Here is a 72089-nt window from a genome sequence, read left to right as displayed (position 1 = left end):
TAATAATAATAATAATATTAAACTTAAATTAAATTAAAAAAAAATTAAAGGGGGGGGGGGGGGGGGGGCGAGGGTCTTGCTAGGGGGGCATTTATTCTTTAGTGATGATGTTGAATTCATGGCAAACAATTAAAAAAAGTTTTATCCAATTTTTTCTATAAAAATGCTTTAGTGAAGGAAGAATGTAAATTTGTAGGTCTCTTGAGGAAACAGTAAAGAGACGTCTGGTCATTAGGGTTTTACATTGAGAAAAAAACTTTCCAAGTAATAGAGTGGTATTAAGAAGGAAGTAAACTTTATTGTCAGGTAGCAACATGCCAAATATAATATCATTTCGGGTGAGGAGTGGAAGGGCACATACTGTATTTTAGTGACCAACCAGTCATGCATATCATCACAAAAAGCTGACGAGAAATCACAAAAGATGAATAAATGTTTGGTAGTTTCTATATTATCTTTGTAAGAAACACAATTATTTTGATCCACATTAAATCTTTTTCTTAAGAGCTCATTTGATGGATAGACACTGTTGAGACTTTTATAATGGATTTCTTTAGCTTTGGATGACACAAGAAATGTACTGTAAGATACTTAGTTCTAATTTTATCAATACCTTGTTTAAAAAAAATCTGATTAAATAAATTCATGTTTAAGAAAGTTCTCTCCTGTTGGAGAGGATGAACTATGTTAGTAAGGTGATGAGGCAAATGTTTGTTCGTAAGATTTTGTTTTTGGAAATCTTTGTCATTAACATTGAGTAAAGGAAGGATTGTAGTAACTAATTGTGTTTTCAGAATATTTTGTGCCATTAAAAGAAGTGATGGTGGAATAGCCTTCAAAACAGACTCAAATAAACTCCCTGTTCTGTAATAGGAGAGTGAATCACAGATGAGAAATCAAATAAGTAGAAATTAAATTAATGTATGTTAATGTTTAAAATGATAATTTCTTACAGTTTGTAAATATTAATTGCTGAACCTTGCCACTAGATGGCAGTGCTAGTACACGAGTGTAAAACTTTCTCTCACTGTTTCTATAAGATACAGTCAATGTCTCACTTTTAGTAGTTCAGAATAATCTTCAGGTAAGGTGAAGTCTCTTAGCCATAAATGAGCACTTGTTAATGACATAAAAATAAAATAAAAATGAATAGTTTTCATGTATAAAATCAGAAAGGCATTAATTTTCACTTTGTTATTTTTTGTAGTAACCCGCCAGCATAAACTTGTGATTTTATTTCTGAATGCACAAATGTTTCCTAAGTCTGGGCCGCCTAGTGGGCATTGAAGGTACTGCTGGTTGGTCACTATAGGCCTTTTATAATAAATGTATAAAAAAAGGCTGTGGCCTTGTTAATTTGGGGAATATCTGTTTTATAACATACTTCAAAGCTTCTCTCTTATCAGGCAGACTGTCAAAAGCTATATGTTACTCATCTCTAAAAAAGGTTAAAAATTTTTTACGGTCTATAAATATTAATGATAAGTAGATTTTTTTTACTAAGTCTAATTATTATATATAATATTACATAATATAATAATAATAATATATAAAATAATAATTTTTACTTATTTTTTATCCCCCCCCCCCCCCTTTTTTTTTTGCACCTTTGGCCTTCAGTTTGTAAATATGAACTGTGTAATTGCTGAACGTTACCACAAGATGGCAGTGCTATTACAACCTTTCCTTCAATATTTCCACATGTTCACATAAACAGTCTCTCACCCTACACAGATGTGTTATATGCAGTGTGTGTCTCTTCCTCTATGGAAAGTGAATTATAGCTATATAATATACATGTGCCCGTGTGTGTTGCTATAATTCTCTTTTGTTTTCATCCTCATTTAATTTCCTATATAATTCTGTAAAAACTCTGTGTTTTGGAAAAATAACCAACATTGTGGTGTGATGAAGCAGTGGACAGAAACACTATTATAAGACACTGCACATCCCTACATGTTTTATTCCCCTTTTATCCCAGTGATCTGCCAATAATTGCAATTTTTACATGCTAAAGAATGACATGTTGTCATTTTAATACATTTATAGTATAAAAATATATAAAGTTAGATCCTGTTCTCACTTGCATTACTGCAGATACAGTGCAAGTCGTTCTCTCGGCTGCCTGTCAATAAGTTTTATTATATAATATGTTTTTCTTTTTTTTTTTTTTCAAATTTGGAATGAATTTCATTCGTGCATGTAAGCATATATAAATGCATAGGCCTATATATAAATAATAAACCACAGCAATTTATTGTTGGTCAACTCAGAGAAGTTAGTTCCTGAGATGAATAAATAAATAAATTAATAAAGAAAAAATACATATATACACATCTAATTACAATGAGGTGGTTGTTTTGCACCAAGTTGTAGACAATTTTGACAGGTGTAACAATAGAGCCAGTTACAAGAAAGTATAGAATAGTATTTATTACGTTTAAAATTATGTATATATAATTCCGAAAAAGTTGGGACGTTTTTTAAATTTGAATAAAATGAAAACCAAAAGATTTTCAAATCACATGGGCCAATATTTTATTCACAATAGAACAATTGTTCAAACTGGGAAGTTGTACAATTTTATGCACAATATAAAATAGTGTGTGAATAAAATATTGCCTCATGTGATTTAAAAGTCTTTTATTTTTCATTTTATTTAAATTTAAAAAACGTTACAACTTTTCCAGAATTCGGGTTTCATTAGAGGGAAAAATAAGGCCGTCTGTGGTTTCTAAATTCTGGGTTGGTGCGAAATTTTCCGGCCTAAAATTGCGTCCCAGTCCGGCCCTGTTTAACCTGCACCATAAGTAAAATCTATATGTTGAGTAAAAGTGATGTTATGATCAGTTATGTGTTGGATTTATTAATATACTTTAAAATAATCTACTAATGCGCTACTGTCTCAATGTAAATAAACACCTGCACCAATAGATATTAATTAGAAAAGATAAAGTGAATATTTTTACTGGAATTAGTTCATATTTTCACTTTGGCTGAAATAACAGAAGCTGAAGTGGTATAAGTGAATTTTAACACGCTGGAGTCATTTTAAGACAAAACTTCATCTTTATCCGATCTACTTTTTTCACACTGATTTAAGCATACTGACTTGACAACACTCATGTATACACTGAATATAAGAATGTTGGATGTTTCTTAATTTATCATTATTGCTGTTCCATGCAGAAATGGTTTTCTTCTGTAGTGCAGCGAATGTTCTGGTTTTATTCTGATAGACTACTGACTTGAGATCAGCCCGAAGAGAAAAAGTTGACTGGTGTTAGGTCTGGTTCTATTCCATCTCAGGCCCGTAGCCAGGGGGGGTTCGGGTGGTTCGAACGACCCACCCCCCCACTGCCAAAGGTCCAGAATTTTTTGTTATTATTATTATTATTATTATTTATTTATTTTTTTTGAGACAGATTAAAATTGTTGGGCATTATTTAAAATAACACTTTATTACAAAACAATTTACAAAAAAAAAAAAAAAACCCGCGACAGGTGACAAGTCTGTGCAGCAACTGACGTTTTTTAAATGTGTGCGGCGGCATCCAGTGGTGTATAATATGGGTCGAAAAGAGCAGGAGAGACGGAAGAGAAAGCAGGCAGCAGCGTCATTATCACAGAATATTGAACATATGTTGAAAAAGACTGCCAAACAGAGTAAGTCTGTTACTACCTCGAGATCAAATTGCTAACGCTAGTTAAGTGGTAGCTAATCGTCAACCCCACATCACACACAGAATAGTTCTCTTGTGCCTTTTCTTGAGCAGTCTAAATGGCTATGACAAGTCTGTAACATCTTAAATAAACATTAACAGACAGCAGCCTATCTGATGGATCTGTGAATTTATTATGTTAAATAATGTTAATCTATCAAAAAATAAATAAAAGAAGGAACGAATGCGTAAACAAACCTGCTTGACCATGCATAATATTAGGATTTATTAACATTTTATTTTGAATTAATAAATTATTATATTAAATTAGTAAATTTATTGAATTATTATATTTACAATAGGCGATGCTGTCTAGTGTCTATACTCAGTGTAGACAGCATTCGAATGAAGTTTATCATGAATAATTGTTACATAAAACATAAAATAAAATAAGCCCACAAAAAATATTTTTTACTCATCCCACAGTCTTGTAAGTACATTAACTGATCGTCTTTTCTCCGCAATATTTGTATATTATTATTATTATTAGATAATTATTGGTAATATTTTTATATTTGTTTATATTCCTCAATTCGATCTCTTTACTTTATGTTCTGAATGTAAATGATAGCCTACTGTAAATGCTCGACATGCCAATAAAGATTGAATTATTCTATATGATTGGGATTTTAAAGGTTGAATTTAACATATTTTATTATATTTCGCCTAATTAATAGACTATATAAATAACAATTCTTTGAATATAAAATATATTTTATATAAGTTCCATAAAGTGAAGAGGCAAAGACAAAGAAATGAGAGAGCATGTTGATGAGAGAAGTTGAATTTGTAGTTTAATAATATTCCAGTAAAAATTCCTTAAATGTATTCTGTTGTTAGTGTGGTTTTTAAACTTTTGAACTGTGTGTGTGTGTGTTTTTAGAGTGAAAAAAGTCGCACGTGATCTCGATAAGCAATTTGACAACATTGTAGTAAATATTTTTGGTGCATCAAAAGCATGCACGTTATGATACCAGCAGACAAGCTAATCCAGCACATGTCACTAAAATGCAGTATTTAATCCTTAAAATGAAATACAAAATGAGTAAATACTCAAATACAAAATACTGAGAAAAAAGGTCCACTTTAAAAAAAAAAAAGAACCCCCCCTTGCACTAGGCTGGCTACGGGCCTGCATCTTTTGTTGTTAGTTTTGGAACCATCTTGGATCTGAGATAAAAGGAAAAATATAAAATTAACAAAAAGTAACAAATAATTATGGATCCTGACTGCTATTAGTAAATAAATAATAAAGTAAAAGAAAAAGAGTGCATTCATTTAAAGTTGTTGCACATGTTACGACTGGAGCTACTGTCCATGCAGTTATACAAATATAATCTACATCTTCTGACCAATCAGCCTGGAGAATATAAAATGTTGGTGTGTAGTGGCTCTTCAGCTGTATTTATTGGATGGTTTAATAATTGTATTTATGTCTTATTAAAAATACCACAATCTCAATGCCTAAAGGGCATGGTGCTGCTACACACTCAATAATGTGTGTGTAAGTGAGTGAGTGATGACCTTTGTGGGTGGTGATGGTGCTGGGATTTGGCCCCCTTGCCCCAGCAGATGCCTGCTCTAATGAGATGGCGGGTCCTGATAGCGTAAAGGTGAGCATGTAATTGGGGTGTGTTAGGGAGGCCAGGTGCTGAGAGCTGCTCGGGCGTGGCTGTCAGACAGCGTCTGGGACCTGCAGGAGAACCATCCGCTTTAACTCAAACTCCCATCACCCTAAAGGTCAGGGAGCGGAGTGCGGCCGAGGGGAGAGATGAACCTGTGACGATCCTACCAGCGGTGTCTGTCAGCGAGCGTAAATGGCCGTGTTGATTCCCATCTCTGGACTCCTGCTTATCTGCAGCCTGCCTGTGCTGTGGAAATGGCAGCCAGCAGCTGCTGGAGGCCAAAAACCACACACTGTCTGTAACCAGTGAGTTGGAATATGTTCAAACCCTACCTTCAACCCTGGACTGTAAAAACACTCGTCTGGGAAAGTCGACTCAGTAGTTATGTCTGCCAAAAAATAAAAAATAAAACCTTTACCATCAGATTTTTTCATCCTGATGAAATTCATTACGTGCAAACAAAAAAGACGTATATTTTTATACGTTAAATTGTATATTTTTTATATTTATTATTTATTTAACTCCCAAATCTGATGTTCATGAGATTTTAATTAACTTCCTATAATAACAGTAGCGAACCTGCAAATGACAGGTTTATACTATACTTACGCTATACAAATAAAATTGAATACTGTAGCTCACATATGGACTTTTATTTGTTAATCTGGTGAAGATTTCTGTAGGACATGTGATTACTAAAGTCTCTAGTGTCAGCACTTTAAAAGAGTCAGAGGTAAAGCTGTAAATTTAAGCTTTCAGACATTTTTAAGATGGAGTCGCTCACACTTTGTATGAACATGAAAAGATACAGTACATGTTTCTCTGGTCTAATTAGTTTTGCGAAAAGCTGGTAAGAGAACGACTGTTAGTTTCTGTTCTGACTTACATTGCAGCAGCTATTATCCTTTAATGTGTAAATACCCAGGTGATCTTTAGGTTTTTAATGAACTTACATGTATTTCTTTAGGATTTTTTCGCCATACTGTAGTATAAGTGGAGGAATTCACTTTAGGGTGTGCGCTAATAGAAACATAATCAACTTATTGTGAAATAGTAACTTGTTAATTATTTTCTATTTAAAAAATCTCAAGAAATGTTTTATTCTTCATTAAATTGAAGTAGCTGTTATGAATTTGCTCTTTAAAACACAGTATTTATTGCGATGTCCCTCAGGTTAAAGTACTGGGTCTACTTTTATTCTCACAAAGGATTGCATTTAAGGGCACAAAACTGAATTAGTGCCGTGAGGTGACATTTCTGTAGCTGCCCATGACATACAGAGAGCAAGCAACAATTTTTGATGTTTATTAAAAATAAATACAGATAAATGCAGATACAGTAGAAAATGTTTAGTAAACAAATACATTTAACCGGGTAACTTTAGTGCTGGACATGATTCTGAATAACTCACTGTTACACACTAATAGATACTCAGAAATGGTATCTCTCTCCCTCTCTCTTCAGGTTGTAAGCTTGTTAAAGGTATTTGCAGTGAGACCCTGATGGCACGCCAGATAGGGAAGATGCTAAACGCCCGAGAGCCCAAGGTGATCAAAGGTCCTGAGATCCTCAACAAGTACGGAAGGGAAACTTTTCACTGATACACTGGTACAGTACACGCCTGTGAATCTTGTGGAATAGTAACATAGTGCAATTTGTTAAAGTGTAATTGTTGATATGGTAAGGAGGTGTGTTTTATGATCTATGGAGGGAGTCTTCAGTGTCAAAACAGAAAAAAAACTTTTAATGTTTGCTGTATAGAAGTATAAGGAAGGACGCTACATAGATGTGCTGTTATAGAACAATCATCAACCTTTACATGAAAACAGTAACTCTGTTAACTTTATCACAACTGCGTTGTCTTTGATTAATCTTTTATAATGGTACACTTCCCAAATGCGTTATTCCTTACTCCTGGTCAGTTGGTCATTGCTGCCCTACGTTGAGAACCTTGTTTCCTTAGCAGTCAGGCTATGAATCTATTTAGTCATGCCTATTCCCGGTGTTGTGTATGTAGAGAGAGTGGACACTCCAGGCTGTGGGAGGTAAGGCTGGCGATATCGTCGGAGCAGGCTGTGGCACTGATGGACTCACTCTTCACCTCTTAATGAGAGCGCTGTCCTGCGTGAGACCACAGCGACCTCCATACACTCGCCACAAGGCCACTTCTGTGTGAAACGTTAAACACTCGCCTCTGCTAGATGAATTGTACACTGTGCTTGTACACACAGGGTAAGTGGAGTCTCAGAATGGAGTGCTGTGATATAACAGATAAATGAATATTTACTCATACCTCGAAAACTAGAGGTCCAGATGGAGATTGGTACGATCTGAGGACTCTCTCAGGATATGACTCGGTCCTTCATACTGTAGTTGATTAAAAAATTTGTAGTGTAAAATGTTTTAGAGGCGGGTCTCACAAGAACACCTCGATATCTAACATTAGTTACAGTCAGAGGTCTTTTTTCAGTCCGGCAAAATGCCTGTCAAAATTATTGGCACCCTCTTAAGGCTTCATTATATGAAGATGCCTCACTACAGTAACTTTTGCATTCCTTAATGATTTTTTTGAAGATCGTTCTACAGCAGTTCTAACCTCTTACTTACATGTGGCCAAACTCATATCTGGTCAAAGACAAATGGATTATGAGAGTAATTAGGGGCTGTCAGAAAACTTTACAAAAGCCTATTGTTAGAAGAAACCAAAACCTACCACCAAACTCTCCAACACAGAGTTCAATATTTAAAGCATTTAATGCAATATTTATTTTGTCCAAATATATTTTACACTTTCTTTTGAAAGGTACCAATAGTTTTAAAGTTGACCTTGTACATAGTGTATGCTGTACATATATGATGTGCTCTAATGACTGCATTTAAACTTGAAGTATTTTAGGATAGTACAGATTATTAAAGTTTTGGCTATATGCAGCATTTTTGAAAATCTTTACTTAAATGAATGTAAATGATTTCCAAATTTAAAGAATACTTACACCCAGATGTTTTTAAAAGTGAATGTTAGCCCAGATCTGTATCATTTGATCTTCTAGACTGCTATAGGTTTGAAATCTGAAATTTTGCAATAGTATGAAGACAAAGTGTACATTAATGACTAGGAACAATGCCCAAATTGAAGAACGTTGTGATTTTTCACAGGCTTGCACTGATACCTTATCGTTTCTGTAGTCATGTCAAGTTAAATAGGCTTTTATTGTCATTTTAACCATATACAAGTCAGAACACAGTGAAATGAAACAACACTCCTCCAGGACCAAGGTCCTACATATTGTATAATATCAGTTATCAACATAAATTAACAAAAAATTGCTAACATCTAATTAGCTGACTAGCTAAGACAATAAATGAATACAATAAATAAACAAAATTATTTAAGAATATAAAAAACACAGCAAAAAGACAACCTAAAGTACATGTGCAAATATGCAAACAAAAGCAACAACATGACACGATGCAAATATAGTAACAGTTTACCCACGCATGCTTATTTGTTGACCTGGTGAAGGTTTTTATAAGACAATATTTGTGTGACATTTATGGAAGGAGACTCCAGCGTCAGATTTAAATCTGTAATATTTTTGTTGCATCTTCAGGACAAAGTAGTTTGACAAGGGGGGCAGTATTTATAGCTGCCATAATGCAAAGGGCATGCCATTATAGAAAAAAAATTATCAAAGAATGGGAACATTTTAACTCATCATCAAACCATTCCATTGTTGATTAATTTCCGTTGAGAGCGTGCCTGAAGAATACCACTTCTTATATTAGAATAGAATATAGTAATCTAATGAGCAAAGGATACCCATGATTCAGTTTTAAAATAAGAGAAAAATCCTTTGAATCATTTAACAGTCATACACGACTAATGAAGAGCTTCTGAAGATGCTGAGACCGATCTTAAGGTTTCTCGTATTCAGGTGTGGGGAGTGTCTCTGGCACAGGTTGTTACACACACACAGTGATAAAGTGTGTGCGACAGAGCGAAGGGGGTGACTTGGCCCAGACACTCCTGTGTGATATTTGATGGTGATGAAACATATTGACAGGAGCTTTTACAGGTGGGAAGGTATTAACTCTCTCCCTTACTGACCTTTCTTTATCATTATAGGGATAAGTAATGTGTCTGTGTCAATCCAGGCTAGTAATCAGGTGGAGGTGGAGGTGGACACTGAAAGGCCCAGTCGCTGCAGGTCAGCTGGAGTGACTTCTGAGTGTCACAGAACATTTTTAATGTATCTTGGAATAGGCTTATACAGTATTTGATCACTTTTTGTTAAATATAAAGGGTCCAAATGAGATCAAGTAAAATAATTAGCTCTGAATAAAAAAAAAGCATTACTTTTATTAAATAGGGAGTCCCATATTATAGTCCCTTATCCCGGCCCTCTTCCCCCACCCCCCAGTGTGTGTGCTCTACAGGATGAAGAGGGTGAAATGTTATGGTGGGTACACAAAAACCTAATGCTAAACTAATAAAGCTAATGGTTAATTACTGGATCAATCTAAGAGGAGATGGATAAAACCACCAAGTGAAGTATTAGAGGAGTGTGTGGACTGTTAGACCCCTCTGGATATTTAAAATGCCAAATATTGATTCAAAAATATTAACGATCAAGGATGTTGACGGGACAGCTTAACTGGATAGCGTATACTACAGTATGTATATATCGACCAGAAATATAAAGAACTGGAGGTGCAGTTACTATATCTAGTTACAAATTAGAAAGTAGTAAGAGAATGTCTGATTTTCTAAGTGAATGTACTGTGGAGCTGTGTGCATTACTGATGGCACCAGCATGTGCTGAGCAGTTTAGTCATGGAACACAGTAGCAGCATTTAAAGGACAGGGGACCTGAAGAGAGAGATCCATAGGTGACAATGATGCAACCAACAGAACTCAACTAAAGGTGCAGAGCGGTACTGGGAGGAAACTTGTCAAGAAGTGTGTGTGGAAGTGACAGCTAAAGCAGACGAAGAGTTCTAGACACAGAACAAGTCAAGACAAGATTGGGGAAGGAAGCATTGGACGTTTTTAAGGACGTCTGGACTGGAAAATCGGCTTTAAGAGGCCGTGAAGACGAGGAAGAATGAGACCTACAATTGACGGTAATGTAACCCACTGAAATGCAACCGCCATTAAACAACAAAGAGGACGAGGATGTAATGTAGAAGTCATGATGATTGTCCTCATAAATAAGACTAAAAAGAACCAAATTTTTTTTCTTAAGGATACAGTGTTTAAAATAAAATTTAAGTGTTGGTTTAAAGGATTTGCTGCAATAATACAGTAACTATCAATGAAGAGTTCTTATAAGCATAGTTATAACAGGGTTGCATGCGTGCTGTGCTCTCAGACATCGTTCCAATCCAATTTCTTAAAAAAAAAAGTGTACTTTTATAAAGAACTGCATGTACCGTATATATACACAGTCACATGCTGCTTTATTGCCAATTACTAAATAGCTCATAAGTATTGCCCCCCGTGCCCCCCGTATTTAAGATTTTTTTTTCGTATTTATTTAGGATTTTTATTAAAAATTACGTTCCAATGTCACTATTGCAGTCTGAATCAACCGTCGAACAAATAACATCTGCCCTATTCCATTGACAGAGTTTTATCAGAGCTCTATTCCATCTGTCAATGGAATAGAGCAGATGTTACAGTATTTGTTCGACGGTTGATTCAGACTGCAATAGTGACGTTGGAACTTGTATTGTTGTTTGCATTGTGCTGGTGTAAAGGAATCACATACTACAATATTGTGGATTTAATCACTGCTTTACGCACTTAAATACTTTAGAAGACAAACCCACCTTTCTGGTCCTTTCTGACTTCAGTGAGAAAGAGATTTGATTCTGAATGGTCTAGACTCCAGGATGTGACTCGAACCTGCTGTGCATTCTGGGTTGCAAGCCAGATTGTTTTTTTTTTTTTTTTTTTTTTTTTAGATGTGAGCTGTTAAATCACAGTGAGTAAAAGAACAGAGATATAAAACTGCAATTTCAAATCTTGTTAATTTTTTCAGTAGATAATGGTGTTTAGTGTAACTGTTAGAAATACCTCCTTTATTGACATGAAATCTATTAGACAGTCTGATATTATAGAATGAGCTAAATAAAAAGTCATGCATGAATCCCAACATGAGTTAGTGGTGCGTTTTAATTTTCCATTGCTAAAAGGATGCTCAAGCATCTTGTTTAAAGCCTCTAAATGTATTTCTAAACACATCTGTAAATATTTTCCTGAGCCTGTAAAGCTCTCGTTGTTGTGTTATCCTGTTGAGGGATAGCACAGTCAGTGTCGCTGTGCTCTATGCCTACGCCAGGGTGTGTATTGTCAGAGTTTTGTTTATGGCATGGTGTTTTTGTGAACAGCAGCGGCTCTGTTCCTCTGGGCCGAGCCTGTGTGTGCGAGCTCAGTGGGGAGTCGGTGAACGGGAGACGCAGGACAGAAAGGTCCTGTGAGAGCGTGGGGATCTGGCAGGCCCGCTGCCTGTGTGCCACCTCATCTACATGCACTGGCATGTTCGAAACCCCCTGCGCCACAGGAGGGCGACCCATAATCCCCTTGGCTTGCCTGGGCCTCTGGGAATGACCTACCTCTGTGACAATCTTTAACTACCCTGGCTTTCTCGGAAACATTCTGGAAAGTTTTGGAAGGACTAGGCCGTGACTTGGGAAGAGCTTCATGTCGATGAATTTGTAAAAAATTACATGCTTCGTTAATTTACCTGTTTGATGCTTTCATGGATGCTTTTATAAACTTCTAGATTGCGCTGTTGCAACGTGCTGCTGAATAAATGTATATTCATGTAAATATTCTCACATATATAATTTAATATCGAAATATATCAGAGATTAATATGTTGAAAACGTACATAGGAATTTATGAAAAATTTGTGAGATAACAGTGTTTTTTGTGCTATTGCTTTGTTTGAAGGTGTTCAATCTTCAATTTAAGAAAAATCTGTAAAATAACGGTGTATCTCTGCTAAATGTCTATTGCTTTTGCTTTATTGAAGGTGTTTGTAATAAATTTGGAAAAAACTATAAAATAAAAACGTTTTGCTGCTACACATCTAGTGCTGTTTTAATGATGGTGTTAAATCATATAATTTGGGAAAGATCTGTAAAATAATGGTGATTCACTGCTAAGCTTATAGTGCTGTTGCTTTATTGAAGGTCTTCAATTATATAAATTTAGCAAAAATCTGTAAAATAACAGTGTTTTACTGATAAACGTCCAGTGTTGTTGTTTTAAAGGAAATGTTTAATCGTATAAATTTAGGGAAAAACTGTAAAAAAAAAAATAAATAAAAAAAAATTTATCCGCTAAATTTCTAGTGCTGTTGCTTTATTGAAGGTTTTTAATCGTATAAATTTATAAAAAATTGGTAAAATAACTGTATTTCACTGCTAAACGTTTCGTGCTGTGTTTAATAAAGGTGTTTCATCATATAAATTCGGAAAAAAATGTAAAATAACTTTTTTTTCATCTGTAAAAGATTAAATAACAATTTTTGTTAATTTAATGTTTTTGCACATAATATGAACTAGAGTATTTTACCTGTTTTTTAAGCTCCTACTTAGTCCTGCTTGTGACATTTAAAGCTGTGGGCAATGTTGCTGATATCCTGACGCAATAACACCCCATAGATATCCCAAGGACTTTGCTCAGTATACACCCCTCCAGCTCGTATGAAGAAAAAGGTCTTCTCAACCTTAAATTCAGCACACAGTGCCAAATCAAGATGGCCGCTCACAGCATCAATAGCATATACACTCATTAAATGTTGATGTTGACCGTACAGTTTTTGGCTGTTGGGTTTAAGAAGAAAGCACCTCATGGAGGCCCTGGACATCACCTGCACCCACTGCAGAGAGAGAGAGAGAGAGAGAGAGTGAGAGAGAGAGAGCTCTCCTTCTTTGGTGTCTAGATAAGCCCCTGAGAGATGGGTAGACTAACATAAAAACAGATTTAGTGAGCGATGGATGGAATTAGACCATGATCAATGCATAAACCAATGGAGAGATGTAAGGTTGAAGCAATGGAAAGATGAATAAATAGGGAGATGGATAATTTGGCGAATGAAGTGATTGATAAATAGGAATGTGAATAAAAAAAGATTTGATGAATGAAGAGATGGCTACATGAAGAGAGGTAGAAATAAATAAACTGCCATGGGAATAAATAGATAGATAAATTAGACAATTGAGATGAAATCTAATTCACTTCACGTGTTTCATTCTAAAAAAATACTATGGCTGTGTTCTAGAGAATAACACATTAAACCACCCAGTGGTCTTGAATTATTTTTGTGTGTGTGTTTTAAAGCTGCTGGAAGATGAAATGGCACAGATCGCTATGGAAGTAAAAGGCAAAGCAGTGTGACTCTGCATTAAAAAGCTTCTGATGCTCATCGAGATGTCCCTGCAGGTGAGAGAGAGAGAGAGAGCAGTCTCTTTCCTCTGTGTCTAGACTAGACCCTGACTCATTAATCCTGCAAATATTTTCTGAAGTGCTACCTGTCCCATAATTCACACCCTGTATTGCTTTGGCCATAATTAAAGGACACCTATTACGCAAAATTAATGCAAATTAAATCTGTTTAGTCGTTTCCAGACGTTTAAATCAGTCTGCATTTTGTGTGTGTGTGTGAAAACATAAGAAAAAACCTGATCTTTTTTCTATTTTTGTATTGGCCAGAGCTTAAACAAGCCAATCAGTATTTCCCTTTCATTAACATAGACACTAAAACAGCGTGTTCAGAGGAGGAGTGAAACAGAGGGATGAAAAAATGTATTATGTAGACTGGGGTATTACCATGCACACTTAAGGGCTTTGAGACTTGTGTTAACTTGTTAAAGTGATTAAAATATATATAGTTTTTTCATTTTTTTTCCTACGAAAATTCTTACGATTCTATTACATCAAGCAGTTTATCTCTGAAAGTTAGATTTCCTTTTTTTAACCGAGCATTATTATTTAATCACCGTTAATCATGTGCTTAAGTGCGTCACTGAAATTAGATTAGTTTTGATGGGAGTTATTTGTGGTGTCGTTTAGCCGCAGCCGGAGTGCCGTTTACAAGTTGTAGTGCTGTTTGTGCTGGATGCTCGGCTGTAATTTCTGTGGTATGTCCCCCCTTTCTCTTCCCGCAAAGGTATGAGAGGAAGTCTGCTGGGACATGCTGCACGCAGACGCGCTGCTCCGACGTGACAGCCCTCCCAGATTTCGCCTTCTTTCACCTCATTTCCTTGCATTCCCTTCTCGCATTCCTTCCCTCTTCCCGCTTTCAATCTTTCTTCTTTTTTTTTTTTTGGTCCCTTGGCTTTGCTTGCGTACTGACTCCAACAGCCACAGGCAAAGACGAGAGATAAGTTATGATGTACATAGTGATTTGTTTTCCTGATTAATCCCTGCCTGTGCAGAGCTCTTTACACTCCTCATCCACCTGTGCAGGAGTTTATTGAGACCTTATTGCACCTTGGTATTAATATTGGTACACATTGAGAGACACTTTTTAATTCAGCAACCCGGCCCTCATGAGTTAGGGGACTTAAAATTCAGGATATGATGTGGCCATATTTTAATAATTTTTATTAGCAGGTCTGGGATTGATTTATCTCCAGGTCTGATGCTCTTGATTTATTTATTAACACACACTCACAGAACACAGAAATGAAACTCATTGTTGACCCACTATAATAAATAACCCATATATATATATATTTTTTTACCCTTCCCTTTTTATTCTTTTGTCCTTTCTTATGTGTGTGTATATGTTTTAGATGCTGCTAGAACACAGGGTAAAGTTTTGGCGTTGCTGACAGAAGAGGGCGTGTAAGTCCTTCTGCATTCGTTCTTCTCCTTTCTGCCATTAAAAGTGAATCCCTTCTGCCTGAGTTCATTTATTTTCCATGTATTTACTGTTTCCTCTGCAGAATGGACACTGATAAGCATATGATTTTATAAGGCACTGCCGCTGGAGCATGGCCACCCACTCACAGGCTGTCATGGTGAGAAATAACTCCATGATTCTTACTCCATTTGTGTGTTTTAATTAATTAATTTAATCAGTTTTGACATTTTTGACCAATTTCACTGGTTATGGTTATCATGTGTCTTTTTTTTTTGATAATACTTTACATCAATGTTGTGATATTATGTTTTAAGTATACCTTATTTTTAGGCAAACTAGTCACACAAATCTATCTCCTTTTTTGTCTTTTCGGCCTTTCAGGGGTCGCCACAGCGAATCATCGGCCTCCATCTAACCCTATCCTCTGCATCCTCTTCTCTCACACCAACTAACTTCATGTCCTCTCTCATTACATCCATACTGTAAATCTCCCCTTTGGTCTTCCTCTAGACCTCCAGCCTGGCAGTTCCAACCTCAGCATCCTTCTACAGTACCAACATATTCCCACTCTCTCTTCTGAACATGTCCAAACCACTTCAATCTGGCCTCTCAGACTTTATCTCCAAAACATCTAACATGGGTCGTCCCTCTGATGAACTCATTCTTGATCTTATCCATCCTTGTCACTCCCAAAGAGAATCTCAACATCTTCAGCTCTGCTACCTACCTTGAACTCTTCTGTCATGCCTACTTCTTCTCTGTACTTCCCCACCAGCATCCTCAAAGCAAATACTGTATCTGATGTACTCTTTCTAGGAATGAAACCATATTGCTGCTCTCAAATGCTCACCTCTGCCCCTAACCTACCTTCCACTACTCTTTCCCACAGCTTCATTGTCTGGCTCATTAGCTTTATACCTCTGTAATTGCCACAGCTTTGCACATCTCCCTTGTTCTTAAAAATCGGCACCAATACACTTCTCCTCCATTCCTCTGGAATCCTCTTACTCTCCAAGATCTTGTTAAACAAACTAGTCAGAAACTCTTCTATACCTCCAAAAGTATGTCATCAGGACCAACAGCCTTTCCACTCTTCATCCTCTTCAACGCCCTTCTCACCTCATTTTTACTAACATTTGCTACTTCCTGCTCCACAACAGTCACCTCTTCTACTCTTAGTTCTCTTTCATTTTCCTCATTTCTGAACTCTTTCATCTTCCCATCACCCTCATGGCACCTGTCAGTACATTTCCATCTCTATCTTTAATCACTTTAACCTGCTGCACATCCTTCCCATCTTAATCTCTCTGCCTCTCCAACCTGTACAGATCCATCTCTCCCTCCTTACTGTCCAACCTAGCACACAAGTCCTCATATGCTTTTCGTTTGGCCTTTGCCACCTCTACCTTCACCTTATGCTGCATCTCCCTGTACTCATGTCTACTACATTCAGTCCTCTCAGTGTCCCACTTCTTCTTTGCTAACCTCTTCCTCTGTATACACTTCTGTACTTCCATGTTCCACCACCAAGTCTCCTTGTTCACTTTGCCCTTTCCTGATAATACACCAAGAATTACTCCTTCTCTTCCAAATCACATCCTACCTGTGGAGCATAACCACAAACAACATTGAAAATCACCCCTTCAATTTCCAGCTTTAGACTCATCACCCTAATACACTGTTTACCTCAAAATCTCTAACAAACTCCTCTTTCAGGATAACTCCTATTCCATTTCTTTTTCTATCCACACCATGGTAAAACGAGTTGAACCCTGATCCTAAGCTTTTAGCCTTGCTACCTTTCCACCTGGTCTCATGGACACACAGTATATCCACCTTTCTTCTCTGCATCATATTAACCAACACTTTTCCCTTTCCTGTTATAGTTCCAACATTCAAAGTCCCTACTATCACTGCTAAACTATTGCCTTTCCTTATTTTTTTCTGCTTTTACGCCTTCCTCCTCTCCTTTTTCGACCAACAGTAGCCCAGTTTCCAAAGCATCCTGATAGTCAACAGCACCGGTGGCGGTCGTTGTTAACCTGGGCTGCGACTGATCCTGTATGGAAGTGATATTTGTGATTCGCATAATTTATTTGGCAAATGTTTTACGTCGGATGCCCTTCCTGACACAACCCTCTGCATTTATCCAGACTTGGGACTGGCACAAAAAGACACTGGATTCGCCCACCAGTGGTTGCATTAATTATCCTAAACCTATCAAAACATGTCTTATCATCTCATCACATTCCCTAGCTCTATACCCTTGCATACAGGGGTTATCAAAAAGTTTTTAAAAAGTTTTTTTGCTGTATGTCCTCCTTCAAACAGCTTTAAACCTGGAGCACATACAGCAAATGTTGAAAAAGACGATGCATGCACCCTGTCTAAATATGATTGCTCTTCCACTGTGAAGACTCGGGATTGTACCTGTACACCCAAGTTTTGTCACCGACAATAATCCTCGACATGAAGAACAGGTGGTACGTTAGTGGAGTTCTTGGCAATCACATGCAAGGATCGCCTGGACTGTTCCGTATGAAACACCAGCAATGGCAGCAATGTGGTGGGTTGTTCTCCAATGATCATCATGCACAAGTAGCCAAATGGTTTCGACATTTTCGGGAGTTGAGCTTGTTGAAGGTCCTCCTGATCTTTTGTCGTCTTCCAGTAATGTTCTTCCACTCTTTCAGCATGTGTGCCACTCAAAACACCTTGAGCAAGTCATTGCAGCATCTGCGTTAACTAGCCGAAACATGTCAAACGTCTCTGTGGCAAATTTGCGTAGTTTCATGCAGAATTTTGAACTTGCTGAAAATGGCAGATATGGTCATGCATATGGTCAGAATAGCACCAGTTGCCCTACTCCCAATGTACACAGGACGATGTCATTTGGCACACTGACTTATGACGGTCGGTGTGCCTGTGACTGTGCCTGCAGCTTTGTGCTGTCATCTGTTGGCATGTTACAAAGCTATTCTTGAAAGTTATACTGTATATACTGTAGATAAAACTTTTAATCATATCATCTTTATTTGTGCTTCCTTAAATGTAAATACAACCTTCGTTGAACAACTTTAGTAGGGTACTAGCAACTGTCAAGTCTCAAAATTACTTACATTCAAATTGTTAATCATCTGAATTACTTTAACAAGGGCCAAATTGTGATGTCCAAAAAACCTGGATCAGAGCATCTTGGAAACAGCCATAGGTGAACCAAGGTGAAGTGGGGGGCCCCAGGCAAAATGAATAGATGAGGTCCTTCTAAAAGATTATTTCATTTATATATCTTTGTTACCTAAATATACATTTATACAACATAAAAAAGTAGTCAAAACACATAATATAACATAAATAGTTAATTTTTTTAAAACAAAGTGCATACTCTTTGACAAAATATTAATCTAAAATCTTAAAGATACAGAACAATCTTCTTATTTACAGTAATGGATTGTCACCTGAAAAATGGTGCTTACGAGGTGGTGGTGGTGACAGGAACTTAAGCAATGCTCCTGAATGCAGAAATATATGATTAGCATTTTAATTTAATCGTTTTAATTTAATTTACAGTTTATTAACTATTAGGTAATTGCTAGTTAAGAACTAATAATGTGAACTCAACTATTTTAATGTGGAAGGGCTAAATAAAAATGTCAACTGATAATGATATTTATCTTTATATTAATTGTTTTGTGAGCTCTCCACTGGCAGCAAAACACAGTACCAAAACTTGCCAAGTGGTGATGTTCACTTCATTACCATTATCACCTATTGCAGCCTATTAATACCTGCATAAAATACATGCTGCTGCTACAGTACATGCAACCCTAGCTAGTAAACTTCTTAAAAATTAGACAACCTAAAAAATTATTAAACGAAAATAAGCTGGAACAACAAAAACACTGATTTGTCATATAATTATCATTAAGTCCTCAATAATCATTATCTCCATCACTTAACTTAACGCTGTCATGTTTCCTCTTTTCCTCCTCTTCTTGTTTTTTCCCCCCACTTTTGGCTGCCAGATGGAGCCTAATAAGGATAAGTCCTTTTCATTTTAAAAAAGCCTAGTAATAAGTGCTGCTGTGCCAGTTTAAAAACCGCGGCTGACGCATTAAGAAGAAAAAGCAAGCACATTCAGCGTAACGCGAGAGGGAGCCCTCTAGGGGGGATGCGAATAGATTGCTCCGTGTTGTGTGTATGTTTTTAATAATGACATTTCAGATTGTTTAAATGGTCAGCTGTTGGGGCCCCCTCAAAATGCGGGGCCCCAAGCAATCGCCTGTCCTGCCTGCCCTATTGCTACGCCTCTGGAAACAGCACGCTTTGTAGGTTGCTCCTGGTATTCAGTTGCTAGTACCCACTTAAAGTTGGTTAAAGAAGGACAATGAGTAAACTGGAGACAAAGTCTTGGGTGCCCCAGGCTCATCAAAGCATCTGGGGAGTGAAGGTTGTAATCTGTTATCAGGTCAGTTGGTGTAGTACAACTGGATGGGCCTGCATGGCTGCAGACTGGTCAGAATACCCATGCTGACACCTGTTCACTACCAAAAACACCTACTCTGAAGTTGACCATGGACCAATGGAAGAAGGTGACCCCATCTTATGAATCTGGAAGGGGATGGCACCAGGATTCACTATGGGAAAAAGATAAGCTAGCAGAGCTTTGGGGCAATGTTGTGATTGAAAACTTTGGATCTTGGCATTCATATGGATATTTCTTTGACATGTACCATCTACTGTACCTAAACATTATTGCAGACAAATACACCTTTTTATGGAAACAGTGTTCTCTTTTAGCAGATTAATGCACACTGACATCCTGCACACACGGTTCAGGAACAGTTTGAGGAACATGACAAACAGTTCAGGTGTTGACTCGGACTCCAAATTCCCCAAATCACAATCTGATCAAGCATCTATTGGATGTTCTGGACAACACACAACTTGCGAGATCTGATTTTGAGGATACCTGTCTAGTTCACACTAACTATGATGCTGTCACTAAATAAGTAAATTATACCATCAGCCTTGTAGATAGTCCATGTTTGTAGATTGCTGGTTGTAGGTTGTACTGTAGTAAACCACACAAGCACAAGTTAAAGCAATGAAACAAAACAGTGTTGAATGATGTCATGAGTTGTTTAGGTCTCTCAGGCACTTCTATATTCATTCCCCAATTAAAACAAACACAAACAGAACATTTGGTCTTTTGGTTACAAGCAATAATAAGATATGACTAGACAGAAGTTTAAAAGCACACCTGTCTCTTTGTTGCCCACCCCAATTCAAGTTCTCTAGACAGCCAGCTGTCCTCCTATTGTACGACAAACCGAGTAGTGTAATTGCCACTTATTTTAGAACTAGCTTAACATGAATTGTTTGCTCATTGTAGAAGTGAGACAGTACATCCTGTACATGCCAGGATCACCCTTTTTATTATTTATATGTCCTGACACTGTGATTTTTTTCTCCTATTGTACAGCATTGGCCAAAGGTTTTGCAGGACCGACGATAGAGCTCACCTTTTCTTCTCCATTCTTCTCCTTAGCAGTCTAAGCTGTTTTCCGGATGCCTTAAACAATCGGAAAGAGAAGTCATCAGAGAAAATAACTTTACCCCAGTCCTCAGCAGTCTAATCTAATCCCTGTACATTTAGCAGAATATCAGTCTGTCCCTGATGTTTGTCCTGGAGAGATGTGAATTCTTTGCTGCCCTTCTTGAAATGTTCTGTTTGAAGGTGAGTGCTCCCATCAGTCCTGTGTCACGCCAACAGTAAAGCATCCTGAGAACATTCATGTGTGTGGTTGCTTCTCAGCCAAGGGAGTGGTCTCACTCTCAATTTTGCCAAAGAACACAGCCATGTGTAAAGAATGGCACAAAAACATCCTCTGAGATCAACTTCTCCCAACCATCCCGGAACAGTTCAGTGACGAACAATGCCTTTTCCAGCAGAACCTTGCTGTAAGGCAAAAGTGTTAATTAAGTGACTCTGGAAACAAAACATTGAAACTTTTGGTTGTATGGCCATCAAATTCCCCAGACCTTTAATCCTATTAAGAACTTGTGGTTTATCCTCAAGAGGCGGGCGGACAAACAAAAACCCACAAATTCTGAAAAACGGCAAGCATTGATTATGCAAGAATAAGCTTCCATCAGTAAGAATGTCCTCCACAAGTTTTGACGGCATGCCAGAGCAAATTACAAAGGTCTTGAAAAAGAAGGGGCAACATTACAGATATTGAATCTCTGCATCAACATTGTAATTGTTAATAAAAACCTTTGACACTTATGAAATGCTTGTAATACCATGTAATAATACTATTATTAATCAGAGTGATCTCAGTCTACTTTTAAGATAACAATCAAAGCAGTGTAAAATGTAGTATTGTAGTAATCAGTTGTTTTTTTATTCTTGGAATTGACAGATCTGAGACAAGGAATTCTCAGGATATAACTAAATATATAAATAAATAAATTTCCTGTGTATAGTTATTTGTTAACAACTTTACTGTGATGTTGTAATCCCATAACCCACCCGCCTATCTAGTCTTGGTTTTAACTTTGTCTTGCTCTGCCTTGGTTTTGGCCTTGACTTGGTCTCAAGCCCTCAAAGTCTTGGTCTTGTCTCAGTTTTCAAACACTTTGGTTAGTCATTTTGTGATCTATATCAATATCGTGATATCGAAGTACCAAAAATATTGTGTACTTGTTCAACGCCGTCTCTCAGTCCTGTCCAACAAAAGCTCTAGTGGTTTCATCGCATACAGCACATGAACACTGGTGTGTATAGTAAACAATAACATCTCTGATGCCTTTATCTTAATGCCACATTTTTCAGTTTTTATTTTTTAAAACATAATAATAACAGTAATAAAAACTGTTTTTTAAAAATTAAAAACAAAACTAGAAACTAGTAAGCATATACTATATAAGTATAAATCTCACCATCTGCATTATGATTGTTTACAAGAATTGGGTCTCCTCATCTTTAAATGGTTCCTTACTGAATGTAAAATATAAGCCAATCTTAGAGCATGTAGGTTGGATAGCCGATGATGTATCAGAAATATGTATTTATTATCAATTTGCAGTGTCAGTCTAAAGCAATTTTCATTTTAACTTGTTGAATAAGATTGTTGGTTAATGATTTAAGTTATTTTACTAGTGTAACTAGTAATTCTCAGTACCATTGCACCAATATTCAGTTACGTTTGTTGGCCAGATTGGTGATATTGTTTAACTAAATCAGATTTAACCAGATCCAATCAATCTAGATTTTCACTTGCTTTATTGAAAATGTACAGTAGACTGTACAATATGCTTCCTTTTTTTTGGGGTGTTTTTGTCATTGTGCAACATCCACGGTGTAAATGTCTCTCGTGTGGACCTTAGGATTATACTGAATAACAGCATTTATGTTTATAAATCTACCATTCACCTTATGAGTTTTTTTTTCCTACATAGCTGATGATGTTATTTCAGCCTACTCTTATTAAAACTAAAATGGCCAGGATGAGATATTAAATTGATTATAATGATATTTAAAAAAATATAAAATCTCTACCAGGAAAAAGAATCAAGGTCTGAGAAGTCTAATACACTGTTTTGTCTAATATGGTGTATCGCACACGTACTGTATGACTAATGCAAAGCACTGTCTGATTAATCTCTTTAAATCTTAACATATTTAAAGGTGCTCTGTGCGTCGTATGGGATTATTTTCTTTTTTTTTTTATAACAAACCTCTGATAGATACCTTTGTATCAACTTTTATCTGTTTTTTATTATTTTTTTAAATAGCTTTTTGGTATTCATCATAATATTTGTTAAGATATGCTTTTCAAGAAACTTTTAAAAAACAGATATACTAAGATCACATGACACCTTCATTGCTCACAAGTCGAATCCGTTTAATGAATTTTGTGTTTACTGTTATTAACTTACTTAACTTACTACTAGAATAAAAAAATAAATCAAGACATAAAAAGTAATGGCACTCTATTAGGAGGAAGCATTAGTACATTTAGCCGTTGTTTTGGGGCCCTTGACGTTCTCTGGCCTGGTTAAATTGAGTTCAGCTGTATAACGAGGTGCCGTTCATCAACATGTGCATGATAGCATGAAGAAAATCCGCATTTGTATAAATCTAATGTAAGGTCTTATTGTACAGTAAAATCATCTAAACACAATGAAGCTCAAAGTTTGTAGGAGAATTTACATCAAGCCGCCTTTAAATCATGTGGATTTCAATTTAGTACATTTACATAGTACATAGTACAGGTAGAATTTATACTGCTTGACCTGCAGCAATATCTAAATATATCTATCTCTCTAAAATTTAATTTACTGTAAAGTGTTTATTTATAATTTATCTTGAGGTGTTAAAATAAATCATTTGCTCCATCTTAATTCATTTAATACACCCAAGATCCAAATAATTTAATAATAACATTTAAAAATCAATAATAATAATTTAATATTATAATTTTTTTAATTATAAATTATTATTTAATATTTTTTAAGTAAATAATTTTTCCGCAATAGAATAATTATTTTGTTGCATGGCGATTTTTTTTCTTTCTTAATTTTTTTTATCAAAAGGGCCATGAGGAGGAAAAATATATTAAATAAATGCTGTAAATCTTATAGAAGCTATGTTCACTTTATGTGAAGTACTTCTCTATTAGAGTACGTACAGTAAAATCCAAAATCTTTTGTGTTTAAAACCACAATCTCTGACACAACACAAGGTATCATTGAGATGTGTTCAGGAATTCCCAGAATGTTTAAAGCTCAGGTTTTCCTTCCACCCCCCCCCCCCCCCCTCTCTTTCTTTCTCTGTCTCTTTTTCTCTCTCTGTCATTTACACTTTGTGAGATGCCACAGCTTCCCGGGCCACAAGCTGACGTAAGCACGGAGCACCGAAATGACAGATTACATGCAGGCTGAGACGGTCGCCAAGAGGAAGATCATTACCCTTTATTAGAGCTGCGTGGGAAACTGGAAACAGTTTGGGCCACTTATCTCTTAACCACTGATGAGCAAATAAGTTAAACTATACTAGGTGAAATGCAAGATCAGGTATATAATATAGTTTGGTTAGGTAGGATTTAGTATGTCTAACTTTAATAACAAAAGCAATAATATTTAGCGATTTGTCCATAAAGTAGAAGAAAATAACAGCAAAATTTAGAAGCAAAAGCATGACACAGTAATTTGTTCTTCAAATATATAATCTTAGTTCAGTCATACAGATATATACATTGTATAATAAATAATATTTATAAAAAACATAACATTTCCAGATAATAAAATAAAAATGGGAATTAATAACTTTGTACAAAACTTTGGATATATACTGGGCTGGGAGGAACAGAACGAGAGTGCTGAAATGAGCAGTGATGCCGGGCTGCACTTCTTGTGGGAAGAGGGAGACGATGTGGATGTTAAACGGACGATTCGTTCTCAAGGAGACGACACTAATGTCTACCTTCTGCTTCTGTAGTTAAACTTAATGAATGGGATGTGTGTAGGATTGTTGGAACATGTATGGAAACCTGTGCCTGTCTGTTCGTCTCTAAAGCCTGTCGTCCCTCCCCATCGACGTCAGCCATCTCACACACGCCCGGGTCAGGACACCCAGACCGCTTCACATTTTATAACATGTAAACCACAGCTATATGATGAGTCGAGAGTTCAATATGTAAAAGTTCCCCGGTCTTGATTTATTCCTTCCCTTCCCAAGATCTATAGATGTTAGAGAAGATTAGATGGTTTAGATTAAATATAATTCCTAACATTCATTCTGTTATGTTTGTAAGTGCAAATTTAACTCTAGAACTCTGGGAGCACATGAGGTTTGAGTGTATATAGATGTTGGTGGTGTTTTGGCTTCTATCTGAAAAGTCTCATGGCCAAGAGCATACCGTTGGAGTCATTTCAGCATTACAGCAATATTTTCATTAATGAGGTTTCTTTCTGTACACGTAGATCAGTGTGTGAGATCAGTACCCTATAAAGGTACTGCAGTGTTTTTCAATCTAATCTCCATACATCATATATTTATGCATATGAACTGAGCACTTTATCCTTGCTTATATAATGGAAGTCTAAGGGCAGATGTTACAATTATTAATAAATGTTTCAAAAAAGCAAATCTAAAATTTGTCCAACATAAACTTCTATACAAAAATACTAATTCTACAGATAACGAGGTGCATTTACAAATAGCAACTATTCACATAAATGGTTATTGATAGAACAGTCCTTACTACTACTGTGTAATGTACTGTGTAATACCACAGATATTTATTTAACTAATTTGATAGAATCTCAGTAGATCCTACTCCATTTTTTGTTAACTTTTTTTTTGTCGTGTTGTTTTGTCTTGTCATTGTTTTGTTCTGGAAGCTCTGTCACTAAAACAATGTACTTGTATGTTCAAGCGTACTTGGCAATAAAACTCTTTCTGATTCTGGTTCTGGTCCTTATCTATCTAGTAAAAATTATAATTTTTGCATAATGTATAAAAAAAAAATTTTGAAAAAAAAAATGATTTTGACAAAAATTGTAAAGGCAATTCTGTGTAAAAAAAAACTAATTACTTACAAATTTAACAACTGCCCTTAGACTTCCATTATATAAGTGAATGCCCTTTAAAAAATTTTTTTATGATGTTAAATTTCTTGTTTTAACAAAATTTAACAACAGCCCTCAGATTAAAAATTAGCATTATAAATTAGTTTGCTAAAGATCTATGATGGGAATTCTGTGTAAAACATTTTATTCACAAAATTCAATCCTTAGAGTTCCATTATAAGTGAATTTTATTAAATTTGTAAAATGAATTTGCTGTAACAATTTAGCATTATTGCATCATTCATCAAATTTTGGCAACTGCTTTTTGACTTCTATTATGAGTAATTTTTTTTCCCCTTAGATTGAAGCTAGTATAACAGTTTTAAATTATTAATTTGCAATTATTATTGATGGGTTTTGGCTGTTGATAGACTTCCATTATAGTCTAAATGTAAATTTTATTTTGTTTAATATTTTAAATATTTAAGGCAGCTTCTCATTTTGCCTTATTTAGTCATTTGTTTATTGAAAAAAAAAGGATTAGGAAATGATTGAAAATAAGGATTGTCCTTAAATGTCCATTTTAGAAAAATTTGTAAATAGAATAATTATATTTTTTAGTATATTTTAGGCGTATTTGCAGGGATTTGTTTTAAATGTATTATTTAGTCAAGTGGACTCAGGGGTAGGTTTCATGCCTACCATGCAGAAGGCCCGGGTTTGATTCCTGCCCAATGCCCAAACCCCAGGCACTGAATGCAGTGCCGGTCCCAAGCCCCGATAAAATGGGAGAATTGTGTCAGGATGGGCATCTGGTGTAAAACCTGTCACAAGTTGCGACGTCTCGACAGGAACAGTTGTTACTGTAGGTGAACCTAACAACATTTAGTCATGTGATTTAAGCACTGACTTATAAAATTCAACAGCAGCTCTTGTATTACATGCAAGTTTTCTGAACTTTTTTGTGTATGAAGAAATATGGAGGAAAAGTTCTACCCAGTGGTAATTACAGGTAGCCACAGATGCAATATATAAACATTACATTGAAAAACACTGGACCGTTCCTTTAACTGCTACACCTGTGTAGGATCATTGAAGGCGTTAGGAAAAAGCATGAGGATTACGTGAGTATCAGTAGTCTGTTCGGGCTTAAAGACCCAAGCCTTCAGATATACTTCAGGCTCAGAATGATCAGTAGTTAAGTAAGCATGCTCCCTCCTTCCCCTTTTCTTCTCTCACCAGCCCCCTCCAGCTCTGTTCATGTCTGTGTAGTGTGAGAGTGTGTTGGGCAGGTACGGTTTCAGCCACCAGGCGTTCAGGAAAGGTGATCAGAGAGCTAGAGTGAGTCATACCGGTAGACATTGAACGTTTAGGTAATCATGTGCTACACTCTTTTTACATGCCACATGTGAAATAAATAAAAAAGGTAATGCATCAGGACTGAAAGTGATAATCACCTGGTAGCTAATTTTCCCAGAAATGAAAATCGACTGTAAATAAATGATATTAAAAGTTCAGGTACCGAAGTGCCACTACCCACAGTGTATGTTTTGTAATCAATACAATCTTGTGAGCATGTGTGTGTATGTGTGTGTATGTGTGTGTGTGCATGTGTACACGCATAGGCTACTCAGTCCTATCTCTTTCAGTCTATAGTCCTTTCCTTGGCACCCCTGCACTTTTCACCCTCCTCATTTGCATGTGTGTACGTCATAAACACGTACGCACTCCTGGCAGCTGACATAGCAACACCAGTGGAAGATACAATGGCACTTTTCTTTGCGCTTTTCAGTCCGCGTGTTGTGCCCGCGGCCGCAGCAGAGAAGATCGCAGCCCTCGATGCCGTGAGACGACACGTTGCAGGTGCGGTCGCGTGTGCCGAACGAGCCTGTCTCTGGGTTCGGCTCACAGAAGTTAGGTGAGCCCTCATAGTAGACCAGGTCTCTCTCAGTGGGGTGCTTGAAGAAGGCGTACTTGGCTCGCAGTGTCTCCACCCAGCCCCGGGACTCCCGGTGTTTTTCCACCACCATCTCAGACGCGCTGTCGTACTTGTCCTTAAGGTAGTCACCAAGCAAGCGGAAGTCAGGCTGCGCCCACCAGCATGTCTTCACCTCACAGCTCCCTGACAAGCCATGGCACTTACAGCGCAGGTGCATGTTCTCCAGGATGGTCTGGAGGAGAACAGAGACATTGTTAATTCCTTTCCTATAACAACACCCCAAACCATTTTTGCATAGTATTATTAACTAAAAAAAAATTAAGGCTTACGCACTGTAACTGGCATCTTCTGTTAAAATTACATTGAATAGGCAAACCTAAAGTCACTTAGAACTTAGAACTGCACAACATGGTTTTCAACTTATGGCCTTTTACAGATCTGCAAATGTATTAAATTGTCATTAACTGAAAATGAAAGTATTCATATTCCATTATCATTATTTGTCAACAGTTTTGCCTGTTCATGCATGAGGCAGTAAACTGTGGAATCAGCATGATGCAACACAGAAAGCCCGGTGAGTAAAACAAACAAACAAAAAAACAAAAAACTAAATCCTGTTAACCACAAAAGCCTTGAAAGGAACAAAGGTCCTGAGTTATTACTGACATTTAGTTTACCCCATATTTGCCCATATTAATATAACATATTAATAGTCACTGTTCAAGTTAGTTGACTAGTTAATGTTAGTGTTGAACTATATACACTATACTTATGCACATGGGCATAAGGACCTTCTGAAGTGCAAAAGAAGGCAGCAACAGCCAAGCTTTTGCTGTTCATGAAAGGCTTAGAAGTTAGTTAGAAAGCTACCTGCAGCATATGAGAAGAGAACCTTTTGATTTTGCCCCCAGAAGTTATAATTTTTTTTAAAAGTAGTTTATTAAAGTTGTTATTGCAGCTTGTAATGGTTAAAGTCTGAATTTGTAAATGGGAGATGCTCCTCCACTGGTTTCCTGTGATCATGCGCTTAGTGCCAGGCCTTGGCTACAGGTGTTCTGCAGCTGCTGAGCTCAGAGATAGGCAGTTGCAGTGCTTATTTAATTCTCATAAGAAGTCCCGCTCATGCGAGCATGCCAGTGGCACTCTGCCTTTGTTTTGGTTTGTTTGCTTTAATTCCCTGGCTATATTTAGCTGCAGAATTCCCCAGCTGTGGCGGAAGGCAGGTGTTTGCGGGCCCCCCGGGGCCCAGCCAAGGCCTCTGACATCATGTCCTGAACTCGTCGGGCCTGCGGCACCTCCCGTGGCCCACTCAGAAACAATGGCGTGTGAGAGGCAGGTGGGGCGGCCTGGGGTCCTGACGGGGCTGCCTGTCTTGCTGCCTCTCCTGTGGTCTCTAGCTGCTCCTGTCAAGCGCAGATCAAAGGGCCGCTGTGTTGTGGTGTGGTCTTGCCAATTGCCCCTCAGCAGCCTCAGCGCTAATCGACTCCAGCAGCGAGCTGACGGGTGAAAATTCCGAGCCCTGCCTCTTTCTTTCTCTCCTCCCTCCCACCGCCCTCAAACCACTAACTGCGTTTACACCTCTGTCACGGAATTCGGCAGGGATGCGAGACATGCAAGGTATGAAAGGATCAGGGAGGTAATTACCCAGTAATTTCACATATAAATGCTTCTTTTGGGGCTAAAGGCACTCCGAAAAGAGATCTGGCAATTCTTGACAGTTGATCTGTCATGCATTTAACACCTTGAGCTGTGACTGAGTTCCACCCATGAACCATATAAGAAGAGCTTTGTTCATTGTCTTAGTCACTTAATTCCCTTTTATTGTCCTTTATGTCTTCCAAAATCTCTGACTCTCAGCCAAATTCTCCTTTAGGGAGGTTTGAACTTTGCTTACAAGCTCATTAGATATGCCTGACTTGCACCTAAATGCATGTTTTCAGGTAGACCTATAATACAGATGCACATTAACCAGTAGATCATCTATAATGATTTTATGCTGAACTTGTACAAATTTCAAACGCTCATTTCAACACAGTTTTAAAAATAATGCACCATTCAAATGATATTTCCTCAGTAGTGTTCCTGTGCTGGTTCCTTTGCATGGATGGACCTGTACGGTACGTGAAAATGTTTTATGAAAAACATGATTCAGATCTTACCATTCGTCCAGCTTCGTTGTTGTGCCGGTTCATGGCGGAACGTGCGTCTGGACGGTTTTCTCTAGCATCCGCAAACTCCCGGGATACAAGCACCCCGAATTCGGCGTCTTCACTACAGCCGCCCCATTTCCAGCCCTCACCTGGTGGCCCTTTGTGATGGGAATCACAGCCACACATGGTAGAGGTTCCTTCTGCACAGGACCGTGTCACTGCAAATGCCACACCAGCGGAGGCGATTGCATGGACAAATGCAGACTCTCTAGTGGCTAAAGAAAGAGAAAAAAGAAAGGGGAAAAAAAGGGAAAAAGAAAACTGCATAAGCAGGGATACTTTTAGGACTCTTTGAAAAGCAGATGCCAATGTGTGATGATTGGTGCTAGCCTTTTAAAGTGATCCAAAAGACAGTGCTGTATCCCGAGGGTCCTGATTTTTTTCATCTGAAATCCTACTGAAAGTCCTGACATCAGACAGTGTCTTAAGGGCACAGATCATTTTCCGTGACGTGCTCCGAAATATCAATGCACTGTAAGGACGGGCACGTCTTTGACATGACAGTCTCAATTGTTGCACATGTCGTTTGTGGCTAATGCTACCTCAGGTTTCAGTGACACTGTGTCATCTTAAAGGTGCTCTAGCTATCCAGATCAAGCCCCCGCGGCCACGTGCGTGAAAACCAGCAATGGGTCTACGTGTTTGCTCTGTGTAGGCATGTGCTGAGAGATGGATTTACTCTTGAATGCAACAGATTATTAGGTAACCGGATACCATTGTTTCACAATCGCAGCACACTTACTGTGACTCCGCCACTTTCAATCTGACCTCTGTCCCTAAGGGACTAATGAACCTACAGTAGCATACTGGTCTCTTAACGGTCAAGTGAATGATCCCTGATACTACCTGATCACTCTCATGGCCACTTTTTTCACCCAACACACCACAAATTCCATTCTATGTTTCACATGTATAGACACATGCATACACGTCTTGAGAACATGTAAAGTTTCTAACGCTGTAAGATCTCTGACTTTTCAGACTTCAATATGGTTTAGGAAAGAAGACACGTTGAGTACACTATTAATGGTTCTGCACACAGTTTTCCATGTCGGACGTACCCATTTTCAAAGCAAAAATAATTCCATAAACATAGGACCCTTTAAAGGTACTTGGGTCTTCCATTGGAACATCTCCTACCAGAAAAAACTCAAAAGCTTTTTAAAGAACTCTGACACATGAACCTTTTTAGAAAAGCAGATACTTTTGCAGGTAGCCAGACATATTAGCCATGTTTACCATAAGAACAATTTCAGAAACTGATGAACACCAGCCTTTCTGGGGATTTCTGCAGCTAAATATAGCCAGGGAATTGAAGCAAACAAACCAAATCAAATCAAAGGGAGTGTGTCACTGTCATGCTCACTGTCATGCTTCTTATGAGGGTTTGATGAGCACTGCAACTGCCTATCTACTGTATGTTCAGGAACCTTTTATCGTTCTGTAGAACTTTTTTTCAGAATTTCAGAAACCACAGAATATTTTTGGAAACTGAGGAATTTTACTACTGTTTTCACTACAGGAACCTTTTTTAGGATTCCTGAAATACTTAGGTTTCCATCAAGAATATGGAACTCTGGAAATTCTTTAGAAACTCATCCACTTTTCTACCCCCAGAGCCCTTTCAGCGGGTAAACCTCTTTCAGTTTCCATTGGAAGCAACAAGGCGAATTTTAATAACTGGGTTATAGCCCCAGAACTATTTTTAAGTTCTAATTGGGGCCTAGTACATTTTTTAGACTAAACATACAGTAACTGCACTCAAAAATCTACTGAAAAATATAACATGCTGTTTTCACACACACAAAAAACCAAAGTGATCTAAGACCAAATTAGACAGCAGTTGATGATAATAATAATACTGCAATCAGTTCATTATATACTACATTACTTATGTCAAAATTTACCTTCGCATTTTTAGGTGGCTACTAGCATTATTACACAAGACTGTTGCTAAAACTACAGTGTTACGTAAGAGACAAAAGGTGAGCGACGTGATCTCTTATTGGCTAGACAGGGAGCATGAATCATCAGAATCAGGTGACTTTCCCATGATGCCATCCATTATGCAGTCACGCAAGGGCTCTGGTCTTGTTCTATTCAGCTATCACAGATGATTCATTTCATGAAATTCAGATTGCAAAACTATTCATTCCTCAACAGGATACAGCTTAAACCGAGTCCTTATTTTCAGCAAAGTTGCCTTTTTCTCTGGTTCCATTATTTCCCTCGTATGTTTGCTGAATGTGCACTTATTTAGTTTTATGTTCTTTTGTTCTGGAGATCGTAAACACACACTGCTCATTTCTCCTGATGCTTGTGTGCTTCGGCACACACCTCTCAGGGTGGGAGGCCCGATTGAGGCCAAGTCGGTTCTGGCAGACCCAGCTGGGTCGACTACAACAGAGCGCTGTGAGCTGATGGCCCCAGGAGCCGTGGCCCCGAGCCAAACGCAGAGCTGCTCCCGCTACCTGCTGAGCCCATGAATCCGCCTTTGTCTCCGTGGTGTCACACTGTATTACCCACACAAAAGGACCCAGCAACCCGCACCCCCACAGCCCGGCTTAGCTTTGCCCAGAGATGGCCTGGCATTCCCAACAGGAGCAACCCCCTCATCCCCTTCCACCTCTATAGCCACATACACATACCAACCACCGTTTCCTTCTCGCCCTTTTAATTCCTTTTCGCCCCGCTTCTTAAATCAACCCTCAAATTAACAAACAGCCATCCCTAATGTTCTCAAACACCACTACCTTCTTAATATCCTCCCTGTCTTCAGGCCTCTTTGACCTCTCCCCCAGGCCTCCCTCTGCCCATCATGCACCCCTCCTTACCTCGCTCCCTTCATGATGGGGAAGGATGGGAGATTCCCTTTCAGGCCGTTTTCATGACACAGTCAAAAGGGCGTGTGAATGGGCTGTTCGTGGGAGCTGGGCTGTAAGAGGCACACTGAGATGGCTCATACCAGCCTTCACGCACAGTAGGGGTTGAGCGGAACCCCCAGCCCTTTTCTATTGCTTGTAATCTCATTTGGCCTCCCCTCTTTTTTTCTCTCATTCACTCGCGCACTCGCTGACCGGCTCCCTCCTGACACATAAGCTAACACACTGCTCCTGATCAGAGGGCTGCACCTCTTCACCCTCCAGGACAGGCCACCTCGGCTCGGGGCTCACTCGCTTTCTCTCGGCACGGTGCACACTGTTCCAGCTTTTTTTTTTTGTCTTTTGTTTAAAGAATGACCAGTTGCTTTTCACCCTTTTTGCAAAGTTATTCGTGTGGAAAATTGACAGATATCTGTAGGACCTAAATGTGTTCCGTAATTAAAGCTAGATCTAAAGCTAGTCAAGGAATCTGTAAATATACAGTCCTGTGCAAAAGTTTTGAATTTGTCCTTATTTCTTTATATTTTAATGACTTTCTAGTATCTTTTTTATGTAGTCTTGAGGAATATTTTACTAGGCTTGAGGAGTATTTAACCTGTGAAAAAAAAAAATCTAACTTAAGGCATGAACCAGTAAGAAACAGATGTAGTTGATGACAGATGATCAGGCTGGTGATTAGTACAGTACAGTATACTGCTGATGCTGAATGCTGATTGGAGGGAGAGAGGAAATGAGGTTGCAACCTCTAATTGCTGATGAGGTTGCTACATTAACAACCAATTTTTTTTTTTTTTTTTTTTGCAATTTTTTGTTATTTGTCAAGCAAATGTGGTGGACACCCAACACTGGCTGATCAGCATCAATATTTGGTATAGCCTGCGTATTTCATGCAATCAATTTTCACAAAGACTAATGATCGTAGAGCATTTACCTTTGTCCAGCACAGGACCGAAGATGGCTAGGTTGTCCTTTATGGTGGTGCAGTTCCATCTGCGACCGCGGAACTGGTGCTGGCACTCTTGGATGCCCAGTTTGACCCCTTCGGCAACGCTGGGCATGATCTCAATGTAGTTGCGGCAGAAGCGCAGCTGCTTGGGCACTAAGCCAGGGATGGAGCCGCACAGGATGGGCTGGGAGCCCAGAGATGAGTACTGCTGCCCCAGAGCTAGGGACCTGACAAAGATACAGGGGGGTGGGGGGGACAAAAAACATCAGGCATCAGAATCAAGCTGTAAGTTCTAAGGTGGAAGTAGCGGTGCAAGCATGGAATAGAGGAACAAGCTGTACTAACACACCCTGTATAAATATGATGTGATTTAGATGAAAAGGATTTATAAGCTTTGCCTTGCTTTTGTAATCTTACTGGATATAAAAGACTTTAATGAGGTTTGGATTGCAATAAACTAACGAGAAGTAACAAAGCTCTGAGAGAACACTGGAGCTGTGTTATGCACGTCATTGTCTCGTTTGTTGATATAAGCGTACAGGTTCATGCACAGACATCTGTTTGAAGTCATTTCCCTGAAGTGGTTTTATTTTATTTTATTATTATTTTATAGTGATCTGGTATTAATTGGTGCATCATCACCGGAGTAAGCTTTGATGCCTGAGAACTGAGTCAGCCATTTGGCTCCTGCCAATCTTTATTCCACTACGTGTATGTTGCAATTTTGCAGTAGCTGACAGAAGACTTGTAGTGAAATGCTCATCTAAGCAGTGGGCATCTGCCTAAACACAGCCTTAGTGCACTTCACTGAAACAAGCATGCCTGAAACCAATTCATTTTAATTGCTTTCTTATTCTGCCTGACATAATGTTTAAAAAAAATGGGATGGAAAGAAAAACATTGCCTGTGTTTTAACATGCTTGCTGTTATGACAGGCTCAAACACAACTGCACCCTTATTAACAGGGTTGTTGCCTTTGCCAATGAAACGTGTCTGAGATGTTTTTGACTTATTGTTTATCCCTGGTGTCTCACTAAACAAGCACAGACCGTCTCCGTCTTTTCCTCATAAATCAAGCCACTACAACAAATTAAATCAGCTACGGGATCAGCTTTATAAATCCTAACTGTGCATCATTAGCCTCAATATGAAGTTTCAGTCTGAAACTATTATTAATACAAGCCTATGCACATCACTACATACGATTACGTTTTAAAATGGTTACAAAATTCCTGCAAATGATGTTTCATGATATGCTAAAGTTGTATAATCCATCTCAAAAACACAATCGGAATACATGATTGGAAGGTTGGTGGTTCGAGCCCCAGCTCCACCAGGTTGCTGCTGTAGGGCCCTTGATCAAGGCCCTAAACCCTGACTTTGCCGTAAAAATGGCTTACCCTGCGCTCTCAACCCAGCCTACTAACAATGCTTTCCTATTACCATCTCAGGGAGTTTTTCCTTGCCACTGTCGCCCTCGGCTTGCTCCCCAGGGACTCTCTGACCATTTTGATTTAATCCACATTTACATTCCATTTAAACTTAAAAAATTATTTTGATTGTGTAAAGCTGCCTTGCGACTATGACACTTGTTAAAAGCGCTATACAAATAAATTGAATTGAAAAATACTAACAAAGCTGGCATATGTGGAGAATAAAGAATTTCGCTGTGCAGTAATGTATATGTGACGAATAAAGGCTGTTTTTTTTTTAAATGTGCACTTGTTTGGCTCACCTTATCCATGATTTTTTGGGGTCATGTGTAAATCCTTTTTGAATATATTTTTTTATTTATGTGCATTATCATTAATTCTTTCATCATTTAGATATTGTACCAGAAATTACAAATTTCTATATAGAGTTGGTATGAGGCTTTTTTTTTTGGGATACCAAAACAGAAACCTCGACTATCTTCTGATATCAATATTCGTCCTATAAACGCAGGCATTCAAAGTGAGACTTTTGATGTGCAGAATAATAGAACACAGTTATGAGAGAGTAAAAAACTCTATTTCTCTATATAATCCCCTGCTACACTAATGCACTTATCCCAGTGTTTCACTAGTGCTTGGACACCATCAAGGTAGAAAGTTTTCTCAGTACATCGAAGCCATGATTGAAAAAAATGCTGGCCTCCCAGGACATCTTTTAATGGCCCAAACAGATGGAAATAGCTTGGAGTGAGATGAGGACTGTACCAGGGGTGGGTGGCAATAACTCCTAGCTAAGTTCCTGTAACTTGCAAGTGGTATTAGTGACAGATTGTGTGTGCAGTTCCCACAGACAGATGTGACAAGTTTCACTGAATGTTCTGAGCCACCTCAGACAGGATTGTCATTCACGGGCTTATTTAAAACATTTGCACCGTTCAAATTTTGGACCGCACCGTGCTTGAGTCAATCAGTTTTACATCTTCATGTGCTGGAATTTCAGCAAAATTAATATTTAAAATTATTTGTAATTATTTTAATATTTTTTTAAAGCTGTAAGTGCATCATTTTGCACAAACTTTGTTCCGACAAATTCTGTTCCAAAAACAGAAAATGTCCAGTTTCCCAGGTCCATTTCTAATTTATTTCCTATTTATTAAAAAATGTTAAAATATCTCGAATCAGGTCAAATATATCTACAATTTCTTCATTCTTTCTTGAAAAGGTATCATTTCTTGCAATGTCTGATTTCTGATCCACCATTTTTTTTTGTGCTGCCGTCAGCTTGATCCCGATGCTTTGTATCATATCACTGCTATCCATATTTCAAAATAAATAGAAATCCTAGAAGGGAAAAACTGTGTTATGGTCACTCGGTTCCTCAAAATTTCTTTGCTTTAGTAGGTTATCCTGTGCTCTGATTAGCCAAACCATATCGCAGATACCTTTGCTTTGTGCCCAGTACACAAAATAAAACTTGTTTTAAATGCCTATATCAGCTGTTTTCACGTCGCTCTGGATCAAAGCCTTTCCCAAACTACTAAATGTAAACTGTCAGTAATTTTCCCCAAAGGGACTGAACAAAACAGCCCTTTGGGGTTTCTAAATTTGACAGTTTATTGTGTACTGCAGTGCATTCCGACATGTCAAAAGTACATTGGACAGTCTCCACCGTTCCTCTCAGCTACAAATTGGCAAATTATACAATTCTTGACTGAAAGGGTGTGGTTTTGGACATGCTCTGTGAATATGGAATTATAGATTCCATGTACTTACACTCTCAAAGTGTTCTTCAGATTGTCCCTCTGGGGAAACCTATAAAAATTCCTTATAACAAAGGGTTTTCCTTTTTATGTAGCATGTAGATTGTTTTAAGAAGCTGGGCTCATTAATAATCTAAAGAATTCTTCCTATGCGGTAAACAGGTGACAAATTAAATGAAAAAAAAACAGTTATTTTGTCTATCTATCTATCTATCTATCTATCTATCTATTTATCTATCTATCTATCTGTTTATTTATTTAAACTGCCATGGCTTGGCTTTTCTGACACATACCTGGACGGGCGTGGCCTTAGCTAAGTTGACTCCGCCTCCATTTAAAGGGCATGTGGGCTCACTAGGGATGAAAATGACACAAACTACATGCCATGAGCTTTATGTTTCACCATCGGTTTGTGTTTCTCCATGTCAGATGCGCAACAAAGAGCCGCTTATTGTCCCAGTGGCACTAAATTGCCTGATCATTGCATCACATTATGCGTCCCAACTCATTTCTCACTCCAAACTTCACTAATGATAAAAGCTACGCTTCTCTTCATTTTTCTCAACTTTTACTTAAATGTAAAAAATGCAAAGTATCTATTGTGAAAAAAAAATCATCTTAGGCTTAATGTCCTTCCTTCTTCACTGACAGTGCGTATTCTGTAAAACAAATATTTGGACATCTCTATGACATGTTAATCCAGGAGATACGTCTGTGCTACTCCAGTATCAGTGTACCGACGGACGCTCGGAACGTCCCATTGTCCCTGGTGGCCATGTGGAGAGTCATGAGTAAATAAACGCACTGATCGGAGTGTGTCACTCTCTCAGCATGACCTCATGGCCCTGCAGGGTGCAACACTATCACCAGCTCTGACATCGTCGCCTCGCTCGGGCCACACAAAGGCCCTGAAATTGAAGTCAGAGCTTAAAAATCTACCTTGAAGGCGTTCAGATTTTTCTAGACCCTCACCACCACCACCACCACTTTCTCATCTCACACTCCATCCATGTGCATGTGTATTTGATGTCACGTGACATTCAGTGCGTCTCAGCCACAAACTTTCGCTAAGGGAGACTTTGAGAGCCTTTGATACATGAGATGTGAGTCAGCTGCTCAAGGCTCCACCTCGACACCTCCTACAGCAGGGCAATATAGTTGTATAGGTGATATCTGTCTGTCTGTCTGTCCATCTGTCTCTCTATTTAAAACGTAGCTTTTAACAATATGTCAACATGACGAACGTGATTTTTACTTTCCTGAGTGTTATTTAACTCCTTTGCTTTCGTTAGATGCCAGGTTTATTAGTAATCCATAATTATTTTCCTCAAACTATGACTTAAGCCCATATATCTGCCAGATCAGCTTCTGAAGTAGTGTTTACTGGAAGCCAAGCTCCTTCCCCTACGTGTTTGCCGAGCAAGTGAGTAAGAGATATAATTACACTGTCTGCTAACTGTCTAACTGTCCATTAATTCTTCACCCATGTGCATTTTGTGTGTGTGTGTGTGTGTGTGTGTGTGTGGTTTCTATATCAACTTGATCTCAAACCACTGCATCTGTGACATATCAGTAATTACCACAGACAAAAAAAAAATCAAAACCTCGTTTGAATGACTTAACACACATTTAAACACTTAAACAATAAAGTTGTCTTCTTTCTTGGGAAATTTCATCCAAATGCATTTTTTTATTGCTATATTAGTGTTTTTATAGTAAGGACTAACACAGAGATAATCTAGCCCGAGTTCCAAATGTGTGTAATTGTTGATCTTATATTAATTTGTACACTGCCAGGGCAAAAAAAAAAAAAAAAAAAAGAAAAGGAACACTTAACTGAATCCCCTTGAGCTTTGATTACAGCACACAATGTGGTGGCCAGTTCACGTGTGAACCATGTGTGAATCAAATGATTCCTCATCCTCTTTCACAATGTGACTCCTGTGCCATCATGGAAGAAAAACTACGTAGATGTACATTCAATTTGTCAGCTGACATCATAAAGTTGCTGTGCCTAGCCCTGAGCAACTGAACAAACCCCAGATGATCAACCCCAGAACACTTCCTCTAACGCCTCTAGCGTACAGTGGCCACTATGCATGATGCTCTTCCCTCCTTGCGTTGACGCGTCCATCACTCTGGAATAGGAAAGTGTATGGACGCATGGCTTCAAAGTCCAATCTTTATGCTCCCTAGTCAATAAAATTTATTTTTTTTGTTCTAAAGTTGTTTTCCTATGAACACATAGCTGTTTAGCTCCGATCCCGAGTGTTCTCATCACATTGCGTGTGTATGAAAATGCTCTTACTTTTACTATTTAACATACTGTAGGATTTTTTACTTTTTATTTTTTACCAAGCAACTTCACTAAGTTACGGTGGCCGTGAAGTGCAAAACAAATCAAAAAAACTGAAAACAAAATGACTAAACCCAAAACAAAATAACAAAACCCAATACAAAATAACAAATTTAAAACCAAATTAACAAAACGGAAAACAAATTAACAAATTCAAAACCAAATAACAAAACCCAAAACAATTTTGGGGGGGTTTGTTGTTTTGTTTTTGTTTTTATTATTTTGGTTTTGAATTTGTTAATTTGTTTTCCGTTTTGTTAATTTGTATTGCATTTCTCGGCCAGTCCGATACAAATTGGAAAAGGTAGATATAATATGCTTAGCGCTGATTGGACGAGACACCTGTCACTCAAGATATACAGGAAGTACTGTAGTAGCGGTGTTTTCAGTTTTGTTAATTTGTTTTGCACTTCACTTAAACACTACTAAGTGTTTAAGTGATCTCTATGCATGAGTTTCAGCCACATTTATTCCCGCAAAGTTGACATTCAGCACTCTCTGTTCATAATGTCTTGAAATCTAGCCAGAGGTAGCTCAGTGGGTAAGGCATTGGACTACGGTTTAGAAGATCCCAGGTTCAAACCCCACAACCACCAAGTTGCCACTGTTGGGCCCTTGAGTGCGGCCCTTAACCCTCAACTGCTCAGATGTGTAATGAGATAAAAATGTAAGTCGCTCTGGATAAGTGCGTCTGCCAAATGCCTAAATGTGCTTAACCCAGTTCTAGTAATTTAAAATCTCCTTAGTTGTTTTCTTTGTTTGATGCATCCCAATGTGATGATGCTTTAAATGTTTTGTTTCAATAATATGACAAGTTGGGTTTTTTGCTTTGTCCTATTAATTAAAAAGAGGCTGGAGAATGAAAATGAGAAAGAACAGGATTGTTTATAGAGGACGGTCCATCACTTGGCTATGGAGTTACACAAAGTGTTCCCATATTTGTCTGTGTCTCAAATCTTGATTGTTTGATATTCTCTCTCTCTTCTGTATCAATCATAGACACACTTGCCAATCATTTGCGTCTTTAAGCTCATATATCGGAAAAGTAAACACATAACAGTTTAAAAGACAGCAGTTGACTGTCATCATGTACCAGATGATAACCTTCACCTTCTCAGTTTGGCAGATAAGATGATGTTAACAGGGGAGCCCTAACTGGTATGTGAGAGTCTAAATTAGAGAGAAGCAAAGAAGAAACAATAAAACAAAACATAACTTTAAGTGGATTTCGCCTGCATTGTAAGAGGAAGAAAACACTTCAGGACATGCTGTTTTTAGAAAGTAATCAACTTTAAATCCAAACTGGGCCACTTCCTTATCGATTGTTCTCCTAAAACAACATGCCATTGGGTATTACGCAACACTGGATGAATCCAATAAAAAAAAAGAAATTCTGATTATTTACACTTTGATTGTGGAATTGTATTCAGGCGTATACATATAACAGGACAGCTCCCAAAAAATAGTCCAATCTCATTTTCCAACTTGTTTTTAAGTCTCTTTATAGCATGAGCTGAAGGATTCCGTTAACCGTTAATGCTAAATCTGTGCAATTTTACAAAACAAACTTTCTTTTCTTTAATTTAGCAGTTGATATTCCTGAATGATTTGTGTCATTTCTAACGTCACTGCACCTTTACATTGTGCGTATGCATATATAAAAGCCATAACAGGTACTGTAGGTGCTAGCTAGGAAAACTTTTAGCCTTAGGCATTTGACTGGTTTATGATCAGCCTCCATGTTTCCAGTTGCCTAGAAACAGCCTTCTGACAACATTAACCACTTGAGTTAAAGGAATTGACTTTTAAACGGCATCATATACTTTTTTTTTTTTTATCACAGAGAACGTTTTACAAGCTGCTTTACACCATCCAGTTCTCGATTGATTATTTATCGGTAACAACACACACAAGTATTAGCTGTGTGCTGACCTTTCTAACCCTTTTCGTAGTAGTCTACTTGATCCTAGTACCTAACCCTAGTTCCCTTTTGCTGTTAGACTCACATCAACAGAAGAAAAACTGATAACTTTGTTTTTTTTTTCTCATCTTTTTATATACAATAGCTTGTACAGTAGCTTGTTTTTGCAAAAACTAACTTTACGAAGCAAAGCATGTAAATTAAACAGCCGATTTTCACACCGAGTAATGCTTTACTTAATTTTGGGTTAACCTTATTAGCTTGAGAAGCATTTATTTGTTGGTACTTTCAACTCGTAGTTTCAGGTTAGGAAGCAGAAATGGGTGGCTGGATCTGGTTTTGGTGGGCACTGGAAGAAACTCCCAAGTGGAACAGGTGCATGTCTGAGCAGGTCAGAGGGCCACCTATCGTCCTCAGGCTATTGCTCTTTTTCAGTCTAGCTCTTCTCTGTCTCTCTCTTCTCTCTCTCTCTTCTTCTTTCCCCTCCCCTGGCAATGTCTGGCGCTGGGTGGGCCGGATCCCCACGCTTCCACGAGGGAGGAGGAGGGGAGGGGATGCCGAGTCCTCATGGGCCATCGCAAACCACAGAAACTAGTCATAGGAAGAGAGGGGATTCCTCTTTACACAAAACAAATCAGGGTGTCCAATCTAAACAATCAGGGTTAAGACAAGTCCTGACTCCCGCTGAGGCACCTGTACATGTTACACAACATTTATTCATTCAGGCATTTTGAAAGACAAAACTTCCTTTCTAGCAGCATTACATAAACAGCATGGTTATAGAGGTGCAGTCTCTCTGCTAAGCTTAGACTCAAGGACTTTTTTCCTTCCTTAAATGGTACTTTACAGTTACTTTTATCTAGATTTGATATTAAATAAATAAAGAAAAATTATTGAGGGGCATTAATCAAGTAGATACTTTGCTTTTGCTTCTGAAAGCAAGTTAATTTGACGAAAAAGTAATATTATTTTATGTCAATTTATTTTTAGGCCTTTGTCACCATCCTAAAGTAAAAGGTAAGAATGAAACTTGTAAATGGTACTCTTAGGTTCTTTGGATAGTTCTTAGATTCCTCAGAAGGTTCTGTGTAGGACTCTAGAACCTTTTTTTAAATACATAAACATTGTGTTGTTAGGTTCTCCTCTAGAAAGAAAAACTGAAGATGTAAGGTTTCCAAATTTAATCTTTTAATCATTCTTTCATAAAAAAGCCTTAACTAAAAACAAATTACTAAAGATTTATGGCATATGTAAAAAAAAAAAAAAATCTGAATTTACAAGGAAAAACTTTTTTTAAAAAAAGGTTTCTATAATTTTAATAATGTTTTTTTTCTTCTTCTGATTATTATTTTTTGCAACGCACCTGAAAATGTAATTTTCACTCATTTTATGCTTTTTGTTTTAAGGATGTTTTCTGTTAAGGATGAGTTAAAATATATGAAATTAAAAAGGAAGTTTCTTGTAGAAAATTTTGGAAGGTTTTGGAATGCGTTTCCCAAAAAAAACAACACTAGTATATGTACTCTATAGATCTAGGGGTTCTGTTTTTTAGGTTTTGACTGCATGCTAAATTAAATTCCAAAGTCATAACAACATACGGATAAAAATATCTGTGTGAACTGTACACACACTCATTCACCAACACCACTTGCACATTACAGGAACTCGGCTGGGAGTTATTGCCCATCCCTCATACAGTCCTGACCTCGCTACAAACCATTTCCACATTTTTGTGCCATTAAAGGAGTTCCTGGGAGGCCAGTGTTTCAGATGTCAAGCTGGCAGTCCCAACATGGCTCCAGCGTACTGAGCAATCTTTCTTTTACTTTAGATTTTTTTTTTATATGTTTAGTTTTCCTGATACTGTAGGTGTTGCATTTTATTTTAAAATATATTACACAGATACAGTATGTTTGTTTTTTATGTTGTGCATTGTGCGTCTCTTCCACAAGGTTGGTGACAAGTTATCCATTGATTTTTTAAGGATTAGGGGTTCTACATGCTGAACATTTACGGGAACGACTGCATCGCGCTCCGAGCCACCTCGGCCTGAATTGTCATTCACGGACCTATGTAAGACGTTTGCACCCTTCGAATCATTAGGTTACCTTTACGCTTTTTTGTCTTTTATACTTTGTTAATGTAAAAGAATAATATACGCTCAGTTTGGTGGTTAAAATGATGCTTATTTTGCTGTGTCCTGTTATTTATTCTGAACAAAGGTGTGTGTGTGTGTGTGTTAAGATGTAGAGCAAGAGAGAGAGAGCTATTTAACTTTTGTGTCAGGAGAATTCAGAAGCCCTTTGAACTTGTGGATTTGTGACATTTGACCTGAGCAGCTCTTGAAAAGGATGCCTTGTTAAAGTAGTGCTTAAGTTCATTACAAGGCCACAGATTGGGCCTGAGCCTGGAGGCAGCATGCAGGTCAGAGAACAGTCACCGCTCACCTCTGGCTCTCTATCTCTTTCTTTCTCTCTGTCTGTCTGTCTGTCTCCGTGTCTATCTCTCCCACTCATCCCTGCAAGCTAACACACGCCGAAACACACAGTCCACGTACAAATATTCAAACTAGTACACAGGAGATACAGTATGTTATTCATATGCTGCTATAGTTCTCCAGATCTTTACCTGCAAATGCATTAGATGCATCAGACATTCTTCCTGCAAGTTAGTAGAAGAGAATTAGAAGAGATCACCTTTTTGTAATGCTTTTGGAATGAGATTGCTGTATTCTCACTTGCATAAAGAACCACACAGCGGAACCAGAGAACACACAGTAGTTCCATAAACACACATACACCAAACATTGTAAACGTGGAAGTGCTGTAAATGAAAGTTGTGTTCACTGAGATCTTGAGAACTTTGTTTCTGGCTCCATTAATGACAGGTGCAAAAAGTTTGTATCTCATCTGAATTTGTTTCTCTTTTGTGCAATTTAACCACAAATAAAAATTTCGGATCAAGACAGCAATCCCAACAAAAAAGCAGCTGAAAAACATTTTGCAATCATCCTCACAAGCTTTAAAATGTGTACAAAAAACATTGTTCCTGAGACGATCCAGAAGATGCTCAAAGAAGTTTTAAAGGCAAAGCGCAGTCAATTTTATTTCACATTTAGTATACATTAAGAAAGGGCTGAAAACTTTTAACCTGTTGCACAGTATACACACGACTGGACTTTTTTTGTAAGTATAATGTTTGTTCTTTTAAGCATTTTGTTTTGAGCACTTTGAGATTGTGAGCATTTTGAGGGTGCACAAACTTTTTCACTGGCTCTGAATATGCTTATAGCTAAGCTCCTAAATAAAAGTAATTAGATAGAGCAATTAGATCGATTGTTTAATGATTTATCTATCTGCTTGTCTGTCTATCTCTCCATATAGCTGTCTGCCGGTATCCACCTGTCTATCTGTGTATCCATACTGTATGTCTCTGTCCACATATCTATCTATCTATCTATCTATCTATCTATCTATCTACAACTGTATATCTGTCCATATATGTCTGTCTCTCAATTTCTGTCTGTCTTTCTGTCCATTTCTGTCTTTTTCTGTCTGTCTGCCTGCCTATCTGTCTGTGTCTGTCTACAGTAGGCTATCTATAGATATGAAATATGCAATAGATAATAAATATAAATAGAGTAGTTAAACACCTGCATAATGATTAATGTCAAATAAATACTTACATTAGAGCATTTTTTATTGTTCACTATTAGGACTTAGACGGGGACTTTTTTTTTTTTTTTTGGAATGTTCTTATTCATGTTAAAGTTGTAAGGGTTTTATTTACCTAAACTTTGTATTGGTTTATAGAATCTCAGTTAGATTGGGAAAAGGGGATCCTTATATAGTTAGGGTGTCTTTAAACTCCCACGAACCAATGTGGTGTGCGGGAACCATGCTTTTCCCTTAGAGCTGTACAATAATTACGGGATCTCTTTTATTGTGTTTAAATCATAACAAATTTTGAAACATACACTATAAGAAATTGCAGTGTGATTCTGTGTGGCCTGAAAAATGTGAGCGATTATATTATCAGTAGAAGGACCTGGTCGAGGAGTAACATGTTCAAAGCGTGCATTTGGGTTTTCAGATATGTCGGGTAGAATGTCGGTTATCCTTACTTTTACAACGTGTAAATTTGACCATTATACAATAAAAGAATGATGTCAAAAAAATGTAGACCTCTCCAAATGAGCTCTTTATTATTATTTTTGGGCATTGAAACAACCAATTCAACCATAAAAACATGTGATGAGGTGCATCTTTGCCTGTGTGACACATTGTTTTATTTCTTTGCTCAGTCATGTTTGTGTAGTTGGTTAAAATGAAATAAAATTTAGTTCATCATATTGCCTACTGTTGTACTGAAAAAAAAAAAGATATTTCATTCTATATTGCACAATCCTGAGCTCTACTGTATATGTATATGTTTATATAAAAAAATAGCAAAACTTTACACCAAATTAAAAATTTTTAAGCCTTACTCTAGCCATAATTAATTTATTTAAAGCTCATATAATATTTGTGAATCATTTAAATTTAAAAAAAGAAACAAATGCTTAAAATGAGTTAAAGTATCTGCCAATAGAAGCAAGCAGGAAATGAACGCAAATATATTCATATAAATAGGGTTAATGATCTTATATTTTGGATTTGAAAAATTTTGTTCAATGTTCAAAAGTATTTCACCTTCTAAGGTTTATAATTACGATCGATTTTCGATTTTTATGTACACAACCAATTTTAATATTTTTTACATTTTAACTCAAGCTTGACGTTGATGTCTGAAGACGTCTGGAGACGAGAGGTTAAAAACAGAAGAATGCATATTTGGGCGATAACGCAGCTTTCAGTGTGTTAAAAGTGAGGAGAGCATGTTTGCCCTAGGCTTCACGACCGAGATGAGGCCCAGAAAGAGAGAGAGAGAGAGAGAGAAGTGAAACAGAAAAGAGATGAGAGGGATTATAGAGAGAAGCAGCCTGTCACAATCCATTTCTCTCTCTCTCTCTTTCTCTCTCTCTCTCTCTCTCGTTCTGTGTATATTTCTCCCGAGGCGCTGTTTGAAGCTTCATGGAAAGTAGGGTGGTGTGTTGTTAGCATGGGTGAAGGTGGAGGGGGTGTTGTTCTGTCGCTACTTGCACTCATCGGCACTCCCCATGCTCGCAACGCTACATAAAAAAAAAAAGAAATCGACTTCAGCTATGCTAATGTTAGATTCTTACTTGTTTTTTCTTTTAGGATCGTTAACAGTAACGGGAACAACCTTTCTCTTTGGTCGTAACATAATTGCGGCTTGTTGTTTGGCTCCTTTATAATTAAGGGTCACAGAGTGCGCCGTCTCTCAGTAATGCAAGATGGCTTCCAGTGTTAAAAGGCATGCGTCGCTGTAATTTATTCCACCAGCGTGTTCACATACTGCCGATGGCTAAACATTTTTCGTTTTTGATGTATGAAAAAAAAAAGCAATTACTTCGGTGATTTTTTCGCACATGTTTAATGCATCAAGAATTTTTTTCTAAAAACTATGCTAAACTTAGCTTGCAAACGAATGATCAGTGCTACAGCGAGGAAGGAAAAAAATAACAGAAATAACAAAAACAAAATTGTATACATGTTTCAACCTGCGAGTTTTTAAAAAATTGCAAATCCTCCACTTGTGTATGGAGTGAGGGAATGAGTAAGTAGGTGAGTGGGGTATTCGGAGGCATGAGGCCGGGCATGTGGGCACAGTTTCTCCACAGTCCAGGACAAAAAGCTGGCCTAGACTTTTTTTGTTTTTGCCACACTTCTTTTTTTTTTATTCGCTTTCCAAGTGCTTAGGGCTGATCAGATAAAAAAAAAAATGACAGGAGTCCTGAAAAATGTTCAAACCTGTTTTCTCTGCCTTCCTGCTAAATCATCTCCCTCCCTCGCGCAACTCGGCGGAGACTCAAAGCCAGCTCCTGGGACGGGGATCCCCTCCAGTCAAAACACTGAGCTACTGCCTGCCTGCGCTGCAAACTTCTGAACGTGTCAGGAACACTTACACAAACACGACATGCGCCCACATAGACATATAAATTTGGAGTAAACACTCCTGAGCCAGACAGAGTCACAAGGACAAGGCCAGAGATCACGTCCTACCCATCTGCCCACGTCCATGCTGATGATATAAATGATATTTGAATGAAAATCTACCCTGAATGAATTGTATATTAATGTTCATATGATCCTAAACAGCAAACCAAATTGTTTGTTTTATTTAAATACTGCAATACACTGAGATTCTACCTAAACAAGCAGCAGCGGTTTACTCTTTCCAGCTCTCACCTCATCAACTTCACATTCCGTTCGATTAGCTCAGCATGCCAGGCTTCAACGTTCAACACCAATACCACCATCATCCCATCGATCGATAAGGAGCTGAGCCGAGTCCCTGTCCTAACTCAACGCCGCTTAGCTGTGTTGCATTCTTTAACATGACGGTGAAATTTTCTTGAAAATATCACCTTCTTCTCTTTCATTTCAGAAGCTAAAAGTAAAATGATTATCATTATGCTTGAGTTTGTTTCTTAAACTATACAGTGATTCTAGTTCTGGTTACTGAAAATCCTAAAGTGACTCCGAATCAGCCTAAACTGAAAATGATTCTAAAATAATCTTAAAAGGATTCTGACTCAGAAAACCGAAAGGGAGTTTGACACAAAAAGCCTGAATGTGACTTAAATTCAGAAAGGCTAAAAATCTGACTTTGCCTCTTAAAGATCTTAATCAACTTTGAACTGATTGAAAAAGTTTTTACAGATTCTGAAGCTCTGATTCAGAAAGCTTCAGGTGGGATTCAGGCGGCACGGTGGCTTAGTGGTTAGCACTGTCTCCTTGCACCTCCGGGGTCCGGGTTCGATTCCTGTCTCTGTGTGCATTTAGTTTGCATGTTCTCTCCGTGCTTGGTGGGTTTCCTCCCACTGTTCAAAAACATGCAGATTGGGTTAACTGGCGTTCCCAAATTGCCCATAGTGTGTGTTCCCTGCGATGGATCGGCACCCTGTCCAGCCTCGTGCCCTAAGTCTCCTGGGATAGGCTCTACGCCCCCTGTGACCCGGAATACAGGATGAAGCAGTATAGACGATGAGTGAGCGAGTTGACTCTGATTATTAACATAAAAATATTAAATTGCTTCTAGTTATAATTCTGACTCAGCTTTTCAGAGACATGCCTTGTAACGTCTAGAATTTTTTTTTTAAACTCCCCTGATCGATCAGATGCTGAGTTGGGAGCAGCTCAGGCAAGTTTGGAATAATACAATAGTCATATTGTTAATAAATGAATGTGATGAAATTTTTAACATGTTTAAAAAAATCAGTGCCAATACTCAAATTAAAGATAACAGCATGTGTATGCATGTGTACGTGATGCTCAGTGATTATTATGTGGTAGGTGAAATTATGCACATTTTTTTTTTTTGGCAAACAATCCAGACTCCTCTCCAGAGTCCTAACAATCTTTCTGATTTATTCGATCTGCATTAATAAAGCTATTCTAAAGCACAAGCTAGGCTAGTCAAAAGGGTTGCTATGGTTACTGTAGTTGCTGTACTCTTGTATATGGTGTTAAGGTTAGGCAATTATTGGGTTAGGTTAGGATATTATTTAAAAAAATTATTAATCAACTGTTGAAGTTAATAATTTTCCTATACCTGCACATCTCTAGGATGTTTAAATCCTCTTACAGCACAGTAAATGTATGAGCTGTTCTTATTTTTATTCCTTAAATTATATCACATCATACTTTTTATATATTTATAGTTACATTTCAAGCTGTTCTTACTTACTTCGCCATCATCTCTCCATGTTCTCTTAAAGTTATTAAGACAAAGCGTAAACTCCTTTATCCTGTTGGTAGACTTACTGACTCTTTAAAAAGAACTGACACTGGAGACTCCTTCTATAATTTTACATAAATCTGTCCTGTCAGTCCCCGTGTCAGCTGTTACTAAAGAATCTATAATATTAGAACCCCCCCCCACGCACACGTACAACCTTCTCTATTTACAACCGTTTAAATAATTTTTCTCTTTTGACCTCTTCTTTCTCACACACACATAGACTCACCCTCACTTATGTCCATTTGTGTCTTGCCTCCTAACTCTGTCTCTGTCTTCATATGTGTGTGTGTGTGTGTGTGTGTGTGTGTGTGTGTGTGTGTAAGGATGACCTGAAGAGATAACCTGTGAGGTCTAGATGATGCACGGGGTGCAGGTGTAGCCTCTGAGTCATTAGTATCCTAAATGAGGGTCTGTAGCACTGGGGTCATCTCCATCATATTGGCCTTGTGAGGGCTCTGTGTGAGAGTTTATTATACACACATCACCAGCATATCTGTCCATCTGTCTGTCACACACGCCTGCACTCGGGTGATTAAACCATATTACAAGTAAAGATCCAGGTTTAGATCAGTATTAGTGCTTCACATGGCAAGTGAATGCAATTATATATTTGTTATAACGGATCTTATCGAACATATAAAGTCTTCAAAACATATACATAGAAGGCTCACTCCTGCTTCTTGATTCAGATGATTCTTTGGTGATGAAGTTTTCTTTCTTTCTTTCATTCTTTCTTTCTTTCTTTCTTTGACATCTACAGGATTGTAGATTACTTTTTGTAAGCACAAAAATGATTCTTTTATAAGCGCAATGCTTCTTTAGTGAGCAAAATGTTTATTTTTTCTTATCATTTTACTCATTTACTTACTGAATTGTTATTTTTGATTCATTTTTAGATTTAAATCACCTTTTTTTTTAAAGCAAAACTATACTGCTTAACATTTAAGACAAGTTCGGCTTGTAATAGTTTGTGAGTTGCAAATGAACAGAATCCTGCCTGTGTGATGATATAATCAGTATTATAAACATTTTCCACACTAAATAAAGCATGAAGACACATGAACAATAGTTCACATGTATTACTGAATTGTGTGTACATGTTGTGAATCGTTATTAAGCTAATTGATATTTTATATCCCCAAGGTGTTTATTTATTTATTTATTTATTTATTTATTTATCTATTTTACCCTGTGTCCTGTGTTTTGTGGGACTTCGTAGGACTGCACATTTATTTTAGGGTATTACATTAACGGGGAAAATTCTGCCTGTAGAATGTTAAAAACAAATGGCTCATTTAATTATTCTTTTTAGAAATGAGGGACAAATAAAAAAAAAAACTCTTTAGTTATTTTAGAAGCGTGTACAAAAGCCTGTCACTGATTTTTTTTGTTAAAGAAAGAAAGGAAGAAAGAAAGAAAGAAAGAACTACCAATTATTTTTATTTTATTATTCACTGGCAGTAAATAAGTCAACTAATCCTGGTTGGACATCTTACAAAATTACTCTTTTTAGTGATTCAGTGATTCATTTTCTTAATTTATTTATGTTCCCCTCTGATTTGTTCCTTATTTAGGTTAAAGCTTTTTTAAGGATTTAATATTCGTTTCTGAGGAAAATTATGTTTTTAATTAAAATATTTTTTGTAAGGAAATCCATCCCTTTATAAGGAGTTTTTGATGGAAATTGGTTAACTATATTTATTCTTTGTACCCATTCATTTGATCTTCATTGAAGCTATTTATATTATAATTTTTTTGTGTTAAAAAAAGTTTTTTTTTTTAAGTATTATAGTGATTTAGGCTTTTTAAATAGAAAGTTTTTTTCTTCTTTTCTGATGAAAATTATAGTTTGTAGAGATTCAGGTATTTGAGTCTATACTCACGGCTCTGTTCTTTCTTTTCTTCTATGTTCTTAGCTATAATATTTTTTACTTTAAAATTATTCGTGAGCAAAATGATAGTTTTAGTGATTCATTAACATGAGTTATTTGGACTTTTAACAGTCTTGAGTTTAAATATCCAGTATAGATCGAAGTTTTTCCTCCTGGCTCAACAAAACAGCTTGACCTGCTCCTGATGCCTTGATAGCAGATAACTGTTCTTCTTGGAGCCTACATTTCCAGGGAATAGTTCTATATTCAGCAGAACCTTTAAGAGGTTATGAGATGAACTGAAGAGCGGTCTCTGGCAGCTCGGGGTTCTATTGGTTCTCTCCAGTGGGACAAGCCGAAGAAACTTTTTAAAAAACTTTTGAATAGTTCTGATGTAATTGTAATTTCAGCTAAATTACTGAAATGGATTTCAATGTCAGTCAGTCATGCTGAACAGATTTTGGGTTTTCATTCACGCAGTGCGCATCACTACACACTAACCTGCACAGTGTGGGAAGTGAGGCTAATGCGAGCCGATTTTAATCTGGAGCTGGCGTGCCTTTATCTGCACAGAAAGATAGATAAGTAGATAAGTCGCTCTCTTCCTGTGTGTGTGTGCAGTATGAGAGCTCACTCCTGCCGTGCTTTTCAGCCTCACTATATGAACCCTGCGCCACCCGCCCCCTCACCTCCACCTCCACTACTGTTATTGATATTGAACCTATAAGTCCAGGGGAATAACCTTTTCTTCCCAGCCGGTGTGTTTGCATTCAGCTCTCCTCTCTTAAGTGGCTGGGCGGATGCCTGGACATCCTTGATCCTTTTCACACTGAATTGCAAACGGAGGATTTTCCCGCACTAAGTATCATTAAAGTGCTCCTAGTGGTCGTCATGCAGGGGGTGTCGGCCCAGATAATGACATTCCTGAAACCCAGAGATGGCTCCTAAAGTTCTATTGAAGGCAAGGCGTCAGGAGCGGGTCAGGATCCCCATCGACTCCTCATGTCTCAGATCTTATTTACTCAATAAATCAATCAATCAATAAATAAAATGGGTCATACATTAGTGTTTTTTGGATTTTTACTTTAATACAAATACTTACTCAACTAAAAAAAAATCACATTTTTCATCCCCAGAATTCCATAAAATTGTCGCAAAAAGTAGTTTTTCATTTATATAACAAATAATATTTATGTGCAAATCATCTTTGCACAGTAATACTAAAAGTCTGTTGGTTTTAATTTTCATAAATTCAATTTCATGGTAAAATCATTACATTCCAATGGAGTGAAAAAAAAATTAACTGCTGACTCGAGAATAATTTTGTCCTGAGGTCTGATCTTTTTTTGTTTTTTTCGGTCAAAATATTTCACTCAAGTATAATTTTGACTCAACACATTAAATTCAAGCATACATTTTTATCTCCTTCATCCAAGAGGAATAAAGTGCGCGAGAATGAAAAGCTGATTATATTATCTGTGATTGGGGCCAGGGCCAATTTATAACAATAGGAATAAAATCATACTGGAAATAACCCTACTCTTAGGTCTCGGGTCCGGACCTGGTGGCTACAGGTCAGGTTCCTCACCTCTGATACGTCACTGATGAATGAGAGTTTGGTGGATTCAGCGATGTGTAAAAGCGCCAAACCACAAGTGTTTCTGTCTGTCTGTTATTTTATTTGGAGGCATTTAGAGAGACCGCTGAGGCTCAGCTTAGGCTTGACTCAGGCCCGGTGTGAGGAATCACTCATCGTCCGTAATACATATGCAAACAAATAAAGCTGAGGAACCTGACAAGCGCACGGCGTCTTTCTCATCTCCTGGATTTGCTTTTTAAAAAAGTGTGTTTTGGTATGGATTAAGTATTTATCTAAAAAAATATTAGCAATAATAGTGACATGAATAGTGGTAAAACATTAGAATGATACACCAACTTTCTTAAAAGTATTGGCCCCCCATACATTTTGACGCACATGTTTAAAGCGTTCCTTAAAGCCTAAATTTTACAGAGCTGTTTCTTAAATGATCAGCATATGATCATCATTTAGAATTCTCCTTAGTATGTTAAAAAAAATATATAATCGAGCACATAAAGCGACTTATATCATTTGAAAATATCATATTTGTTTAAATTTCTCACCATTGAGATGTAAGTATAAGCTAAGAGAAAATTTGTACCATATGATGATACAAAAACTTTCAAAAAATAATATTCACTGATGCAATCGAAAAATGATTTTGATTTATAAGAAAAAGAAAATTTGAAAAAAGGAAATCCCACCTTTCTGTAAATGTTTCAATAGAACAGAAGAATATCTGTCGTGGAAAACTATAACCAAGGTTTTTTCTTGCAGCAATAACCTTAAAATGATTACAGAATCATAAATCAAAAGGTTTCATAAAGAACTGATATGGTTCTAAACAATTCTATATATATATAAACGCAACACAGGTGTATATAAATGGAATTAAAGCAAATACAGTTATTGTTAAAAAAATTATATCATGATACTTTAACCTCTAATTGGACAAAATAATATATATATATATATATTTTGCACATTTTATGTTTAAATGAATGTGCCTTTAACTTTATCTGTGTTTTAAAAATATTTCTTATTTAGAAATAAATAATAATTACCACCTTTGGAATAATTACTGCCCTACACGGGTAAGGAAACCATGTATGTTCACTGGCATTTCTTTGCAACATAAAAATTATAATAATTAATATTCTTTCTAACACATTTTGGAAAAAGTCTTCAAATTTAGAAATTTCCAATTTCCAACTTCTTCAGTGAGTTCCCTAATAAGGGTTTATACAATGTCAAATTGTTGCATTTGAAAAGGACATGAATTAATAAATCATGGTTTTATTTACTGCGTACATGGACAGCAAGAAAAATGAAGCACTCTGTAGGGAAATTAATCCTAACGTCCAATCAGCTGCGTAAAAATGTTGAGTACTAAAATACTACAAAACTGAAAAATTTAACAACGTAGAATTATAAAATACTGAATTCTAACATTATATAATAGAACTAATTAAGATATCAACAGAGGTTTCAGCGGCTCTAGTCTGTTACATATCTAACAATTTTTACGCTACAGCAAGTGACTTTAAAAAAACGCACAAAGTACTTTTTACTCCTAAAAATATTCTGTCTGTATTTGCTAAAAACAACATCTCTCTGGAGGCAAGGATGTGCCTTTTGGTCTGTGCTTAAAAGTGTTGGCACCCACAGGTGTACCTTGTACTCTTTAATAAAGCAGGCATTCTGACTGATAACCTGTTTTATTGTTATTATTATTATTATTATTATTATTATTATAATTATTGTTGTTGTTGTTGTTTTTATTATTATTATTATTGTTATTTCATCAGATTTCTCAGCTACCTGTTAGCTAGTTACCTGTGTTAGTTTTTCAGTTTTCCTGCATTTTTAAAGCTGCATCATAAAGCGACTTGGAGCTCTGAGACAATTCAACAAAATTGGAAAACTTTTCTATTTAAATATGTTTCTTTCTGTTTTTACTAGACCCCTATTCTGTACTGATGTCAATTATCATAAGTGCTGAGTCCATCAATTCCATTTCTGTGCATTTATCAGTAATGCTTTAAAATCACATATGTTATGGATATTTACAAATCAGATTTCTCAAACAGTATAATCACTTTATTTTAAAAGGAAAAACATAAGCTGAAGAAAAAAGGTGCCAATAAAAAATATGGTAAATGTACTTTCATGATAATAATTATGTTTTATAATAATTAAAGTTTCAGAATGTGGTAATTGTGTATGCAACTATTCAAAAATTTCAAAACATGTTAAACATTTTTTTTTTTACAAATATAAGAAATACATTTTGATGCACATTTTCGCATCTCTATTGAGATAAAAATTGATCACGTGTTCCTGTATTCCACCAGAAAATAGTAAGCAGTTAAGATGGAAAATGAAATGAACCAATATCCACATGTGAGGATAATAGCGTGTGATTAGGATGTGTGTTTGTGTGTATGTGTGTGTGCATTCAAAACAACTCCTGTTTATTTTTTTAACTCGAATGTGGATTGATTTGTACAGTTGTGTGTCATACTCTCTGGGCAAACAGCTGGAAATGGGGCTCGAAATCTGTCTGAGCTTTAACCACCTGTCTGCTCACCTGAAGCCATGTTTCTCTCTTTTCATCTCTCTCTCTCCCACGTTCTCTCTCTGGTTCTCTCATTTTTCGTACCTGTCCACTTAAACACACACACGTCAGCCAAATCAAAGAGCTCCTGCATTGTGAGCTGCGACGGTGAAAACTACACCGCTGTCATACTAGTGTGGTTTGGAGTGAACAGCTGCAGGTTGTACACACACACACACACACACACACACACACACATGCACAATATGCTTCACTCTTTGTCACCACTTCTTCTTGCTCCAACTCCCAGAGTGTCAGTGAGAACCCATGAACTGGTGTTTCTACCCAAGCCCTCTGGCCTGCGTGTGTATATATGTGTGTGTGTGTGTCTGTTGGCAGCACTTGTAAACACAGTAAATGAAACCAGAAGATGCTGGTGGTTTGGAATGGGACAGGACTTAAGGCTCACATGCTAAGTGCAACTTCGAGGTTTCAATAGTCCTGACAGGTTTTGTATTAGGAGCCAGTGAGGTTTTTGTCGCACACCTACGCAAATAGTTTTGCAAAAGAAAAGAAAATCTGATAAAAACCCCGGTGAGATCAAAGGCATGGACAGAGTGGTAAGGTGCATACGTTTAGACGTACATTGTGTTTGAGGACAGCAGGCATTTTATTTGTATTTAATTTATAATTTGCCCCGGTGGAAGTTTGTAGAAAATGATAACTTTCCATGTATGCTGAAGGTAACAATCAGTAATTGGAAAAAGTGGTTGGAATTCTCTGCTACATTTAATAAGGAATGCTTATTAAGCGTTTATTAACATATCAAACATGTTTATAGCAGATCAATGTATCTATGATAACACTAATTAGGGGCTATTGAAAAAAACGAGACAAAATCTTAAGTAAAATTTTGTTTTCGTGTTTTGCACTTTGGGAAAAAAACAAAATGGATGATTTTTTCTCATACAGAACTAAAACAGATTAGCGAAACTGCTCCTAACATGGCATAAGTGCTGTAGCGACTCGCCAAAACAGCAATCAAGCTAGCTGCATTTAACTCTTAAAAAACATTTTTTAGGTATCAAAAATTAATTTCTACCCCAGAAATTAATGTTTGAAACCTAAAAAATGTTTTTTTTTTTGTGAGTGATAAAAAAGATTTTAAGACAAAGTGTGCACTAGCCTTATCCATTACACCAGACTTTGCACTGAGACCTGACAGGGACATTTTTTTTTACACGCAGTCAACTGAAAGCGCGTACGGTTTTCTGCCCCTCATGAAAAATGATCGCTGACCACCCGTTTTTTTTTTTCTTCCTCTCATCCTGCTGGAGAAGCCGATGCAGTAAAATCTGGAGCTACTCACCACCAGATGGGATAGCCTCCGAGCACCCGAGAGCTGGACAACCACAAGCATAGAAGATGTAGATATCCAACAAAGTACAAATCCATGAGGTATGTCTTCTTGTGTGGATGGAAATGTCTATTGATCAGAACATAGGATTTCCAGCGAGGGGACGGATTACAAAGTCCCCCTGTAAATCTGGGTTAAATTTTTTAAAATAAAATCAGGAATAAAAAAAATTCCACTTGATTTATTTTTATTTATATATAAATATATATTTAATTCAAGAAAGTCAGAAGAGGAAAGTGTGTTTGTCTTCCAGTAGTTAGAGGACTAAATGTCTCACGCACTCACACACGCTCCTACCCGTCGTCTCTATCCCTCCCTCTCTCTGAGCTTCTTCCCTAAGGTACATATCTTTTTCTCTCCCCACTCCCCCCCCCCAGGATGTCTCATCTACAGGGCCAATATTAGAGAGAGAGAGAGAGAGAAAGAGAGAGAGAGAGATGAGCAAGATTTGGAGATGTCAGCTGGCAAGCCAATCAGAAAGCATGGCCTTAGGTTACGCAAAAAAAAAAAAAGAAAAAAATTATTATTCCTGCCCATCTGTCAATCACCCAGCACCCCCTGGTAATGTAGCAAAGAAAGAAAGAGACTGAAAAAGGGAGGGTGGAAGAATGAAAGGATGGTAATGACTAAGATTTTACGAAAGGTCTCATAACCAGAAGGTTTCTATTTCTATCATATTTTAGAAGTGATTCTAAAGTTAATTAAATAAACCTAATTAATTAATTTCATTAACTGATCCCGGAGCTCATCCACACCATGAGCTGAGAAGTCCTTAAAAATTCTGACGGCCCTCCCACCCTGCCTTCCCGACCAGCACCCTGTATGAAGACGAGACACACAAAGGGAACACAATAAAGCAATAAAAGGTGGTGGCAGGGCCAGGCATGCGGTGATATATGCCCCAGTGGCCCAAAGGCAGCACATTTTACATAAACGCTATTGTCATTCGGGTGGGCTGACTCGCAGACGGCACGACACAGCACTTAAAAGGCGGCGTTACATTGTGAAACAAGCCTGTGACTCGGGTTTGTCCTCATTAAGCGCTGAGAAAAATGAAGTTTCCACTTGTTATAGACAGGAAGATGTATGACCAGATAACGAGGACCTGGTTTGAGAGAGGGAGGGAGGAAAAGATGATGACATTTTCTAGGGTGTTGGAATTATTGTATATTTAGTCATCAAATCACATTGAACATCCTGTGATTTTTTTTGTTGTTGAAAACCCAGAGCAACGTACCAGGTTATGTAAAAATTCAGGTAGTTATAGTCTTCATAAACAAGACAAAGCTTTCTTTGACGACCTTAAAAAGAAACCCTACATCTTAACCAGGGCTAATAAACCAGAGCTAAACTTCTGGCATCCCCAAGGGTACCATGCTGAGATTTCTTTCTTTTTAACCCAATTATGTGCCTTAAATTTTTTTTTTTACAATTCAACCAGTAAAGTTAATGAGCCTAAAATATTTCAGCTATGCAAGTAAATTGGCAAATAATATGGTTCTTTAGCTTGTCCTTAAAAGTTCTATTAGGGGTTAATAAGTAAGTAAATTTGTGTTAATATTTAACTCAATGTTCCTTTTACATTCGTAAGGCTTCCTAGCTAGGAAGTTTTGGCATCCCTCAGGGTGACATGCTGCTTCCCCTTTATTTATGTTTGAAACTCTTTTACAGTTCATCTAGGCTTCTGGAGATGAAAATAGTTACTCATATATAATTAAAATCTATAACACAGATGGTCAATCTAAAAGTTTATAGTGATCAATACAAGATTTTGCTCTTTAATAGAAATATTAATAATTAATATTATTATTATTAATAATATTAATATTTAATAATAACTCTCAAATAGCTTTTATGTAAAAAAATTTTTAAAAAAAATGTGTTTTTTACCACACACACACACACACACACACACACATTCAAATAAAAAATTATGAAAATCATTTCCAATTTAACCAAGTTAAAAAAGAAGGGAAAAATCTATAACTAATATCATTTTACATAATATAAAAAGAAAACTTCGCTTTGTCCTGACTAAGGAAGTCAGAACCAGCGAAGTGCAAACCTATTTGTCCTAAAAATATCGGAAAACTGACACTGGAGACTGTTGGAGATAAAAACTTGTTATAGAAACCTTTGTCACGTTAACGATGAAATGTTTAATTTGATTTAGATTTAAACTATATAAAGTATTTGGCATTCACTCATATTGCTGGAAATTATATGTTACTATAGAAATTCTAACATATTTGAGCAAGTGAATTAATATAAGCCTGTGATTTGTCATGCTGATCAGATTCAAAGCTCTACAATAGAAAGATTTCTTACACAGAAGAAACTAAGACTATTTGGTGCTAAAAGAACTGCTGAGGAACTTTTTCCTTCAAAAGAGTGTACTATTAAATGTATGATGATGTGAATAATGCAGATTTGAATTTAATAGCTCTGCTCATTAAATCAGCAAGGCGCAGAGTCTTATCACTGCTGTGACAGCGTAAACATCCTTTCGACCTGAAAGCACACCAAGCCCCTTTAGGTGATATCCTAAATGCAAATCCCAGCTTCCAGGTTTGGATAATTGTGCTGTTCTTTCCTGCTCCACTCTCTGGCTTTAGACTAACCCTCTTTGGTTAAGTCTCCAGCAGGGAGCCAGAGGATTTCAGACTCACTCTCTCAGCAGGGAGATGTGCTATGTGTTGGATCAGGAGAGAGGGAAAGCTCTGACCACAGTCTAGAGGTCACTTTCCCAGTGCCCCACATTCTTCTCCCTATAGCCTTTATTCTTCACATCAAAAGGGCCTGCACTATAGCTGCCTGTGGCTCAGCTTCTGCCACAGGGGGCCATCCATTCGCAGATCTGCCATGGCTGTTGGTGGACACTGCCCTTTCGTGCCCTTATGAGACCATTTTTTGTGGTTTCTCTTTTGATCGTGGAGGTTTTTAATCTTTTTTTTTTTTTTTTTTTGGAGTTTGGAGAAAAGTTACTCTGTCATGATAACCTGAGAATCTTAAAGCATCAAAGTGCCACAGCGAAACCACATGCCAGAATTCACACGTACAGCAAAATGATGAAATTATGTCTTTTTAGGTCCTTTCTTGAGGCTTAATATCATAGGGATGTACCAAGGTTCTTCTTAATGAATATCTAATAAGTTACAACACAAATGTGGATGTTCATCTCTACTAGAGATGTTCAGGTAAGTTTAACTTTCACAAATTGTTAAAAGTGAGAAGTGACGGGATAACCCAGAAGTTGCTTATTTTCCAATGACAACACATCCTGAAACAGTTAATAATTCTGCAACAATTTGCTAACACTTATACGTTATAGCAGCTATAAACTTTTTTGTATTTATATTTTTTTTCCAAAGTTGCACTAATGCACTTATCCCAGTGTTTCACTAGTGCTTAGATACCATCAGGTTTAAAAGTCTGCTTAGGAGCCATGAGCCAGAGCCATAATCAGACTGCCTGCTTCACATCTAAAAACGCTGGCCTCCCAGGAACTTCTTTAATGACTTTTCCAATCATGTGGAAGTGGCTTGGGAAGAGGTCAGGACTGTACAGGGGATGTGGCAATAACTCCCTGACTAGATCCAGTAATGTGCAAGAGATGTTGGCGAACGATTGTGTGTACAGTTCCCACTGACAGATCTCTTCCGCAAGTCGGTGCCAAGTTATTCGTAGATTTTAATGGATCAGGTGTTTCACTTACTGAATGTTCACGGTACCGACTTGCATTGATTTGGGAGCCACCTTGGCTGGGATCGTCATTCACTAAAATTTTCCAGAAATTTCATTCTGGTTTCAGTCCTGGTTTGACTTGAACTTGAACACCCTTAGTATTTTAGCTAATACATGTTACCTAAAACTGGTTAATGTAATGATTTTTCCTGTGCAGCTAGATTAGTGACATCCATCAGAAATGCATGCATAAAATAAGGTTAAATTATAGAATACTTGTTAAGGGTTATATATAGTACATGATAATGTAGTTTTGGTACTCAACTCTGATTGGCTCATATTCAAAGCTTGATATACAGTATGTCCATCTGTGGCCACATAGCAAAATCGGACTTCTGTCTTAATGTGCCAGATTTTAAATTAATAAAGCCATTACACTTAAGATATAAGTCTGTTATGTTGCTTAGCAACCAAAGTTTACTGTTAAAAAAACATATCGCAATGTATGTTACCCAAATACTTAATTGTTTATATCACTACTAATAAAATAATGATTTGATTAATTTGATCATATTAGTCATCATTTTAAAATCATCTAATGTCATATATTGCCTTTCTCTACAACCCTGAGGAAAGGTATTTATCCTGTTAAACACATGCATTAATTTACACACTAAATAGTTAGGAAGATAAAAAAAAGATAGCTTCAAAGATTCCATCATGGCGCTGTACATTCCAAATGTACCTAAATTACCGGTCAATCACATGCTTGGAATGTTACAGACAAAGCTTTTTTATTTTTATAAAAAAAAAAAAAAAATTGCACAAGGAATGGTTAGACAGCAATTTTAATACTGACATTCACATTCCACACAAACTTAAATAATTATTTTGATTGTGTAAAGCTGCTTTGCGACAATGACAATTGTTCAAAGCGCTATACAAATTGAATTGAATTGAATTAACACAGAGAATGGTTTGCAGTCGGCTCTCCCAACAACATCAAAACCTCATTTCTCAGGTCAAGGATGCAGGGATGATGAACTATCTGTACATGAAGTGGCTATTAGAACCGGCATCGCAGGTTTGCATCGCAGTCTGGAAGAGGAACCCTTGAGATTAATTTCTGCAAGGTGGTCATCTTTATCTGCCTAAATTCCTTTGTAGCGTGAAGGAAGTGGTAATTCTCATATCAATTGCGCTTAATGAATTGACACAGACTGGCCACTCCGACATGGAAATAAGAAGCAGTTGCTGATCTCTCAGAGCCTGTCAATGGGTATAAAGAGACTGGGCTGGAGCTTTGACCCTGAGGTCAGGAGTCCCTCATCCTCCCTCATTTAGCTGTGTTTGCAGACACTCCTGCTTTTTATTAAGCGATGGGTAATACATCACATTCATCCAGCCCCCACAACATGACAAAGCCAAAAGTTTGAATAAGTCTTGTACGAGGGAAAACACCCACTACTGTTTGTAGAGCTGTAGAAAATCAAAGCGTGACATAATTCTTCCCATCTAAAAAGTTAGTTTTTATGTATAATAAGTTATATGAGTTTTGCAGTGGATTTTATGAATGAATTTAACAGTTCCGCCTGTCCAGATCTACACAAACATTTGAGTCATCTTTAGCAAAGTGCAAGTGCGTCTGTGTGTGTGTTTTGTTATCTGCAGGCATGCAGGAGGGCAGAGACACACTGAGGACCCCCACAGTGCCAGTTTCTAAGGTGACCCGAGGAGGCCGTAACCAGGTCCAGCTCTTTCTCATGCCTCTCTCTGTCTCTCTCTCTGTCTCTGTCTCTCTCTCTCTCTTAGGAGCCCCATCAGCTCAGCCACAATGACTGACAAGTCTAGAGCCTCCCTCCCAAAGCCCCTCACACACACACTCAATCCGGACAGTGTGACCGGACATAGGCAACCAATAAAACCTGGATTAGTAGGGCATCCACACACTGCACTACAACGAGAAAGTTTCTTAACCCGCCTGTCCCGCCCTCTCCTCACACATGGCTTTTCTCTCTTTCATTCTCTCAATCTCTCTGTCTTTTGTACTTTATCCTACACCCCTCCTCTTCCTCTGACCCTCTTTTTCCTCGAAGAATTTCATTATTTGTTATTTCCACATTTGGGATAAAGAAAATCCCATGAATCAGCTTGTTCCTGGAGTTGTATGGGAAGTCTGGTTAATACTCTGGACCTTTAATCCGCCTCTCCCTTTTGGAATCAGTAGCCTTAGATATACTATATACAACGTCTCTCTCTCTCTCTCTCTATATATATATATATATATATATATATATATATATATATAGATAGATAGACTGCAATATTGGCCACTTTAATAGGTTCATCAAGATATAGTTATATATATTTATTTGGATGCACAGTGACCAGGTACAAGATATCCACCTGCTTATATCCCATCTGTGTATAGAGAAGGACTTTTGATAAAGTAAATGTTTGGATTTTGGATCTTTCTCCAAGCCAGGCCAAAAAAAAAAAGCTTTTATCAATCAAAATCCTGCCGGTAATTTAAAGTACCAAATAGGTAAACATATCCGCAGTCCAAGGCACTTTAGCCAGCAGTAATTCTGAACCGGTGTGCTTCTGGAAATACAAATAAAATACATCATGCTTGATTAGCGCCAGCTTTGTCTAAAATCTTAAATGAACAGGAGATGCATGTACTGTAGATATGTTTTCTAAAATTTTGGCAGGGTTACAAAACTTACAGACATTTCCCAAGCTAATATATTTAATAAGAGCAACAGTTTGAAGCACCAGAATTAACTTTTAAATCGTTTAAAGAATAGTGTATGTATCAGAGCTTGTTACGACCAACAATCAATCAATCAATCAATCAATCAATCTATCTATCTATCTATCTATCTATCTATCTATCTATCTATCTAGTTTCAAATTAAAGTCTTCACAGGAGATGGAAGTTATTTTTCCATTAATAAATTTTAATATTCCTATAAATATGATGAAAGTAAATATTTATATAGTGTGTTAAATAGGACCCTAATACTAATACTACTTAGTCACTAATTTACTGACTAAATACTTCCTAATACCTTATCAATAACTGTGTAAAAATGGTTAAAGGATTTAAATAAATAAAGCATACCAATGCATATTATAATTTTTAAACATACAGATATTTGAAAATAATAATAAAAAAGAAGTTAGAATAAGTGTAATTCAAAATAGAATGTTTTTTCATAAAATCCTGATACTAAGAGAAGAAATTATTATACACACACTTACACACATATAAATATATATATATATATATATATATAATCATATAGCAGTGATAATTAATAATAATTCTCTGCAAAATATACAGCCTACATTTACACATTAAACTATGACCTTTATATGACATAATCTTTGTCTTGTATATAACAAATTATAATATAATATAATGTTATATAATGTTATATAATATAATATAATATAATATAATATAATATAATATAATATAATATAATATAATATAATATAATATCATATAATATAATATAATATAATAGTTTTGTATTTTAAGTTGCATGTACAGACTACATATCTTTTAATTATTACTATCGATAGTAAGTATGTTATTTACAGATTTATTGTTTTTTTTCAACAAAGTGAAATATATCAGTTTTTTTTATAACAATACGGTGAAACATTTAGTCCACCCTGTAAGTGCTGTAGTCTATCTAAAGACAAAACAACTTTTTGTTTGGTGTTAATTAAGAGTGCCTAAATGAGTTAAATAAGTTAGCACGCCTCCCAAAAGGCTGCAAAAAAGCATTCGGAGGCGTTTGCAGGCCCCTGTCCCAGCAACATGTCCTGGAAATGGGGGCATTTGTATAATATCACTGCTTTTGTCTGTACTTTGTAAGCCGGGGACAAAAAAGCCCAGACAAGCCCCTCCTCCTCCTCCTCCTCCTCCTCCTCCATTCTCTCAGATCCCCAAACAAACCTTTTTCATTAGAGCAGCAAACACTTTCTCCTTCAATAGCTGAATGCTCAGCATCAAGCCTTCCATTGGGGAGTGCAGCATCTCCACAGGCCCTGGGCTCTTCAGGCCGATGCTCTCCTCTCAGGACACACAGCTCGCTTAATTAAACCTCACTTAAGCCGGACAATAAGCTTTCAAGCAGGTCCGGGCTTGGCGGGGCTCTCCGTAGGGCCAGCCCCAGTATTCATGACCCTTGTAAAAAAAAAAAAAGCAAAGAGAAAGAGAGAGAGAAAGTTGGGGGGTATTACGTGCCAGAGACTTTGTTCACACAAGATGAAGAGTCAACAACCACCCCCTCGCCATCTTTCTCCTAATAACCACCTTTAGAAATACCCCCCCATACCTTCCCACCCTCCCCAAAGCACAATGCCCGTGCTACTCCCCTCCTCTGAGCTCTCAGCCACCCTCCGGGACAATGCCCCAGGGCCCACGGTCCTCCCCAACACCCTCAGCCTACTAACAGACACTTCTTTTATTGAAATTCTTTGGTGTTCTAATCCTCAGCTTCCTCCATCGGACAACAATGGAGTCTCGGGGCTTCAGCCTTTTCCAGCAAGGCTATCGTCAGACGGAGCCTGGGTCACAAAGTCCTCTGCTCCTCTCCTTTCCCTCTCTCCTCCTCTCGCTCGTGCTCTCATCTCCTCCCAGTGCACTACACACCTTAGTGAGAACTAGTAAAGAGGATCTATGGAGAGGATGTCACAGAACAATTCTGATCTAAAATTAAGGTGTGAAAGCGGCAGGTTACGGTGTTTAACTCGTTGCTTCAGGGAGTAATCAAGGAAAGGAAATTGCACAGAAGGTCGTCACACTTGTTCTGTCCAGGATGCTTGACTCTTGATTCTTTCTTGCTTACAGATAGCGTCCATGGACATGACTGAATTAAATAAATAAATAATAATAATAATAAATAAATGAATGAATAAATAAATAAATAAATAAATAAAATCTAGGAATATAGAATCTGCCAGCTTGCATCCCTCATACTAGCTAACTAAGAATTTAGATTAAACACGTAGTGAAGTTCCATGGTAAAATAAAAAATCAACAGTAAAAAATAAAAAACAGAGCTGTGTTCAATAGTAAAATGAGCCATAATGTGATGAGAGCTCACAGGACTTGGACTAAACAGTTTTGTGTGCTCATCAGAAAAAAGGCTTCAGTTTGCAAGGGAGCATAAACATTGGAGTTTGGAGCGATTTTAAAAAGGTCATGTGGTCTGAAAGCGATGGACGCGTCAGGGTAAGAAGGTAAGCTTATGAAGTGATGCACCCATCATGTCCACAAGCCTCTGGAGGTAGCGTTATCTGGGGTTGCTTGTGGCAAGGAAAAACTCCCTGAGATGGCAATAGGTAGAAACTTTGAGAGGAACCAGACTCAACAGGGAACCCATCCTCATTTGGGTGACAACAGATACAGTAGCAGGGATTGATCTGCAGTCATTGATCTGCTGTGTGCTAGAAGGCTGGACGGTCAGTATAACAGTTGATGTCTTTAAGTTAAAATGGAGTCCAGTTTGTTATTGGAGGCTCAGACAGACTGGGAAATTCCAGTCTATTGTGAAAGAGTGGTCCTGGAAGTGGGCGGCATTATGGCTTAGTGGTTAGCATGGATGCCTTGCAGCTTCAGGGTCTGGGTTCGATTTATGCCTGGTCTGTGTTCATGGAGTTTGCAAGTTCCTCCCCATGTTTCTTCTGGGTGCTCTGGTTTCCTCGCACAATCTAATTGGCTAATCCAGTGCTAATTGGCGGTCCCAAATTGCCAGTAGTGTGTGAATAAGTGTGTGAGTATATGTGTGCCCCCTCCGATGGATTGGCACTCTTCCAGGGTGTACCCCACCTCGTGCCCTAAGTCTCTAGGCTGTCCGCTACCCTGTATACAGGATTAAGGAATATAGATGACGAGTGAGAGAGTGTCATTTTCACACATGAGCTGGCCACCACATTGTGCACCATAATCAAATTTAAAGGTGAATTCTCAGAGTGTGTGACTTTTATTTTGCAAAGGGGCTTGGGACCATCAGTCCTCAAGCTTCAGTAAAATACCAGAATTTATAACCTTAGTATATAAATAAATATCAGTAACATTAGCCAGCTTAAATATCCGGCCAGCTAACTGCTAGTAAACTAGCTCTCATTTATGACATAACAAGAAGAGAAACATAAAGTACCTTAGTGTTAGATTTTGTTATTTTCTCAATAAATTATCTTAGTATGAGACAAATGTGTCAAAGTTATCACCCGAATAAGATGAATATTAGAAGCAGTAGCTACTGTAGCTGATTAAATTGCTAGGACACACACAATGGCTTGCAATTTTCAAAAAAATTAAAGAAGTTGTTGTTGGTCTTTCGTCTGCTCCCTGCGATGGGTCGCCAAAGTGAACCATCCGGTCCACACACAAGCTTGGCACAGGTTTTATACCAGATGCCCTTCATGAAGCAGTTCTCCTATTTTATCTGGGTTTGGGACATGCACTTCATCCAGTGGCTGAGAATCGAACCCGGGCCTTTTATGTGGCAGGCGAAACACCTACCACTGAGCCACCAGTGCAACCTGTTACAAATCAAATAAGTAATTTTCTTTATTTTTTAATTAGTTAAATCTGAAAGTACAAAATCTATGAATACTAATACTAAAACTAAAACTAATAGGAATTCAGGATTTATATTTAAATCCCTAAAAACCGGAGTTGTAAACCAGAAAATTTCAATAACTAAAAAAAATTATGCTAGTAAAGTAGTCGGTTTAAATTAAAGATTGATTTTTGCCAATAACAAAAAATCTTGCTTTCTAACCTCCTAAACAGTAGGTAGCAAAATCTTACGTTTTCTCCCATGCACGTCTAAACACATTCTATTCATAACTCTAGAGAGCACCAAACTGTCGACAATCAGATGACATAAATCAAAAACATTAACTTTACAGCATTATGCAAAGACAGATCAATCCACCATCTTGATCAAAACAATTCAAGGTGGCCAGTTTATATGTACATTGATGATGTCAGACACAAAATCACTAGGCTGAAAGATTGTACGTTGGTGGAACTTTAAGGAGACAGTTAATGTGGCTTGAAATATCGAAGTTGTTCAGCTAACTTGAAAAGTGTAATTTCTACAAAGTCATAAATACCAAAAAGTTCTAAATACTCATCAAGGTCTATTAATTTAAACTAATTGTAATTATTTAAGTTAACAGTCCTTAATATGTTTAATTACTTTGAGCATTAGGGTTTACAGTGTGCTCAATAATTTATCTGACATGACCAATTTGTCAAAATAAATAACTAAATAAATACTACTAAAAAAAAATAATAATGGCTTAGAGGTTAGCGCTGTCGCCTGAAGTTGGCATGTTCTCCCTGTGCTTGGTGGGTTTCCTTAGGCTAATTGGCATTTCCAAATTACCCGCAGGGTATGAGTGCGTGTGTGAATGTTGACTGCAGGACCTACCATGGTCGTAAAAAACTAATGCTTAGCCTACAGATGTTCCTAGATAAATAGATGGATGAAACACCATATCAACATGAGCTAATATAGAGCTTCTTAGGTATCTGCCAATACACTAGCTTGCATGACACAAAGCTGGACTTTCAGTATCTAATACTTTAAGCATTTCTTCGTAATATAGGTACAGATAAAACATAATATTTTCTTGAGTTTCCATCTATCATGTCATCCCATAATTCCAGATTTAACTAACCAAAACCAGTGATTATCATTTGAACTGAGCTTACAGTATATACTTTAAAAGTATCAATAGAGACTTAAAACAAAGATTACAACATTTGCAAAGCGCTAACATAGGAGTTTTTGACCTAATTTCTAATCTATACAGTATAATCAGAATCATCCACAAAACAGAAGTAATTATAAAATGCATTTTGTGCTGAATTTTAACCCTGAATTTTAAGTTTACCATTAGAAGATGTTTTTATTTTAGGTGGATTATTCAAGTCTATTATGCAAGGTAAATTCAGGAGCGGTGTCAGAAATTCACGTGTGAAAAATCAAAACGCTTGTCATAGTACATGTGAAATCGTCACAATTATTAACATTTGTAAAATAAATTCAACTGAAAAACTAAAAATAAGTGAGTAAAAAAACATGCCATACATGTGGAAAAGTTATGGAACGTGACCCATATGTTTAAATGTCATGTGTACTTCATGGGCCTTTTTGAAAGAGGTTAAATAATCAATCTCAACCTGATGAAGGCTCAACACAATGGCTTGCATTTTTTGCATGTTCATCCTGAGATTCAAACGTGCTTCAAGGATTTCAATGTTAATGCTGCTGCACTGCTGTGGTGATAGTGACATCTGCTGGCTGTTCTTGTCACACTAAACTGACAAAAAACCTTTCTGATTGATTGGTGTTGATTAATTTTCCATAAAAGTAGCTATGATTTCTATTTTAACAACTCATTCAGAGGACCTTGGACCATAGATGATCAACATAATCTTAAAAGTCTAACAATAAATCAAATGCAAATAAATGTGTTAAAGTTTTTCTGGACCCATATGAAACCATAAAGGGTATGGAACATTTATGTAAGGAGTCTCCAGTGTCACCACTTTGTAACAGAGGTAAAGCTGTAACTTTTCCTAAACCTTCATGACAAATGAGTTTATGCTTTGTGATTTGCTGATCATAAGATGCACTTAAGAGCAGGAACGCCAGTTTATAGCTGCTAACCTGTGGATGGTCCACAACAATAACTATGTATTCAAATTACCCTATATCATTATTTGATCCTGGACTTCCTGACTGGTAGATCTCAGTCAGTGCGGATCGGGAACTGCACCTCCAGCACAACCACACTTAGAACTGGGGGCCCCCAGGGTTGTGTGCTCAGTCCCCTGCTGTTCACACTGCTGACTCACGACTGTGTAGTGACACACAGATCGAACCACATCATTAAGTTTGCAGATGACATGACTATGGTGGGTTTTATCAGCAAGAAAGACGAGTCAACATACAGAAAGGAAGTGCAGATGCTAACAGACTGAGATAAGGACAACAACCTGTCTCTAAATTTGGACAATTTAGAAACAATATTTTGCCTAATCTGCATGTCTTTGGGAGAAAACCGCAGTACCTGGAGGAAAACCACTGAGCACAGGGTGAACATGCAAATTTTACACACACAGACGTGAAGCAGGAATTGAACCCTAGGAATTGACACTTAAGGCGCAAGGCGACAGTGCGAAGCACTAAACCACTGTGCCATTAAGCCACTATACAAATTGTTTCATATAAGTTTTTTTAACCATTTTCCAGCCTTTAAAATTATCATACATTTTATTTGGTTGTTTGGGGTTAAATATGAGCTGAATACATTTTTAAATGTAACTATATACTTCTCCACTCACTCACTCACTCACTTACTCATTTATTCTTTATGCCGCTTATCCTGTACATGGTAATGGGAGGCCTGGAGGCTATCAAAAGGGACATGGGGCACTAGACATGGTACACCCTAGACAGTCTGCCAATCCACCACAGGGCACAGATGCACACACTCACTCACACACTATGGGAATTTTGGAAACTCCAATTATCCCACTCTGTATCCCTCTTTAAATTGTAGAAACTAGAGCAAAATTCATTTTTATAGAATTATTGTCCAATATAATGACTAACACAGAAACTTGTATGGTAGATGGTCTGTATAGACTAAGGTCAATCATTTTAATGGTGGTGAAAATTAATAATCACTGATGTGGTGAAGCTTTCTGTGTGGAAAAAGTGAGTCTGGTCTGTTTCTAAACTGCAGGCAAGAGTTGACCAACCGTTGCAACATGTGTTCCTTTGAGCGAGAAAAAAAATCCCACATGAATAAAAAGAGATGACGGGGATTTTAGGAATAGTTTTAGTTGTTTAACACTGTAGCTTTAGAGCAGGAAGTGAAAACAGAGCAAATATGAGGCTCTGAAAGCAGGCATGCTTATTATTAGAGCCTTATTATCAGCAAGAGCAGCTGAAGCTATGCTGAACTGTGACTCATACACCTACTTCTATTTTGAACAGGCGTGTGGAGTTGATATTGTAAAGTACAACACTAACCAAAAGCACTGCTGTATGCAGACTTAACGTTACCCCACATCTAGTTTACATCACGTCTAAACCAGCGTTGATAACTTTATATTTGAAGTTGGGTTTTGCATTAATCTTGAACCTTGACCAGGAGTTATTTTATTACACATACAGCTCTTCTATTGGACTGGAGTACATGGGCCAGTCTTCACTCCCTATGTGCAACATTGACCCTTGGCCACCCATGACCTTGTCGCCAGTTCACCGGTATTCCTTTCTTGGATTACTTTTGGTATAGTATGTCTTATTTTTGGTACAGTATGTGGCACTACAGTACTACAGTCTGGGAACTTGTTCCAGGGATAAAGTAGTCAGGACCTACCAAAAGTGATCCAAGGAATTAAAACCAGTGAACTGGCAACAAGGTCATAGGTGCCCAAGGCTCACTGGTGCACATGGAAGTGAAGGATTACTTGTGCTTATAGAAGATTTTGGATGCTAATTAATTCACAATGTTTTAAACCTGATATACACTTCTTTCTTATAGTGACAACTCGAACATAAAACTCAGCTCTTGGTTAAATGTGTTAACCGAGTGTAACGGTAAATGAGTGACCATGGGAAGTGCTCTTTCTTTATCATAGATAAAGACTTACTGCACAATGACAAGATCTAGGCATGGGTTTCTTGAAAGGGTGTAAATGGACCACACTGAAACGTTTCTCTCCGAGGATCTATAATACTGAGAAATCAGCCTTCCTCATAACGTCTGCATCTCTCTGAAGATTTTATGAAAAATGTATGCATGTTCGATTTTTATAAAAATATTAAATAAAAAAAACATCATGAAGAGTCAGGTGTAACTAAATAGGCTCATATAGAGTACATACAGTATCACATACATTAGGGGTCATGAGAAATGTTTTCATTTTTTGTGATATGATATCACTAGGCTGAATCACAAATCCCTTTCATCAGGTCAAAGCCCTGATCAGGGACACTGCTAGGTGTGTGGAACAAGGAATTGTACTCCATAGCACACTAGCTTTTCATTTAACACTACTGCATTTGGGATTTAACCCCAGAACCCCGAAGTTAATGGGATTGATATTCTAAAGTGGAATAAGTGGAGACATAAAGAAAAACTTTTGAGATTTACAGTCCACCTGGAAACTGATTTACCACCCGAAATACTTGTTTGTATTTATATATGCTTTTGGCATTTGCAAAATTCCTGCCATTGTTTATGAAGCTCCACAAGGTTTACAGTGGCCTGTAGAATATATAAATTATATTAAATTGTATAAATAATAAATAATATAAATTATATTAAATTGTATAAATTATATATATATATATATATATATATATATATATATATATATATATATATATATATATATATTTATATATATATATTTTTTTAATAACACTTGCACAATATTTTACTTCTGTATTATCCATATGTATATTTATTCTTATAATTGTACACCACTATTGCTTGTGTAGCTTGCACATACGAATTTCACTCACGTGTACGGTACCAGTGTACCAGTAACGTGATGTGACAATAAAAGCGACTTGACTTGACTTGACTAGAGTCCATTCATCCATCTAGGAACCTTTTTATTTATTTTACAACTGCGCTACGACCTCCGGTTAACATTTCCACAGTCAATCAAACAGTATGGGCAATTTAAGAACACCAGTTAGCCTAACCTATAGATTGTGGGAGAAAACCGGAGTCCCCGGAGGAAACCCACCAAATTTAATTAAATTAAAACCAGTGAACTGGCGACAAGGTCGA

General features: G+C 37.3%; 1 protein-coding gene across 1 annotated transcript; it reads right to left on the bottom strand.

Annotated features, from left to right (window-relative positions):
- Positions 1-26490: 26490 nt before the first annotated feature.
- Positions 26491-56614, bottom strand: wnt3 (wingless-type MMTV integration site family, member 3). Its single transcript, XM_053511580.1, has 4 exons — positions 56499-56614; positions 33772-34013; positions 29908-30173; positions 26491-27980 (listed from the first exon to the last, which is right to left on the bottom strand). The coding sequence occupies exons 1-4, from the start codon at positions 56582-56584 to the stop codon at positions 27501-27503; spliced, it is 1074 nt and encodes a 357-aa protein (XP_053367555.1). The 5' UTR covers positions 56585-56614; the 3' UTR covers positions 26491-27500.
- Positions 56615-72089: the final 15475 nt, after the last annotated feature.

The sequence above is a fragment of the Clarias gariepinus genome, chromosome 14 (genome assembly GCF_024256425.1).
Source record: "Clarias gariepinus isolate MV-2021 ecotype Netherlands chromosome 14, CGAR_prim_01v2, whole genome shotgun sequence".
Taxonomy (NCBI): domain Eukaryota; kingdom Metazoa; phylum Chordata; class Actinopteri; order Siluriformes; family Clariidae; genus Clarias; species Clarias gariepinus.
This window is presented reverse-complemented; position numbering and strand designations above follow the sequence as displayed.

What these genes read in the sequence shown, in the direction of transcription:
- wnt3 (XM_053511580.1), bottom strand. Translation starts at nt 56,584, where the DNA reads ATGGATTTGTACTTTGTTGGATATCTACATCTTCTATGCTTGTGGTTG. An exon ending in GGAGGCTATCCCATCTGGTG is followed by an intron (nt 34,014 to 56,498) that starts GTGAGTAGCTCC and finishes TATCTTTGTCAG; the next exon opens with GTCCCTAGCTCTGGGGCAGC. An exon ending in CGGTCCTGTGCTGGACAAAG is followed by an intron (nt 30,174 to 33,771) that starts GTAAATGCTCTA and finishes CTCTTTCTTTAG; the next exon opens with CCACTAGAGAGTCTGCATTT.